This window comes from Leptodactylus fuscus, chromosome 8 (genome assembly GCF_031893055.1).
Source record: "Leptodactylus fuscus isolate aLepFus1 chromosome 8, aLepFus1.hap2, whole genome shotgun sequence".
In the NCBI taxonomy this organism is placed as follows: domain Eukaryota; kingdom Metazoa; phylum Chordata; class Amphibia; order Anura; family Leptodactylidae; genus Leptodactylus; species Leptodactylus fuscus.
The window spans coordinates 13,411,113-13,483,201 of record NC_134272.1 but is presented as its reverse complement, the minus strand read 5'-3'; the positions used below and the strand labels follow the sequence as shown (position 1 = coordinate 13,483,201).

General features: G+C 38.0%; 3 protein-coding genes and 3 long non-coding RNA genes across 6 annotated transcripts; all 6 read left to right on the top strand.

The window, feature by feature from the left end:
- The first annotated feature begins 3,969 nt into the window (after window positions 1-3,969).
- Window positions 3,970-11,313, top strand: LOC142217111 (uncharacterized). Its single transcript, XM_075285302.1, has 11 exons — window positions 3,970-4,053; window positions 5,162-5,266; window positions 5,613-5,644; window positions 7,021-7,080; window positions 7,384-7,405; window positions 7,516-7,615; window positions 7,755-7,836; window positions 9,686-9,838; window positions 10,523-10,725; window positions 10,878-10,969; window positions 11,141-11,313. The coding sequence occupies exons 2-11, from the start codon at window positions 5,209-5,211 to the stop codon at window positions 11,299-11,301; spliced, it is 963 nt and encodes a 320-aa protein (XP_075141403.1). The 5' UTR covers window positions 3,970-4,053; window positions 5,162-5,208; the 3' UTR covers window positions 11,302-11,313.
- On the top strand, window positions 11,310-31,219 carry LOC142217109 (uncharacterized). Its single transcript, XM_075285301.1, has 43 exons — window positions 11,310-11,689; window positions 11,784-11,887; window positions 12,487-12,602; window positions 13,043-13,225; window positions 13,347-13,567; window positions 13,982-14,079; window positions 14,595-14,698; window positions 15,244-15,420; window positions 16,358-16,557; window positions 17,207-17,295; window positions 17,412-17,530; window positions 17,632-17,805; window positions 17,990-18,189; window positions 18,837-18,937; window positions 19,138-19,250; window positions 19,760-19,942; window positions 20,031-20,233; window positions 20,879-20,985; window positions 21,071-21,186; window positions 21,309-21,476; window positions 21,620-21,828; window positions 21,924-22,027; window positions 22,349-22,467; window positions 22,559-22,717; window positions 22,963-23,162; window positions 23,483-23,589; window positions 23,885-24,003; window positions 24,088-24,246; window positions 24,407-24,615; window positions 25,095-25,198; window positions 25,348-25,463; window positions 25,815-25,982; window positions 26,288-26,496; window positions 26,795-26,898; window positions 26,995-27,113; window positions 27,473-27,631; window positions 27,752-27,960; window positions 28,043-28,137; window positions 28,460-28,578; window positions 29,052-29,216; window positions 29,711-29,913; window positions 30,887-30,987; window positions 31,146-31,219. The coding sequence occupies exons 1-43, from the start codon at window positions 11,547-11,549 to the stop codon at window positions 31,217-31,219; spliced, it is 6,249 nt and encodes a 2,082-aa protein (XP_075141402.1). The 5' UTR covers window positions 11,310-11,546.
- Window positions 31,220-39,721: 8,502 nt separating this feature from the next.
- LOC142217108 (uncharacterized) lies at window positions 39,722-62,625 on the top strand. Its single transcript, XM_075285300.1, has 35 exons — window positions 39,722-39,730; window positions 40,268-40,411; window positions 40,733-40,941; window positions 42,386-42,492; window positions 42,579-42,688; window positions 42,976-43,146; window positions 43,830-44,071; window positions 44,155-44,258; window positions 45,033-45,151; window positions 46,202-46,360; window positions 46,809-47,017; window positions 47,910-48,022; window positions 48,218-48,330; window positions 48,585-48,755; window positions 49,135-49,382; window positions 51,967-52,070; window positions 52,241-52,350; window positions 52,440-52,598; window positions 53,484-53,692; window positions 53,801-53,907; window positions 53,997-54,109; window positions 55,266-55,436; window positions 56,227-56,474; window positions 57,496-57,599; window positions 57,878-57,996; window positions 58,295-58,453; window positions 58,537-58,745; window positions 59,705-59,811; window positions 59,954-60,066; window positions 60,556-60,726; window positions 60,827-61,074; window positions 61,208-61,311; window positions 61,409-61,527; window positions 61,616-61,774; window positions 62,413-62,625. Exons 1-35 carry the CDS (start codon window positions 39,722-39,724, stop codon window positions 62,623-62,625), a joined length of 5,274 nt encoding a protein of 1,757 aa, XP_075141401.1.
- A 2,224-nt stretch (window positions 62,626-64,849) lies between these two features.
- LOC142216395 (uncharacterized) lies at window positions 64,850-66,802 on the top strand. The gene is made up of 4 exons (XR_012717344.1): window positions 64,850-64,953; window positions 65,088-65,200; window positions 66,314-66,460; window positions 66,630-66,802. It is a non-coding gene; the product is annotated as an uncharacterized LOC142216395 (long non-coding RNA).
- Window positions 66,803-66,983: 181 nt separating this feature from the next.
- Window positions 66,984-68,587, top strand: LOC142216843 (uncharacterized). The gene is made up of 3 exons (XR_012717366.1): window positions 66,984-67,086; window positions 67,221-67,333; window positions 68,435-68,587. It is a non-coding gene; the product is annotated as an uncharacterized LOC142216843 (long non-coding RNA).
- Window positions 68,588-69,342: 755 nt separating this feature from the next.
- On the top strand, window positions 69,343-71,041 carry LOC142216448 (uncharacterized). The gene is made up of 3 exons (XR_012717346.1): window positions 69,343-69,454; window positions 70,547-70,693; window positions 70,863-71,041. It is a non-coding gene; the product is annotated as an uncharacterized LOC142216448 (long non-coding RNA).
- The last annotated feature ends 1,048 nt before the right edge of the window (window positions 71,042-72,089 follow it).

The following is a 72,089-nucleotide window of genomic DNA, read 5'->3' as shown; positions in this document are numbered from 1 at the left end:
TAAGTCATAAAATGAGAAACAAAGATGAAACACTGTAAATGCGTCACAAGAAATAGCTGAGAGAAATATTTCCTTAAAGGCAGAAGTTCAGGAAAATCAGTCTGAACATTCAGCCTTACATCGATAAGCAGAAAAATCAATCAAGTTTCAAGGAAAAATCGGCACATCGATATTAGAAGATGTAACACAGACAAAGTCATGACATGAAATTCTTAAAAATTCTAAATGATCTCTCTTTATGACAGAAAGCGCATTTTAGATTTTTTGTTGTGGAAACAAGGCAAGGTGAATACTAAGCAGCAAGTGATTAAGATTACATAGAGACGTGCTGATTATAGGTTGACAATGTAAAGGTTGGGTTCACACCAGCGCTTGGATTCCATTTTGGTATTCCTTCCCCCCATGACTTTTTTCTCTGCGTTTTTCATACAGAAACCCAGCCGTCCCCATTATAGTCTATGTGGTGTCCATGAGTTTCCACAGGTAATGATTTCATAAGCAGATTGGGTTTCTGTTTTTTGGGTTCTCAAGTGGACCCAAGGAATGAAAACTCAAGTGTGAGTGTGGAACTAGAATAAGATATATGCCAATGATAGTGGTCACTGGCATGGCCAACGTTCTGGTCCTTTTTCTATGGATACAGCCTAACAGGAGCTTACTGTATACCCATACCTATATAAACCTTTGAGGCTGAGGCCCCGGAAACGCATTATTTTGTTGTGGGCTTTCAGAGCCAAGATTGGTTTGAACAGAAGGAAGAAATATGAGAGCTTCCTATATAACATATATATATATATATATATATATATATATATATATATATATATATACAATCCCTTTGTAATTATTCTAGGCTTTGGCTTAAAGAAATGCAGCAAAATCTGCAACAAAAAAAAGCTGCGCTTCTGCAACGTGGGGCTATTGCCTAAAGGGGTACAAGTACCACATCTGCCCAAATGCTAAAAATGAGGGCTCTAGTCCTTGTAAATGGAGCGCCAGTGCACTTCATTCACTTTTATGGGGCTGCCTGGACTGTAATCTCTGGCAATACCTGCAGCCCATAAAGGTGAATAGAGCACCAGTTATACAATAATGATAATAGAGTGCAAAATAATGTATTTTATACATTGCATAAGTATGTTATACAGACTGAAGCCTTTACACACATCACCATAAGCAGCCCAACTCGTCCCTGCTAATCTGGTGACCTACACAATGGCAAACATTTATAATGCACTTTTCTCACCAAGCATAGGGAGCACTGGGGAGTAGGAAAGTTAGTCGCTGCCATACAAACTCAATGTAGTGGTTGCCCTTAGACAGATTTAAGCCCAGGACAGCAGTGCTGCAATGTGACAGTACTAACCACTGAACCACAATGCTGCTACACAGTTCTTAGTTCAAGATTGTTCCATTATTCTTGGTCCTCAGCATGGCATCCTTGTAAATACTGGTCCCCAGCTTCGCTCTCCTTGTGTTTCTAGTCACAAAAATGAGTCCCCCTTTCATTCCTGGTACCAAGCATCCTTGTAAATCATGATCCTCAGCATGGTCCCCGTCCTGCACCCCAGCATGGTTACTCTTCTCGATCCTTCTTCATAGTAATACTCCCCATTCATTCCTAGACCCCACCATGGTCCCCCCTTCACTGCTAAATTGTCGACAAATATGAACTTTAAAACCTGCCGGGGAATGACCCAAGAGTGCTCATATCTATGTGGGATTTACTTAAAACCTGTCTGTTTCTAACCCAGATCTGGCGATGGTCCGACCAAAATTTGGATTGTTGATATGTATGGTCAGCACCTCAATGGCAGATTACATTGACTATGACATTGGCTCTACGCCAGTCTGACGTCAGTAACATTTCTTCCCTGATATCCCTTGCAAGTCTCTTGCTTGCTGCGGTCTAATAATGTATTGTTGCACAAAGTTGTGTCCATATTGGTCTCACAGTATATATAAGTTTAATGTGTAGTCTTTTCAAAAAAGGTCTTTGATAAAAAAAAAAAGTAGTGGTGACATCCCTTTCTTCACATGTATGGCGTACATGTGATTTCCTTCATGACACTTGGAGAGCAGCTAAGTTAGCAGTATGTTTGTCACATCTTTCATATCACAATAATGTCGCAGACTATTGCATTTGTAAGATGTGGGTTTCATAGATTGTCTCAAGGCCAAGCTAATAAAGTGACAAGAAACAGTCTAGGGAAAAGGGGCAGCTCAAGAGAAGTCCTAAGGTACTGTAAGTCTGTGTTCTCTCATAGTAAGCCAAAGGACGATCTTGTAGGTCAGACAGTCTATTGTATTGTTTTAAGTCATGTGAAATGTTTAAGATGCTGTTTACTGTAATTAATGAACCTTAAATTTTATATGACAAAAGCAATAAAAATCTCAATACAAACTAACACCAGCACATTCATTAGTGTAACGCTAGGTTCACACTAGCGTTCGGGTCTCCGTTCTGTGGTTTCCGTCTTCTGCATGCAGAAGACAGAAACCTGTCAGATCGGGTCTGGCCATGAGCGGTGGTGAGCGTTTTATGCTCTCCGCCGCGAAACCGTTTTTTTAAAAAATTGGACACAGAGTACTGCATGTCCGACTCTGTGTCCGGTTTAAAAAAAACGGTTTCGCGGTGGAGAGCATAAAGCGCTCACTGCCGCTCACGGCCGGACATCTTTCAAACCCATTCAAATGAATGGGCTTGAAACATGTCGGGAGGTTTCCGTCTCCTGCCTCTGTTTTGTGCAGGAAACGGAAACCTGCAGAACGGAGACCGGGCGCAGATGTGAACGAGCCCTAAATAGCTTAATTAAGGTAATAGCATTCTCCGATGACTACACAATAATATAAGAATGAATAAAGGGTTGGGTCACATAAAACTTTGCAGCCAATAGCCGTATTCCACTACATCGAGCTGTAACACTTGAAACAATGGCTTTAATTTTGCAATGCCTTTAGTGGCCTAGATTGACCTTATGTTTTTAACTTTATCTAAAGGGGGAGTTGGCTAATGTAAACTAATACCAAAAGTAAAGAGTATCTAAGCAACTTTTATAAAACTTTTGATATATCACAGTGACGTGTCAAAAGGTTTAATAAGCGGGTACCCGAGTCCTGAAATCCCCACCAATTGAAAAACAAAAGGGGAACATTGCTCTAATGAGTTCTGTGCCCCTTTGGATTTCATCAGTTCTGTTAAATCTCCATATAAACTACAGCATGTAGTATACAGATCCAGAGAAAATATACGGGTATCATACTGATGCCAGTGCTTATGGGCCCCCTAAAGCTGCTGGGTCCCGGTGTGACTGAACCCTCTGCCACCCCTTAAATTGCATCCATGATGATTGGGGTCTGTCAAGGGTCCATCTTTTTTTTTTCAACAGACATCGATAGACAAACTAGTCAGAATTGTAGGACTTTTTTGTTGAAGAATTGTAAAGAACATTACATCGAAGATTCCTAATTAAAAAAAAATAAGAGTAGTAATAACAATATTAAATAATAATAATTAAAAAAAATGCATTAAAAAGTGTCTCTTTATAGGGGTGATCTTCTCAAATAAGATGGCTGCTATATATCATTTATTACAGAATTAGAAAGCTACGTGAATAGGGTTGGTCTTCACAGAGGTCTATTCCAAAAATTTCGCTGCACAATTTTTCCCTAGCTCAGTATATTTTGCACCTTTTTCTCAGAAAAATAAGCATAAAAATCTAATTAGATTTTTTTTTTCTAGAATACAGTGCTCTACTTTCTTGCAGTGACCTTTAATTTCAGCCCCTGGGGTACTGGGTAGGGACAGAGAAATGTACCTTAGGCCAGAGAATGTCCTCTGATGTGTCTTACGGACACATGCATGGAATGTAGTGACACACGGAGCTGCCTCTATGTGGGCTGGGCCCTTTGACTGCTGTCCAAATAGCTGGCAGCATAACTCACCTGTAAACTTGAGACTTGAGACAGCCTATAAGTACTGCTTCCATCCAAGTCTGTCACCAGTGTTCAGCTTAAGGTTCCAAGACCAGGTGCAAAGAAGTAACACAAACGGTAAGTGATCGGGAACTGCCATATGCATTCATGTATTTATGTTCGGAGCGCCAAGAATCCTACAAATAGATGAAATTAGAAATTATTATTTCAATTTAAATTTGAAATTGTATTTTCTTTTTTTTTTTTTACATTTACGTTATGGTTTTTTTTTAAGGCTAATACAGTTGATACTGCATTCGATGAGATAATTTTTTGTCATTTTTGCTTCATTGTAAAATTTTAAAGGTAATTGTAATATTAAGTATCAGTGGGGAAAAATTGAAATCATTAGATTGAATTAATTCGGTAGCTTTTATAAATTGTTAATGTGCAGATAGTTTTAAGGTATGAAGATAATGGATGTCATTGGATGTCATTTGTAACATTAGAAAATAGTTTTGATATTTCGGGTCATACATGTGAATATACAGTATAATATATACATACCGTATATGTGTGTATATAAATAAACAATAATAATGTGTGTGTGTGTGTGTGTATATATATATATATACATAAAGTATATATAAAGTATGTATGTAATATATATATATTATCTCTTGCCTTTAACATTAAACTATTAGAATTGATTGTCCTCCTTGGAATAACATAATGGAGGATCGGCCACACTGGATTTTTCATTCACTTAATTTGGTGGTGGAGGTATCTTCTCCGGGAACCTCATTTTATAGTTAGACTGGTTACAAAGAGCACTCACTCACTTTGGACTTGTGCTGCCCTATTTTTAATGGACACCGTGTAATACCTAATTTCACCTGTGGTGGCACTGCAGGGACATAGAGCACTTACTGTGAGTACAGCAGATTCCCGAGGAATCTTTTCTGATGTGCTTATTGCTAAAAGATATAAATTATCCAAGTCAGAAAATTCCTTTATGGTTGACACAATTGTGGACACGTTCAAGGATTATATGGCACATAATAGTAATTTCTACGTAGAAGTAATCCAACCTTGAGGGTGTCATCTAAGCATACAATCTCTCTCTCTCTCTCTCTCTCTCTCTCTCTCTATCTCTATATATATATATATATATATATATATATATATATATATATATACATATAATTTTAGTGATTAATCAATTATAATTATACTTAATGTGCAGAAAGAACGGAACCAAAGATCGCACCAGTCAGGCAGCTGCCTGGAATCATGGGGAGGAAAGAGGTGATATCCTTCTTGGTAATAATCGCAGGTCTCCTGTTTTCGGGTAAGTGTTTGAACACGTTTTTGAGAAAGTTTTCTTGGTCTTTGGGACTCAAGTGGACTGTACTATAAATAATGTCCTACACAGGCATCTATGGATATGGTATAGATGTACTATAATGTATAATATCTCTATATATAGATGTATAAGTATACTGTTCTGTATATAAGGTATATGTTTATGAACATATGTATGAATGTATGACAGTAAAAAAAAACTTTTTCAACAATACTATGTTAAACGCTCATATCGGCACACTAAATCCCTCTTCTGCGTAGGGATGGGTTTTTTTAAAAAAAAAAAAAAAAAAGGAAAAAAAATAATATAATTTTTTCTATGTTTTACTTAGAACACAAAGTCAATGGACAAATAACCACGGCCGTAAGTATCAAATATATTCAAGCATATTTATGTTTCTGTTTTCTAAAAAGGTATCCTGAATCACGGGAATATGGTTTTCAGCCTAGCCTTAACAAAAAGACAACCCCAAAAAATAATCATTTCAATAAATAATTGAAAGATAAGGATGTAAAGAAAATGATAAATCAAAGGCCATGAATGTTTCATCTAAAAACAGCGCCACACCTGTCCATAGGTTATGTCAGGTATTGCAGCTCAGCTTCTTTGAAGTGGAACTGTGCTACAATATCGTACAAAAATTAGGGAAAGGTGACAAAAATAGGATTAGGGGAAAACTGTAATTATATCAGCCTGATGAAGGGACCTATTTAGTAGTCCCGAAAGCTCGTAATATGTTATCATTTTTAGTCAGCCATTACAAAAGGTATCAACTACTGAAAAAATTATATTTCTTATACACATTAAGTCATCTTGTCACAAAGCTGCCATTGGTTGCCTTGAGTTCTGCTTTAAGATGGAGAATCAGAAATTAGAAAAACATGGCTGCTTTTTTTTTTTTTCCCCAAAAATAGAACCCAATTTGTTGACAGGTCCCATTCAATTCTAAATATTAATTTTTGATAATAAAAAAAAAAATAGAAAAGGTAAAAAAAAATCAAAGAAAATGAAATAAATAGAATAAATACAAATATGTCAGTAGAACTAGGGCACGCTCAAAGTTTGGCATTGTTCCCACTATTGCACTGTAAGTTGCCGCAGGCTTCCTACCAGCATGTTTAGGTAAAAATAATTAATAAAAAAAAATGAAACTCATTTCACCTCGGGGGAGCAATGCAAATTTGAAAGAATTTACCACACCTTCTCTATAAATACTGCACAGTCTTGAGATGCTTTCAATGTACTTACACAATTGATGAAAGGAAAGCTCTTATTTAACATGAAAGGAAGGATAAACATTGCACCTAACTTGTGTATTAGGGTGTGTTAAAGCAGGGGCAAATAATAAAGGCAAATGATGAATTTTTATAAGCACCATTTTCATTCATTATCATTTAGCACACAATGCTTACATGTATAGATGATACCTGTCATTGTATTCCTGTCTGTGCTGTTAGTGAGGCGACTGATGAGAAACAATCTCTACAGAACAGGAAGTGCCAGCCTATTATTAAGCTTAGTGGTCAGAGTGAAAGGATTTTAGAATTTTTGTTTAAATATAGTAACATGGAAAATGTAGAAACATCACCAACAACATATTTAACATGAAAACGTCAATTAAAAAAAATAGGTCATTTTCTGATTCACTGGAAAATGAAAGCTCTTTTCACTGCCTGGTGGCCATTAGGGGTATTGCACAATATTATATTACATTACATTACATTATTTTTTTCTTTTAGTCAACAGCTCTCATATTTGAATCAACAACAACAGTGGGAGCCATATTAAGCAATGATGCTGTAAGGACCCTCATTTTTTGTACTTTCTTAGTAATTTGCAGGGCTACATAGAATAGGATATCGTCTAATCTTAGTTTCTAAAGAATTCTGATACACCTTTCTGAATATTAGGTACACAGAAAGATTCACATAAGAAACAGATAGATAGATAGGTAGATAGATAGATAGATAGGAGATAGATAGACGGATAGATGGATAGATAGGTAGATAGATAGGAGATAGATAGACGGATAGATGGATAGATAGGTAGATAGATAGAGTTTGGTCATCTTGTAATATTTTTTCTTCTTTTTTTTAATTTAGTGTCCTTCATATGCAGAAAATGGTAAGTATTCATATTATTAATATTATTATTATTATTGTATTATTAATACAATCAGAATTTCACTTTTAGGCCAGCATTATGTAACTATTATAATTTTCCTGTCCCAACAGGCAAGACTCTCTGTACCACAGTGACTGGAAGGTTAGTTTGCTATATATCATACATAAAACATTCACAATGGTGCATCAAACCTATGACAATATTTAGCCAGTGCATGACCCTATATATTCCATAAACTTCCATCAATCATATATTTAGGGCATCACAGATACAGAACTAACACAATACAAAACATGAAGATGTCCAGAGCCCATAAGATAACTTTTACTTCTTTTTTTTTTGTCTTCAGCTCTGATATAGTTGCTGAGTTGACCAATGGTGATTTGGCCAATGTTTGCTCTCATACCATGTTGCAATATGGCTGTGCAGAGGTAGGTTTCCTTTTTTTTATTTTGTATATTTTTAAGTTCTCACAGACAATAAAACAAATCTATAGATCTAATAAAGATGAAATTCTTGTTTATTTTTTTTTATTTGTTACCACTGCTGATTAACGTACTTTATACATGTCCTTTATATGTATATAAATGCAATTTCTATAATACTGCCCCTAAGTATGTTAGTACAACTATTTTATATTGCTTTTATGTACAAGAATATAACTACTATAATACTGCCCCTATGTACAAGAATATAACCACTATAATACTGCTCCTATGTACAAGAATATAATTACTATAATACTGCTCCTATGTACAAGAATATAACTACTATAATACTGCCCCTATGTACAAGAATATAACCACTATAATACTACTCCTATGTTCAAGAATATATCTACTATAATACTGCTCCTATGTACAAGAATATAACTACTATAATACTGCCCCCTATGTACAAGAATATAACTACTATAATACTACCTCCTATGTACAAGAATATAACTACTATGATACTACCACTATGTACAAGAATATAACTACTATAATACTACCTCCTATGTACAAGAATATAACTACTATAATACTGCCCCCTATGTACAAGAATATAACTACTATAATACTGCCCCCTATGTACAAGAATATAAGTACTATAATACTGCCTCCTATGTGCAAGAATATAACAACTATAATACTACTCCTATGTACAAGAATATAACTACTATAATACTACTCCTATGTACAAGAATATAACTACTATAATACTACCCCCTATGTACAAGAATATAACTACTATAATACTACTCCTATGTACAAGAATATAACTACTATAATACTACCTCCTATGTACAAGAATATAACTACTATAATACTGCCCATATGTACAAGAATATAACTACTATAATACTACTGCTATGTACAAGAATATAACTACTATAATACTACTCCTATGTACAAGAATATAACTACTATAATACTACCCCCTATGTACAAGAATATAACTACTATAATACTACTCCTATGTACAAGAATATAACTACTATAATACTACTCCTATGTACAAGAATATAACTACTATAATACTACCCCCTATGTACAAGAATATAACTACTATAATACTACTCCTATGTACAAGAATATAACTACTATAATACTACCTCCTATGTACAAGAATATAACTACTATAATACTACCTCCTATGTACAAGAATATAAGTACTATAATACTGCCTCCTATGTGCAAGAATATAACAAATATAATACTGCCTCCTATGTACAAGAATATAACAACTATAATACTGCTCCTATGTACAAGAATATAACTACTATAATACTACCTCCTATGTACAAGAATATAACTGCTATAATACTACCTGCTGTGTACAAGAATATAACTACTATAATACTGCCTCCTATGTACAAGAATATAACAACTATAATACTACCTGCTGTGTACAAGAATATAACTACTATAATACTACCTCCTATGTACAAGAATATAACTACTATAATACTGCCTCCTATGTACAAGAATATAACAACTATAATACTACCTGCTGTGTACAAGAATATAACTACTATAATACTGCCTCCTATGTACAAGAATATAACTACTATAATACTGCCCCCTATGTACAAGAATATAACTACTATAATACTACCCCCTATGTACAAGAATATAACTACTATAATACTGCTCCTATGTACAAGAATATAACTACTATAATACTGCTCCTATGTAATAGTGTATATAATATACTGCAATGCTGTTTCACTGAATAGGAATATTGGTTCAGATCTTAGTAAAAAAAATCATTAAATGAGCTTTTTCTTATTCTCAGCTTTCAGGTTTTGGAAGTAATGTCATTGCTGCAATCCTCAAATGCTACCTTACAGATGGCAACGCTGTCACCTCACAGGAATCCTTCTCCTTAATCCTCTCACAACTCGATGTTGGCACTCTTAGTTCTGTTATGACCACTCTCAATCAAGATGTAAGTCCTATCATTATTACCTATGTACTTACTTTGAGTAAAGATGCAACATATATCTAGAATGTCTTAGCAATGGCCTCTAGACTTGTCATTGACTTCTACAAAACAGTGCCTTATGAAAATCAAGATGTTTCTAATACTCCACATTAAGTATTAAAGTCGCCACATGTGTGTAATTCACATAATAGAATGCCAGGCTAATACCAATACATGTAAAAGGGGCCTGTTGTATAGATGTGACCTGTCACCAAGGTTACACGTTAGCAGTTTTACAGCATTTGTTGCATTAAATACTATCTGTATAGACTTAGTTGCAATGAGCTCCTCCTAGTGGTAGATACAGGCAGCCAAAATGTCATCATTTATCAAGTCAGAAAAAATACAGCTCCTCTATCAAGGAATATTATATGAAATCAATCAGCACAGACGTAAAAATAGAACGAGGATACATTAGCTTTAGTACGGGTGTAGTACAATTCTCAATGGGTCCCACACTGGCTCGAAACCCTAATTTATGTGGATTGCTCTGCATGCTGTATTCAGTATCTTAATGTAAAGTGCAAGAAATATGAGGGTTCTTTATAGGTTGCATGACCCAATATGACAAACACCCTAGGTTAATTGTGACCCTTGTCCAAGGGGTAACTTTATTAGTCTAAATTAATTAGCACTTTTATCTTTCAGGTTTCTTATTCTGATATAACAGAGAACAACAAGGTGTACATGCTAAATGCTGTGTTGGAAAATCTGCGTGCAGGAAATCTAGATGCCGGTGTAATGGGTTTATGGTTCCAGGAAAAGCTATACTCATATCTTCCAGCTATAAATGCGGAAATTCTGAACTGCATCACTAGCTTGTCCTTGTCATGTGATGCCGGTGAAGCCTTGTAAGTATACTAAATCCATGTTGGTTCTTAAAAAGTCAATACGTTGACTTTTACCATTGCCATATTAAAAAAAAATTTGAATAGAAAACATGACTACTCTTATTGTGAAATTAAGAATATCATTTCATCCTTGACTATCTTTAATTTTACAGCATCACTGCCCTAGATGTAGCTTATTCCAAACTCAACCAAGATACAAAGGAAATTGTTGGATCATGGATCTCTCAATTCGTTCAAACACGTTGTGAGTTTCATAGAAATGCCCCTTCATTGTGTTTACTCATGGGTGGGGTCGGAGATGTTAGGGGTGTGGCCATGCCTTAATCATTTTAATAGATTACATATACAATTGGTTGTATGTGGATTGGATACAATGGTGTGGATTCAGCTAACCGTATTATTTCTGTCTATTAAGCTTGCAGACAAGGATCAGTAGGACAGTCCATAGCGATCTACTTCAAGTCTTTCATAAGCAACATCAATGTTACTGTTTTGCAGGCAACCTTTGGTGCTACAAACCTGGTAAGTTGTAAATGGAAGTCACAGACCTTTCCTTTCTTAAGCAGGCATAGATAATAAACTAACATATAATTGTTCTGTTCCCTTCACAGGGGTCCGCTTTCACTTCTTTGACTGACTTCCAACTGGCTCAATACTGTAATAACGAGAAAATCTTTGGCGACGATGATGCAGCTGAACCTGTTATCACTTTTCTAGCTAGCAAAGACATAACTTTCGTGTTCAATTTTATAAGTAACTTAGAAGGGACCGGCTTTAGTCAGAATTCTCTATCCTCCCTGTTTTCCATTGTAGCGAGTAAGATGTTCGCTAATGTGTCTGATGAGGCCTGTAAACCAAAACTAAAGACAGTGTTCCAAGGACACAACAGCTTCATATTTTTGGGTCTCACCAGTGAGAACATTGAGTTTATCAAAGTCAACGACTGCTCAGAGTACCATGATGTGTAAGTAAAGAAGTCAGATCACTTTCCTCTGCTTGTCCCTAATCGGCGATCCATTTTGTAACCTGGATTTTGGTTATATTCTATTTTCCTATAGTTTCCAAGGCATTGACGAAGTCTATTCAATGTTAACTTCAGATGTCCAAGATTTAGTGTATGCCGCCAGACTCGCTTTCTTAAATGCAGAAGCACTTAAGTCAGGTAAGGATAAAGAATTCAGAAATCACATTCGGTTTACAAAATTTACTTTATCAAGCCTCAAGCTTTCAAACAGTGTCTGGAGGAGCTTATATTGTCATGCGGTAAATGGGCAGCCCATTCACTTCAGTGGGTACTATGTACTGCTTGACTTTCCCTGTGGTGGCGCTGAACAGAAATTGGTTACTTGCCTCTGCATACAGATTTTAGTTAACCCAGCAGAGCAGTACCCTGTCATTGGAATATCAGTAGTGAAATAGGGATTGTCCAAAGAAGAACCCCCTCCTAATACAACATAAATGGCAAACCCCTTTACAAACTGTGATGATATTGAGCTCGATTTAATTCATTTAACCCCAAATTTATGTACAGTGTAAAAGAGGAAGTGCTGACTCTCCCTCCATTGTATGGTTAGAATAGATTACCTCAAAGAATAAGCCATTTGCAGAGATGAATTCCTAGCTAGGTTCCCGTTACACATGGACCCTACAGCAACGCAAGGGACTAAAAAGTAGAAGCTTAAACATTGTTTTATTTTTGCATGTTAACAAAGTTAAATCCAGAATATGATTATAATAGAACGTAATTCCCTATTTTTGCAGGATATGCTTGCACATATGGTGTTGACAGTTATCAGTGGTTTGTGCAGAACCTTGGACAGTCTTCTACTTACTTTCTTTATGCTGATATAATCCGTCTGAATGCAAACTTTGATGGAGTAAGTCTTTGTTTTCACCATACCTATATTTTTTTTTTTTTCAGAAAAATATGTTGGATGATTTCCTGTACTTTCTGTTGACAACCTGATACCCCTTATACTATGTGGTCAAACAATGTATAAATAAGCATACCATACATCATACAGTGTCTAAGCACAATACCGTATCTTGCCGTAGTAACGTTGTCATACATCGGCCAAATAAACGATGTATAGTGCCTAAAAATCAGTGCCCCAAATAACAACTGCATAGTGGTATCAAGCTTTTGGATGTAGAGAAGGCCATCTGTGATACCCCCCTTGTGGAATTAAATTACAACTCAAAGGTTGGCACAGCCCGGCGTTTCTGAAGTTTCAATGTCAGGAAGGGTTATCTTTATATAGATGCCCATTTGATGTCAAATGTATTGACCATGTTTCGTTTTTTCTTTATTCCCTAGTATGAGACCATTGCTTTGTTTACCATGACTCAGACTTTGGATCTTATCATAAGTTCCAATTTGTTCACTTCTGTATCTTCACAAGATGAGCAGCGTGTCTCAGCTGTCATAAATTTCTTGAAGACCAAGGACTATACCTACGTACAAGGATTCATGATACAATTAAGGAAATTTCTAATTCAGGTGAGAGACGCTCTATAGGACAACAAAACGACTTATACCTTCGTAGAATTACAATCATGTAGTATTCAGCCCACTTGGATATCACTCCATAATGTGGTCTTCTTATCTTCTTTCTTCACAGATAAACATCAAAATTGTTATCAACATTAATGTCCGATTCCAATTTTTACAAGGAGTTTTTGGAATATTGAAAGACACTAAACGATTTTCAACGTTCACCAGTAATGATTGGTACACATGGTTCCATGAGTACTTGATCTTCTTCACAGCTTCAATTACCACAGATCAACTCTCTGTACTGACCAATGATGTAGTTGAAGACTGCAACAACATGCAAACCATGTAAGTGGCCATTGAGTAGAAAGAAAGGGTTTTAAGTAACTGGTGGTAACTAGATGCCATGATAGCCACGGTAGGATATAATATGATGTCTAATATTTTTCTCAGTCATAGCGGATAGAGTGAAGCAAATGAGATCAAATTGAGCAAGGGAATGGTTAGTTTAAGTATTTCTGGTTGATAAAGGCCAATAATCAAGGTTGGAGAGTTGTTAAAGAGAATGCATCAAATTTCTTGGTTTATTTTTTCCAAGAACAGCACCACTCTTGTACACTGTCAGTCTGGTATTGCATTTTATTTCCATTTAAGTGATAGCCAGACCCAGGTCCTGGACAAGAGTCGTTCTGTGAAATGGATACTGAGAGTTATAGTTTAGATTAAAATCAATATTTGTTTTTACTTGTATTTCAACTTTAGTGTTAGAGGATTAAACAATGTCTTTGACGACATGAACGATGGCTCCAAATCTAATATTACCAACTGGATCATAGGATTCCTTAGGAATAAGCCAGATGGTGAGTGACCTTACCTACAAGGAATGTCTTATGTATTTAATTCTAGTGTCATGTATTCGATATAAGACTGTAGAAAAGAAATCATGGGTTTTATTTTTCAAAAAGTTGTTGCCATGTATTTTATTTTTAAGGCCTCCTTACAATGGAGATGCATGCTTCTTTTATTCCCTTAATAGGGTTTGTGTATGATTTATGGGAAATGCTGCAAATGGTTTTTAATAGACAGTAAAGTATTCATGGATTCATTTAGTCTCCAGGAAGTGATGAAATACAGCCCCTCTCCAAGAAACTAAGAGGTAGTAGGGGGTCTTCATACAAGTCCTTATCTGTGTGTATTGTGTCCAGCACTATAAAAAGTGTATCTCTAATGATAATGAAATGACTCTACAGACCCCGCCATGTAGTAGTATTGAGAAGGTTCTAGTAATCCGGTTCTCCCATGATAATTCAATGACTTTTTGCTATCCCTGTTTCTTTATTGAATAACTTAATTTTTGATATTTCCAATTTTACAGGATGTGATACAGGCAATGTAAAATGGTTGAAAATAAACTTCGAGAGTTTTAGTCCATTCGTTCCTTATCCTGTGGTCATAGAATTAAATCCTTCCATAATTGTGGTAAGACCTTACATATAAAAAGAATTCATGACTAAAAAAAAAGTAGCCTAAAGTTTTATAAAACACTACCAACAAATAATGTTTTGTCCAATAATCTAAAAATGTGGTTTTATTTGAAATACTTTTTTTCAATGTTTCTTTCTCTTAGCAGGAAATTTACTAATTTCTTTATGCCCTAAAAGAAAAGCATCAATGTACAATATTATCATAGGCAAACTTTTTTTTATTGTAAGAGCAGTGTGACTATGTGAAATATTATCATACACAAATATGGAAGTCTCCATCACTGTATATTATGATAGTTAATTTGTTAAAGAAGTTTCAGACAGACCTGAAAACCTTTCCTAAAAGACAGAATATTGAAAGGTACAGGTACTAGATTATTAAAGATAGGTTGCTCATTTGGAAATGTATTCTAATTGCCATATTTGCGGATTGGTCAGGCCAAGCCTGCTATTAAATACTTTGTAACATGGTTATTGTCTTCACATTTTGTGGTCTATTTTTAATAGTTTTCCTATTTTCTCTCTTGTTTTCTTTTATAGATTGATGTACTAACAGATCTTTCACCAGCCCAGATAGGACAAGCAATAACAGTGGTAGAAAGCGCACACTACAATGTAACCCTCATAAATATAGTCTTTGAAGCCCTGACAAGTGGTACAAATCCCGTTGATGATCTTGCAAGCTTCTGGCAAAGTTTTAATCAAGAAGCACCAGAGGTAATAAATGGAATCCATTGTTTGGTGTCCTTTCGACTCAATTGTATAAGTGTCATTTCAATATTACTGGCCAATCCTTTCTCTGTCCAAAACATTGGTGGTAAGTGATAGCTAGTTGGAATTGTTGACAAGTGACTGGGGGTGATTCCACCTTTGTGCCCCAGTAAAAATTTTAATGAAAAATCTTACAGCAAGCACCCATATCACTATTGTATAACGGAGAAGAACATTAGGTTAGAATGCTGATCTACCATTGTAGAATATGCTGAGGTGCGGCAGGTTTATTGTAATTTGCCATCAAGCTAAATTACAAACAGGTATGTAGTTGACAAAAAAAAGAAAAATCTGAATACTTGCCTTTTGATAGGAAAGATAAGTAAATTAGAGAGTTCCATAACGAGATGAAGGAGGTCTCTTGTCCAGGTAAGTTGTGACATCATCAGTTGTCATATGGGGTCCCATCATTCTCTATTAGTTCTACTGTATTGAATCTAGATTGGTATTACATTGATAGCAAAGAAGATATTGTTTTATTTATACCATGTCTTACCTTGTACAGAGATTTCCTTCTGAGATTTCCTTCCAGCAAGATGGTAGCAGAGAGGACTGAAAAGAACCCCATAGCGGTTCCTAAAAATTACATTACCTGCATTGGTCTATGCACTTATGTTCATATCATAAATTATCTTGACAGAAGCAATTTTGATTAAAGGGTAAATAGCAAGTAGTACCTTCTTGATGCCAAGGGGTGTGCTACGCATTTCAGATCTATGCAGTGCAGTTAATCCAAATGTTTGATCCCACAATAATTTTTGATCACTTCTTGATCGGTTATTGAGAGGACTTACAGGACTGCATAACGTTTCTCATCATTTTAGCTCTGTGACACAGAAATGAATGTATATTACCCTCTAACACATTGTACTCTCCCATTTAGATGGATCAGTACACTGTTGAAGTAAAAGAAACCCTGTTGACAGAAACGGTCAATGTGATCTCAGCAGAATTCGACACATTTGAAGCATCTGACTGGACCGAATGGTTTGGTGTTAACCTTGTGTCTGTGACCACCGTGATTAACAACGAGACTCTTAGTAAATTCCCATTGACAGCTGATTGTAACTCCTACAAAGCTTTGTAAGTGATGCTAGATCTAAGTTATATCTTATCTCTCTACTCATCCCTCACATATTCACAAGCCTCTGATATACATGCTAGAAAAAACAAGGCAGTAGGCATCTACTTAGATGATCAGAAAGAAGATACCATAGCTCAAAAATAGGGAATCCTCCTGACACTAATTCACTGCACTTCAAACTTGTATCTGAAACAAGAGAACCCAGATTTCCAGAATTTTTTGTTTCCATCCCAATTGCCATGTCTAGCCTTTACTACTTGCTAGTATTGTAGTGATGTGCCAAAAGTGTGCCTCAACTATGAAGATACCGAATGTCACCACTATAGTTGGGGCCTATAGTAGCAGGTTAGGCTGTTTGTGTTGTACATATACCCTAAGGGATACTCTATAGGGTAGGGTGCCATGTTTCAGGAGAAAAATCAGGATTCAAGGAGAAAAATATGCTCATGCTCTAGGGGGCTCAGCGGTTGCACTTTTGGGATATGGTGCTCAAGTGGGTGCAAAAACTGCTGAGAAGAGGTTCCTGTTACATATCTTGTATTACACCCTTGCCACAACAGCACACCATGTGATTGACCTGTTCAGTATAGTCAGTGTATAAGATTATGTTAAGGTATATCTTAAAATAAAACATTTCACATCTTACAGCACAAAGTCACTGAGTGGGGTCTATGACGAAACTCTTGATACAAGCAAGACATTCGTCTTCGATTTCATTGACACCTACTTAACTAAGGGTAAGCAGATGATGCCAACTGATGATCAAGAATAGAAAAAGTATATTTTTCCATCATTGTCACCCTTACTATGATACCTTAGGATTAATATTGACTTTCATTGTGTCTTCCGAAAGGCCCACAATGCACTGAAGCAGAGGTCAGCACTGTAAGCTTTCTGGAGGATTATATGGCAAATTACTCAGTTGATGCGTCTTACAAACAGTTTACAGTCTACTACAGTGCATTCAATCCTGTAAGTGTTCATGTATATGGATCCTAAATGTATATGATATTCCTATGCATACATATAAAGATAGCCTTTCATATTAATGGACGTGCTTCCTTTTCTTTTAGCTTGAAGATGGAGTCTTCCAGATTTTGACCGATACTCAGCTTGGAGACATGTTTGTTGTGTCCAATATTTATGAAAGTATAGAAAGCACAACTACAGTCTTTACCTATCTCCAGACACTTTCAGTAGAGAGTGTGACTACTGTTGTCACTGAGTTTAACTCAATGGCTGTTAAGGTAGGTTTTATACACTTCTACCTTCACACGAAATGCAGACAGGCCTTTGTAATGGCGTTTTTCAACCCCATGACTCACGTAGTGGGTAGAAAGGCGTCCTTACTGTCATATCCGTATCATGAATTTATGAGATCTGGACTATTAAGAATGAACCTACTGCATGGTTTTCTTTTGTTTACCCCAGGAGGACATCACTATCAGTGAAACTGTGGGACAGTATATACTTGAAAGTTACTTAAGCGTTATAGAGACCAGCCTTGTGTCATACACCGACATTCAAATAACAGAATTCTTTGAAAACACAGTATTCAGCTTCACACAGTTCTTCACTGTACAAGATTTGGAAATGCTCCCTGTGGAGGACTGCGGTAGACTGAATCTCATGTAAGTGATGATAACACAAAGGAGTGATGTATACATAGAAATGACAAAATGGTAACAGATGGAGGAAATAGAAATAATAAAACCATAAAATTCATACGTACTTGGTATAGAAAGTCACGTGACTATACACAACAATATATGTGATCTTGTTATATATCTCATTGAGTGACTATCTCTAGTTGCTTTGAGTCTTGTGTTCAGCCCTACATTACTCAAGGACCCCACTTGGGTGGTATCCAAATAATGGAATCTTCTGTTGATCTGACAAAGTATCATTTGGCGGACAACAGAAACAACTAATTTTTATAATCTGGATAGCATCGCCAGCTAAATATATTAGCATTGACATTATACTGTAGCCCCATCCAAAAGCCAGAATATTACTTCAATAAAGGGGTTATACAGGATTAAAAAAAAACATGGCTGGTTTATAAGATAACTGTCTATGGGTTATTTGTAGTAATGGAGGTTATCCTCCTTCACTAGAGATAACCCATGTACAGCTGCGGCACTATTTTTGGAGGTCAGTCATGTACAATGCCTTTAAACTAGACATATGGTGGCCTTGCTTTTTGATGGAGCACTGTTGGTTTGCTATTCTCAAAACATCTTCTTGACCCTCCTGTCATTTCTATAATTCCTTTTAGTGTGACTCAGTTGAACACAGGATTCTCAAAAATGTCTGAGGATACAAGGAGTGCAATTGCAGGCTGGATTCTTGATCTTCTCAAGAGCTCAAAATTGAATGGTAAAGTCAATGAAATCTGCATATTGTGCGTGTGTGTGCTCACATATCAGCTGTAGAAACAACTTCCAGTCTACTGGTCCACATTTTGTTTTTAGATATTTTTTAGTTTTTGTGAACAAATTATGTGACCTGTTTTGGAAACTAAATACAAAAAAAAAATGTTGATATTATTTGCTCACTTTTGGGTTGATATATTTCAGGATGTTCAAGCAATGTATCGACTTCAAAAGAATATATACAATACTCATGGCAATCCTTCTTTGAATATGTTTCCCTGAAGGAAGTGAAAGAGGTTTATGCCGCACTGGATGTAGTAAGTAACTCAACAGTAATAATAGCAATAAAATACACATAGTAAGGCTGGGGCCCCACGGGCCTGCACAGTTTTGGAAATCGCAGCATGTCAATTATATCTACGGAAACCCCAGCGACTTTCCCGTGGAAATAATGGTAACAGAAAGTTCGCGGAAGAAAACTCTCCAACCTTTCTGTTTAAAGCGCTGCGGGAAGAACCGCGATGCCTTCCTGGCTTGGTATTGCAGATCAATCCATTCACTTGAATGGGACTGAGATGGCAACAGGTCATGTGACTGAAGAACATGAGGTCACATGGCCTATGACATTGAAGCTGCACCTAGCACTAGGTCATCAATAAATAAGTTCTCAAAAACCCATTTAATTGAAAATATCACATAAAAGTGGGTAATATATTCTTAAGTGGGTAAGTAAAGTGAATACACATATATTAGGATGTGATGGGTATCTATAGCTAGGTAAAAAAGAAATCAACTGAAAATAATATAATGTTTCTTTACCTACCAGATTTCGATCATCAACAGTACCAGCATCTCCCAGAAGGTTGAGTTTCTTTTCAGTTCAACGGAAATTTTGCAATCTGTGGAGACAACAACTATAGTCCTAGAATCTATGGTTGGATCAGACAATGAAGTTACTGTCAGCGAGATATACACATTTACGGATGAATTTAATGCAGCTTATTCAACGGTAATTATTAAATTTTTAGTATTATGTAACATTGTCTCCGTTATAACAAATGTCTTCCAGTAGTTACACCAAGTCTTGTCTTTTGTAGCTCAACGTCCAAACCATGACAACTGAGGTGCAGCAGGAATTCATGACCTTCTTCTTTAGTTACCTGGTGTCGGATCTGAACACAATGACCACAGTGCAAATTTCACAGTTTGAGTCAGAATTCCAGTATTTCCTCTCTGGTATTACTGTGGAGTCCATTCAAATAATCCCATTGACCATGAACTGTGAGACATACTCTTCAATGTAAGTAACAGACCATGTGAGCGTTCTATACTTTAGGTTCAAATATAGTCTTTTAATGAGTACCACAAGAGTCCGGTATAAGTTGGATCATGCCCCATGTGGTACGTTTTGTTGGTGCCCCCCCTTCTATTTGATGTGCTGACAAGTACTATAGTACCCATATAACAATAGTGTACAGTACTGCCACCAACATGCAGTGCATAAACAATGTATTGCACAGTGCACAAGTAGCACCTACAGTGCTCAAATAATACAAACCTACAGGGACCAAATATCAGCTCCATTTATATAATACTCTAATAACATATGTTATACAAGGCCATAACTAACCTGGTATATTAATTAAGATTATAGTATTCAAGTGATGGCTGCCAGGACTGTTGCGCTCCTTTCAGGGATGGCTGTTGAACCCTTTTCACACTCTCCAAAGGCCGATAACCGATCATCAATCATATAACATCAGCACTTTCCTAATAAAGCTTTTGAAGACTAGTAGGGTTATAGTAGTCTTGAGGGAAAGGAACCAATGTTGGGGTGGAGGGAGAACAAGGTCTTTGGGCCATTGATTTCCATAAATCAGCACTTACTTGTTTGGAAAGTGAATAAAGCATAATGCTATAACTCACTGTATATCTTTTTCCTCAGCTTTTCTGCATTCAACAGTGTATTTAATAAGTTATCAGACAGCGTTGCCAAGTCCATTTTTGATAGACTCCTTAGCTACCTCCAAGCCCAATACGATGGATCATCAGGTGACGTCCTATAACCATACTATAAGCTAAAATATGCCTTTAAATAACAAAAATGATATTAACCCTATACTTTGTGGTCCCACAGATATCTGTCCAAGCTTGTACACCACCAGCCTAACCTATGTGCAGAACATCTTCTTTAGCTTCGTTGAATATGCAGAAGTCTATCAGATTGAAATTTATTACAGCAAGTTTGATGTGGTAGGTCTACCGTTGACTTGGCCATACACAGAACACACCCAATTTCTACCTAATGTTTTGATTATCCAGTTTAGTGACTAACACTGACCAAATTGTGAACTTTATCTTCTTGTATCCAATAGTATGAAGTTCTGTCCCTGCTCTCTGGAAAGCAACTGGGTGGTCTGCTTATAAACAGCACCGCTATAACTGACGAACTCGAGGCAGTCCCAATTCTGATAGAAATTAAGAAGCGTGACAATGATGAAGTCATTAGTTTCTTGACTGAGTGCGCCACTGTTGCTGCAGAGGTAAGATTTTATATATATATATATATATATATATATATATATATATGATAGTCTTTTGAAAGGTTTACTGTTTCTTCCTCCTTGTTGAAAGACATAATATAAAATACATCATACAATGTTTTCTTTATCCATCTCTTTTCTAGTTAAACATAGTTACCCTGCCAAATACCAACATCGAGAATTTGATCGTGCAGACCGTGTGGCCAGTAGTATCTGAGACTCTGAGCACTCTTTCTCCTGAGGAAAGCAAATCATTGTTTGAGGAAACCTTACCAATTATTTTACCCAGTGTTCCTGCTAGTGCCATTGAAAACATGCCACCAAGTAAAGACTGTGATTCTCAAAAAGCCTTGTAAGTTTTTGTAAAATAACACGCACGTTTATCTCTACGGACTTCTGTAAGGCAGAGCATGTCCATGTTAAACATGTTTATTGTTCTTTCCATAGTGTTGCAGGTTTTGGAAAAGTATTTGACGAAATGAGCGTTGCCCAGCAGGAAGCCGTGTATGGAAAAATTAGAAAGTTTAACAAGGATGTGAAGGAGAATACAGGTAATATATTAAAATCTCTCAGTTCTTAAAGGGATCTTCAAGTATATAGGTCATCAATATGTAATCAAATCAACTGATAAAAGAGACAACAGCATTTGGGCGAGTGCTATGACCTCATAACTGAATGCCAATCACAGTGCTGGACATATTGTAGAACCTGTGCTTGTTATTGCAGCTCAGCCCCATTCATTTGAATAGGACTGAGCTGCGGTACCATGTGATCACCGAACATGACAACTATTTGGAACTATGTTATACCATCTATGTTAAAATATGGAAATTTCCTGTTACTTACAAAGTTCTGAAATTACATTTTCCCAGGATCTGCTTGTGAGACACCTTCTGGAACCAGCGAGGAATATTTCAATACATTCTTTGGACCTTGCGGAAAATTAGCTGACATTGCGGACATTTTGGAAGACAATCCCAACTTCAATCCGGTAAAGGCCTTTATATTTCTGTTACATAAAGGACCAATAAAGCAAAATAATCTCCTATTACAATACTTATATATTATCATTTGTTGTTTAGGCTTCTGCTCTTTCTGTATTTGATGGTACACAACTTGCAGAATTTGCTATTTCAACACAAGCACTGACGAGTGAGGAGTCCATTAATACCGTTTTTGAAAACATCGCCACAACAAAGGAAGTGCAAGACTTTTTGGTGCAACTAAATGAAGCCGCTCCCGTAAGTTTTCCAAAAACCAAAAAAATAAGGAAACAACAAACAAAGCATAAAAATATATTATTATTGTATTCTAAATAGGTAATATTTTTATGTGAACTTATAATTAAAGTTGTTGTTCAACATCAGTGGACTGGCCATGTGTAAGGCCTATTAAATATGGTGCAGTCCCAGAAATGTGATAAAGGACACCCCTATGATATTTTTGTATTCATTAATTTACTATAGACATGTTCATTGTATTTCAGGATAAATTGCAGAACAGTCCATATGCAGATGTGATCTTAACAAATACAATTGAAATAATCTCTGAAGACTTCAGCACATTCACAGTAGAGAGCTGGACTGTATGGACACAGGAGATCCTGGTCAATATCTTGTATACTGTCAATGAAACTGAGCTAAATAAAATTCCATTGCCACTGTCCTGTGACTCTTACCAGGCCGTGTAAGTAAATTTATTGCAATAACATGTTTATTCACAAGAACAATAAACGTGATATCTAATGTGACATTCTGCAAATGCAGTAGTAATATGCCCTTTGAAACCAGGCCGCTGTTGGCCATAGGCTGTATTAGGTATTGCAACTCAGCCCCATTCACATACCTTCATTTGACATCTGGAGATGAACATAACACTTTAAATTAAAACCCAAATGGAACAATATTGCAAATAGCCCTTTGTATAATAGTCATCCACCTATTTCTCATGACTAGCTGATTCCTAGCAAGTCCTGACCCCATCTTGCAATGTTTTTTTCCTTACAGATTAACAGGCCTTGATAATGTCTATGATAAAATGACAGAAAAATCCAGAAAGTCCGTATATGACAATTTTATAGTACCTCAGCTCGATAAGACTACTCCTCAAGATGGTAAGTCGCCGGGCCACTGGGCCGCTCAGTGGTGTAGATCTACTTCTCTAGTTCACTACAAGGTTGCAGTATTACAGTTTTGGACTATAAGAATAAAACATTTGTCTGAAAATGTGACTTCTCTCAACTGCCTATATGCAGAAGGGCAAAGGAGTGTGGTAGAAGAGTAAAGTAATGATAGATGTATACTGCCCATGATAGATAGATAAATAGATAGATAGATCATTGATAGGCAGAAAGATCAATATCATAATAATATTTCGGCACGCAATTTATTTAAATTTACATTTTTCAGGTGTACGTTGTGGTAAGAAAACAGATAAGACTCCAGAATGGTCAGATAAAAACCTTGGCCAGTTTTTGCCCTATGCAGAGATCACTGTACTCGAGACATGGAATACATATTATCAGTCTGTAAGTATCTGACAACAAATGTACCTACCTTACATTTCCACACATCCAGTTGCTAAAAGTTATGTGTCTCTTGCTTTCTTTTAGACGGATGTTATCAGTAGTTTGAGCCCTACCCAACTGGCAGAAGTTGCTGTACAGTCCGTTAATGATGAAGAAGTTGCGTGCCAGGTGGCAGGCAGAATACAGAAGTTTGAGGCTGACGATGCAGACTCCTTCCTTGATACTTTCTATACATCCTTGAAGGTAGGACAAATCCTTATTGCATCTAAAAACCTTTAAAAAATTCCTTGATACTTACTGCTGGTCGGTTTGCCAGTTTTATCCAAGTGATTTTTCAAGATGTTATATAAGGTGCTGTGTTTTCTCATATTACTATTTAGTGTCATTTTTTTGTGTCTTGCAGGCTTCCAATGTTAAGATTACCAGCACACAAATTTCCTACAAGTTTCTGTCTGCATCAATCACTGCCATCAGTTCTTCACTCTCCACATACTCTGTTAGTGATTGGGAAAATCTATTCTCAACCAGGCTGCAACCGTTCTTGCTCAGCTTTGATGCTCCACAATTGACGACCATCTTGAATTCCTGCAACTGTGACGCTTACGGTGTAGTGTAAGTAACTTTTACACCTGATAAGGCAGAGCAGGAAATGATACATCAAGGATTCTTCTTCCAATGTTTTTACCATGACTAGATATTCTATCACCCAATCAACCCATTGGGATATTTTTCTACTTTATAGTGTATCTTAGTCTAGAGAATGGATTTGTGTATGTGGAACTAATCTAAGGAGAAACTTTATGCCATAGAGGCAACTTATTTTGGATAGATATAGATATTAGACAGATAGACAGATTAGATAGATAGATAGATAGATAGATAGATAGATAGATAGATAGATAGATAGATTTGCCATGACTTTGATATCACCTGTAACTCATCAAACTGCCTCCATTTCACCACGACATGCAAGAGATCAAATGCCTCGGATGACATTACTCATGGGCAATATGGATATAGAGATTTCTGTGTCTGGAATTTATTTTTTTGCATTATAATTCTATATATATATATATTTTTTTTATTTCTAGTGTAAAGTATCTAAGCGATGCATTTGACAGTTTTTCTGCTGATACCCAACAAAGCCTTTTTGGATCCTTACAAGGCTTCCTCAAGAAGCAGCCATCAGGCTCAGGTAAGGTTTATGTGAGGATAGTCATTTCTATGGCTCCCCTCCTGGTAAACATGACCCTCATTGCCCCATAGCTACACCCCTAGAGTATATATAGAAATCACATCTATAGATCCATGAGCTTGAAATAACAAACTGTCCCACATCTCCAGGTGTCTGCCCCAAGGATGGAGAAAACAGCGCTGCAACCACTAACAGACTTTTTGGAAAATTCCTAAAATATGAAAATATTGATTATTTATACACATATATGAACAATTTTGATGGGGTAAGTGTGATTTTCAAATGGTAAATATATCATTTGCTTCTAGAATCCATCTATAAAATTATTCAAGGAGGTTGTCCCGGTTAATAAAACATGGATAATTTCTCCTAAAAATAGCGCCATGCCTGTTCATGTTGTGTTTGGTATTGCAGCTTAGCTCTATTGAAGTCAATAAGGACAGGTGCGGTACAGTTTTTGGAAGAAAGCAGCCATGTTTGTTTTGTTTTTTTTTTTCAATCCATGAACAAACTTTTTTAAAAAATAATTTTTTGATTTAGGAAAAAGTAAAACATAGGAAGGTGAAAAAGGAAAATTCTTCAATGTTGTTTTTTTTTTTTTTTTATCTGCTTGCAGCTGTCAGCAATTAATTTACTGTCATCTGAACAGAAAGCCAACCTGGCTTTTACTGGAGACATATTGACTAATGCCGAAAGTGCCCAAATCTTAACCAACAGTATATCTGATTTCTCGAGTGGCCAGTTAGACAGTTTCCTATCTACATTCCAGAACACTGCACAACAGGTAAGGACTATATTTTAAATTAATAATCTCTCTATCTCTCTATCTATCTATCTATCTATCTATCTATCTATCTATCTATCTATCTATCTATCTCCTATCTATCTATCTCCTATCTATCTATCTATCTATCTATCTCCTATCTATCTATCTATCTATCTATCTATCTATCTATCTCCTATCTATCTATCTATCTATCTATCTATCTATCTATCTATCTATCTATCTATGTATCTATCTACAGTATATATTATCACTCTTACTTGAAACTTTAGATATGCTGACTTTTCTCGACTTTGTTTCCACAGAAAGGCATATCATCCTTACCAAATGCAGGCATCCAAGCCTCTCTTTTCAATGCTATTTATGGAGTGGCCTCAAAGCAGTTTTCTTTATTTTCTACTGAGCAATGGAATAGCTATTTTACCTTCAAATTCAACTTCTTCCTGTCCAGCATCACTGAAGCACACATTGCTCTGATACCTTCCAACATCAACTGCAACTCCTACCAATCCATGTAAGAAAAAGCATATGCTCTTGAACATCTTATACAGTGAAACTTCTCCACAATATCTGCTATGTAAGAAGGCCTCCCCTGATGTATTTAGAAAGAGTGACACTTTTGTCTATGGGCTGTAGCTGGAATTGCTGCTTTGTCCTATTGAGTGATTGAACTCAATACTAGACATTGCCTGTAGACAAGAGTAGTGATGTTTGTGACAAAAAGAAGACCCTATGGAAACCATAGCTTAACAAATGGTTATATAACTGGCATATTATATGATATTATCTTTGCTTCTTCCTCCCTTGTGCAGTGTATCCGGCATTAGCAGCGTTTACAATTCATTATCTGAACCCGTGCAAGTAGCAATCTATCAGTGGCAGAAAGCCTACCTCACTGCTAACAAACCAATCTATGGTAAGAGAAGTCACATATTATCTCATCTGTTTATACCATTTCTAATCTCCCAAGTGATTTCTTAAATTGTGTTTTATGTCTGTCTTATTTTTTAAGGACCAGCTTGTCCTGTAGGTTCAGGAAACAGTGGTAAATGGCTTGAATACAACTTTGGACTGTCTGGTGAACATTCCTCTAAAGAAGATATTTTATTCTTATTCCCAGAGTTCAGTTTCGTAAGTATCTTTTGTAGTATATTAGATAGATAGATAGATAGATAGATAGATAGATAGATAGATAGAGTATGAGATAGATAGATAGATAGATAGATAGATACAGTATTAGATAGATAGATAGATATATAGAGTATGAGATAGATAGATAGATAGATAGATAGATAGATAGATAGATAGATAGATACAGTATTAGATAGATAGATAGATAAATAGATAGGAGATAGATAGATATATAGAGTATGAGATAGATAGATACAGTATTAGATAGATAGATAGATAGATAGATAGATAGATAGATAGATAGATAGATAATTCTCTAACACTGAAGACTGATGAGTTTTTCTTATATTTCTATTTAGACTCAAGCTGTTTACCAACTTACTGCTACCCAGCTGGGTTACTTTGTGGCCAACAATGAAGTCTTGTCAGACAAGGACGCGGTTGCAAAGGTGTTCACTGGAATAAATAGTGTGAATATTGGAGAATTCTTGGATGCATTTAATGCAGGAATCGCAAAGGTAAATGGGAGGTGGATTCTTTTTTGGATCATGTGTCTTTTTACTGCAGTCTTTGCTAAATATAACTTGATAAATTAAGGCCTGTAAGGTAACAGTAATTGTTTTTTTTTATTATTACAGTATAGTATCACACAAATAACCAACGTCGTGGTAAAACAGTTCTTCTTGGGAGAAATCTTCTGTGATCTTGGGTCCCTTTTCTCATCATTCTCAGTCAATGACTATGTCAACTGGTTCCAAACGAAACTCAGTTTTTTCCTTTCCTCCATTAATGCAAAAGCCCTTGGATTCATATCCACCAGTATCTCCTGTGACTCTCTTGCGGCCATGTAAGAAGAAAATTTCTCTTTGTTTTAACTATGCCTCCTTGTGTAACATGTAGCATGCTGACCTATCCTTTGTATCTAACAGCACGCAGCCTTTAATTCAACTTCAAAACCCTGAAAATCCTGGAGATATATACAACTTTATCAAATCAGTTCTAGCTGCTCAAAAAGCATCTACAGGTGAGTCACAACGCACCGTAACCAGCACAACACTTATGTCTATCCCAGTGGCCTCCGCTCTATGGGTACCTAGACAGTGCAAAACTGCAACTCCAAATAGGCCTTGACAACTTCTGTGCATTGTAGTTGGAGAGCCACAGTTTGGAGTCCGCTGATATTTCTAACAATTTAATAAGCTTTTATTCTTGCAATCCATTCACAAAAGTTGTGATATTATTGAAAATGTTTTGGAATCCTTTTTAACGTTGTTTTAGACCTTCTCTTGATCTGATATGATAGAACCTTTAACAAATGAGATACTTACTGTGACTATTGTAACTAGGTCATGCCTGCACTGCTGGGCTGAGCTCAAGGGAATGGATAGAGAAATACTTTGGGAAAATCTTCATTGTTTATTCATCATGGCAAGATATTACTTCTTTATTTGCTAACTTCCAAGCGGTGAGTAATGGTTACATTGTCTTAAGTTCCTTACGAAATGCAATAATTCATACCATCCTCCAGCAGTTGTCTTGTTGGTCTATTGTTAGTCTTTTCTACTTCAATAATTTCTCTTTCTCTAGCACTTGCTCATCTCTGAGCACTTGCATAAACTAACCATATAGTGTGACAATCCAGATCAGTGTCTTTTTGCACTTCACATTTATGATCTCTCCTATTGATCCTTGCATCAATATCTTCCTCTTCTTCAATCTTTCCTTTGGTATTTGCTTCTTACACAGTCTTACACAATTTTACAGTTTGATGGCAATTGGAGGGCCATGGATTGGAGGTGACCAATCTCTAGGTTACTTATGGCTATTTTTTCAAGTGTTTTTTCAAATGTTAAAGTCAATACAAAGCTTTTGGGAGCAATGTTAATAAATAAATACATTTCTTCAAGTAATTTTGATTTTTTTATGTTCTTTTTGTAGGCTGAATGTACAGAATTCTTACCTCCTAGCATTTTGGCTGCTGCCTCCGCCAGTTCCCTCAGCAGTTCTAGTTATTCAGAAATAACCACTATGTTGTTGTCATTCAATGGCACCCTGGATGACTTCTTAGACTTCATGGACAACCTTCAAACTTTTGCTTTAAAGGTCAGAATAAAATAAAGAAATAAAGTTTTCAGAAATGTGATTTCACCCTTGGTTCATCCATACAATCATTTCATTTCATGGGATCCCTGCACCTTGTAGTACATAAGAAGATACTGTAATTACTGATGGTGACAGGTTCCTAATGGGAACTTATCATAGCCTCTCCATATGAAAAATCCTGCAAAGTGGATGTTTTTTTTTTTTATACCCATTTGACTTGGAGATCAGCAGAAACCAGTGTCTTTCATTCTATGTCCCTGACATGAGTACATTGCTTACGTCACACATAATCAGCAGGTCGCACACACGGCTACCTCACATTTACTTCATCCACATCCAATATTGTCTAAAGAATTAGTCAGATTTTTTTTAGGCCCCTTTTCAGAAGGATCATAAAAAAAAACATGATGATAAAGAAATAGGCTTCTACCTCTCCCTTCACCTTATATTGTTAATATTGTATTTTATATTCTAATATTTTGTTTCATTTTCAGAATCCATCACTTCTATCAAACCCTAAAATCAGAGATACCTTACTGATGGTCGTTGCAAACAGCGTATTTGCAAATCTGGATCAATTTGACTTAACGCTAACTCAAAAATGGATATCAACAATAAATTTTCTGCTTCCTAGCATCAATGGCACCATGCTGCAGTCAATTCCAATGTCATGCTCATGTGCTCAATATCAAATTCTGTAAGTAGAACCATATAATCTAATTCTTAATTCTATATTCCCTCCTGTGAACATGTCTATCACATTGACAGTATATATTATACATTATTTTAACTTTTATAGTTCCAAGTCTTATTTAAGGAGTTGTATAGTATTAGAAAACATGGCTGCTTTCTTCCAAAAACTATTTCACACCTTTCCATGGATTGTGTTTGGTAATACTATGAATGTGACAGACCACATACAACCTGCAATCCTAGGCAGCCACTTCAATGAAGAGTTTAATGTTCTCCTCCATTATGTTACCTCCCGTGAGCCATAAAGATGCCCTCTGTAGTCTTGTCCATCTAGTTCAGTCAACCTATGAGTCAGTAGCCATTTGTCATTAATTATATTGTACTTATATTGGCAAAAATATTTAACTTTTAATTCTCTATTCATTTAAATATGGTTATTTTCTTGGGAAAACCACTTTAACAGTGGCAACATGTAGTTGCCATGACAGAGTCTCAGCGCAATTCAGACAGTCACACCTTTGGCTTCCATAACCTTGGGGGATTTCATCTTTCCCTTTATGCCAGTTTCTACCTGGCATAAATTTCTGGCACCTGGGTGTAGTCTCTTCATATATCTTGGGTGTCCAGCACCAGTCAGGCTGTGTACAATATGCCAGTCTTAATAAATTTTCCCCAAGGAATCAACCATAAACGCATCCATCCTAGACTATCTGGAATACATTCCCTGTTTTAGCACCACCCAGGTACTATTTTGTATGCCATGATGTATGATGAGGAGGGGCAGACGGCTGCTAAAGACAGTTCAAAGGGAATCTAATAAAGGATACAACACAGTACTAGTGAAGATATAGAAATAATACTTATGTGACCAGTTTGCATAGATGGACGCCATATTTATTAAGCAGCTGGTCAATTTATGCAATGTGGTGATTGACATATTTTATAATTATATTTCCTGTTTCCGGTCTCTCTTGCAGTGTGAAAGGCCTCAGTGATGTATTCGTGTCTTTAACAACGGCAAAGAAGCAAGAAGTCGGAGACTTTATAAAACAATTCTTGACGTCCAAATTGAGCGAAGGTAAGTAATTCCAGTTAATTCTGGAAAAAAAAAAAAAAGCTTTTTTGCTGCCTAGTGAAAAGCTCTGTCATTTTCTGTCAGTTCCTCAGCATTTACTTCCAGAGACTGAAATTCAATCCTGGTTTTGTGATGCTCACACAGCATTATGCTTGTTACAGCACAGAGGCCTGATACTCTGTGGGAGGAATTTACAATGGTGGCTGCGCCTCAATTTAAGGTGTATCACGTTTAAGGCCGGGGCTCTACGTAGCGCAAAAAAACCCACAACATAAACGATGTGTGCACCTCAATTGTGTCAGCAATTTGGCATAAAATTGTGCCTCAAAGTGAGACTTCATATTGGTGGCACAAACGTAGATTAGTGCTTTATCATCCAGCAACAACCACTGAGATAAATCTGATGCATTTTCAGACTGCTTTAAAAGTAGGCAGACCTGTAGCTAGGTTCTCCCTGCCCTTACTCTGCATCTGAATACATAAAAGTGGCTTGTTGGAACACCTATGCCTCCCCCCGACAACCAGCACACAGGCACATGCCCTGGTTATTCGCTGCACCCCATTTTTGCCCGTGATGCGGGCCTAAGTGTGAGCATCACACAATCAAGACAGGCGTTCAGCCTAAGTGCAAAGTTATGTAGACCTTATAGGACCATTGTTAAGCCAACATTGTCATTTTGGAAGGAAGGTCATGACAAGTCTTGTGTTTTTTGTCATCAGGTGATGCTTGTGTTCTTGGAACCAATAGTGCAGTTGACTATATACTGAAGAACATTGGATCTTTCTGCAATCAAGTTGCAGCTGAATTTGTCCAACAAATATACTCTGTCGTAACAGCAGTAAGTTATAACCAGATTTGCAATATGTCCTAAGGAACAGACATGAAAGGTCTTAACTGGAAGATTGTGTATGATTCCTCTTCTAATTCCGACTGTCCTTCCCACCAACACTGTATGGGTCTTCTCTGTTGTACTGTGTTTTAATAACTATATTCCTTGGACTTTCTGATACTGTGATATGAAATGAGACGAGTTTATCTGTGGTTACCAATTCAGTAGCTGGAACATCTCAGTCAGGACATATGACCAGCACTACTTCACTACGTCCATCATCCATCACCACATCATCATGTTCTCTCACCATGACAATGCCGCCCAGGCAATGTTTATTTAATGTTAATTCCTAACGATTTCCAGTGGTCTGGCAATTCTTATAATATCCCTTTAGAACATCTTAAAGGCCATCAAGACGTCATTAAAAGAATTCTGTCGCCATAACCCAACATATCTACTGAGCCCCAAAGATAGATAGGTTCAGGTCACCTCAATCAGATGGTGTCGTCTCCTTGTGAATTGCTGCCTCCGAGGCCGAGATATCTCCAGTCTTGTTAATATGCCAATAAGATCTTTGAAACAATCATGCTGTTGTCGCTCTTTGAAGCAATGGCAACACCCATGTTGACTATTGTCAATTACGTATTGACTAAAATAGTGATGTCTTGACAATGGGGGCAGCGATTTACAAGGGGAAAACATCCTTTCATTCAGGTGCCCATAACCTATCTATCTGCAGGGCTGGGTTGATATGCTGGGTTCTGGTCATAGACTACCTTAACTACAACAAAATTTAAGCTCCGTCCTTGTAACTGTAACTCTGACCTTTTAAAACGCAATAGCACATTTTGGCCTTGGTAAGACGCAAATTGTTCATTTTATCAAACTAGGTTTACTGCCATGTGAAAAACTTAATTTATTGTCATTTATTTTTATAAGAAAGCCACCTCTTATATTAGCGCTGATGAGCCATATTACTATATGTCTTCCGTCCAGAAGTGTAACTACATGGGATCTCAGGCCCTATAGCCTTAAGTGTCCCACTGGCCTGTCTGAAGAGAACTGTAATATAAATGTCGTATATTAGTTGGAGCCTTTGTTATAGATCTTGGGTTAGTCTTCAGAAGCTTCATGCCAAGTCTTGCCTCTGCCTATGTTCAGTTCTCCGGCCTGGGATATATCAATATTTTAGACTAACAAAACACTAATTATCAGACAAAAAAAATGGACATTTTAAGTATTAATTAGCAGTCTCATTTAATGCGAATCATCATGCAAAATCATTGTCCATTGCTAGTCAATAGTCATGTGATACCTACCAGTAGACTGCCTTGGGGGATATCTGGAAGTGTTAGAACCAAGAGCTTTGCACCATCCTGCAATGTCCTGTCTCTCAAAAGTTTAGTTTGATCAGTAGCAAAGCATTTTCTTGTAAGATCCCAACTTTTCTTGCTACCTCCTTCTTACTGAATGCGTAACATCTAATGTAACCACTGTGAAGACCACTGTTCAGCTCCAAATGAAGACAGAGATTAACCCCTTGGATGCATATACAGTACTTTCTCCATAGTGACATCCATTACAGCTGCTGGCCTAGACATTATAACCTTTAACCAATGGTTATTGTGGGACAACTCCATAATTTTCTGTATTTTCTATATTCTCAGTGTAAATAAATCAGTGCAATGAAGGGTAAATAAAATCTTGAATTAAAACACCAATAGATCTCCAACAGAACAGTTGTGTTCTAAATTGTATTAATGTATGAGATACTAATATTTGCCAAAGAAAACAGAAGTGTTGTATTATTATATTTGATCATTTCTGTCATTGTAAAGATTCGCCATACACGGCATCAGTTGTTCATTGACTGTATACCCGATGATATTGCCAGCAAATCTTATCGTCTTTGCCTTGTCTCTGTAGCTGTCTATTTACTTATAATAAATTTCATTGAAACAAAAAACCAAAGCGAGAACAAAAACTCCTTCATTTATATTTCATGGTGTTATATGTAGTAGAGAGTGGTTCAGTATCTCCTCATGACATCAGGGTTTGTGTGTCTAATCTAACTAACCTTGTTGCTACTGGTTAAACTAAACTCTTGGTTAGATAACTAAGAGTAGGACATATACAAACTAACCTTGGTTGAGGAGATAAATGATCATAGCCTGGTACCCATAGACAAGACAAAAGTAGACTTGGTGGTGGCAAGATAATACGACTGGTGGTGGTGGCAAGATAATATGACTTTTTGGCTGTTCTGATTTCTTCTTTGTGTTTCATTTTAACATTCTTTCCTGTTCTATAATCTATATTATAATTCACTTATCCGTTTTTTTATAAGTCGCAAAGATATGTTGGACGGGGAAGGTGGGGGGTTGGGGGAGCTTACAAATGAGTAAATTTACAATTCCATATGGTATATATACAGCATGACACCTTACCTAACATACTCAGTTAGTAAGAGAAGATACACCGCTAAAATCAAAACATATCCATAAAGGATCATACGCAACAGGACAACTAACCTAACATACCCAGATAATAAGGGATGATACGCAACAGGACACCTGACCTAACATACCCAGATAATAAGGGATGATACGCAGCAGGACTCCTGACCTAACATACCCAGATAATAAGGGATGATATGCAACAGGACACCTGACCTAACATACCCAGATAGTAAGGGATGATACGCAGCACACCTGGCCTAACATACCCAGATAATAAGGGATGATACGCAACAGGACAACTAACCTAACACACCCAGATAATAAGGGATGATACACAACAGGATACCTGACCTAACATACCCAGATAATAAGGGATGATACGCAACAGGACACCTGACCTAACATACCCAGATAATAAGGAATGATACGCAACAGGACACCTGACCTAACATACCCAGATAATAAGGGATGATACGCAACAGGACAACTAACCTAACACACCCAGATAATAAGGGATAATACGCAGCAGGACTCCTGACCTAACATACCCAGATAGTAAGGGATGATACACAACTGGACACCTGACCTAACATACCCAGATAATAAGGGATGATACGCAGCAGGACACCTGACCTAAGATACCCAGATAATAAGGGATAATACGCAGCAGGACTCCTGACCTAACATACCCAGATAGTAAGGGATGATACACAACTGGACACCTGACCTAACATACCCAGATAATAAGGGATGATACGCAGCAGGACACCTGACCTAAGATACCCAGATAATAAGGGATAATACGCAGCAGGACTCCTGACCTAACATACCCAGATAATAAGGGATGATACACAACTGGACACCTGACCTAACATACCCAGATAATAAGGGATGATACGCAGCAGGACTCCTGTCCTAATATACCCAGATAATAAGGGATGATACGCAGCAGGACACCTGACCTAACATACCCAGATAATAAGGGATGATACACAACTGGACACCTGACCTAACATACGCAGATAATAAGGGATGATACACAGCAGGACACCTGACCTAACATACCCAGATAATAAGGGATGATACGCAGCAGGACACCTGACCTAACATACCCAGATAATAAGGGATGATACACAACTGGACACCTGACCTAACATACCCAGATAATAAGGGATGATACACAACTGGACACCTGACCTAACATACGCAGATAATAAGGGATGATACGCAGCAGGACTCCTGTCCTAAGACACCCAGATAATAAGGGATAATACACAGCAGGACTCCTGACCTAACATACCCAGATAATAAGGGATGATACACAGCAGGACACCTGACCTAACATACCCAGATAGTAAGGGATGATATGCAGAAGGACACCTGACCTAACATACCCAGATAATAAGGGACGATACGCAGCAGGACACCTGACCTAACATACCCAGATAATAAGGAACCATACGCAGCAGGATACCTGACCTAACATACCCAGATAATAATGGATAATACGCACCAGGACACCTGACCTAACATACCCAGATAATAAGGGATAATACGCAACAGGACACCTGACCTAACATACGCAGATAATAAGGGATGATACGCAGCAGGACTCCTGTCCTAAGATACCCAGATAATAAGGGATAATACACAGCAGGACTCCTGACCTAACATACCCAGATAATAAGGGATGATACACAGCAGTACACCTGACCTAACATACCCAGATAGTAAGGGATGATATGCAGAAGGACACCTGACCTAACATACCCAGATAATAAGGGACGATACGCAGCAGGACACCTGACCTAACATACCCAGATAATAAGGAACCATACGCAGCAGGATACCTGACCTAACATACCCAGATAATAATGGATAATACGCACCAGGACACCTGACCTAACATACCCAGATAATAAGGGATAATACGCAACAGGACACCTGACCTAACATACCCAGATAATAAGGGATGATACGCAGCAGGACTCCTAACATACCCAGATAATATGGGATAAGCAACAAGACACCTGACCTAACATACCCAGATAATAAGGAACAATACACAACAGGACACCTAACATACCCAGATAATATGGGATAAGCAACAGGACACCTGACCTAACATACCCAGATAATAAGGGATGATACGCAGCAGGACACCGTACCTAATATACCCAGATAATAAGGGATGATACACAACTGGACACCTGACCTAACATACCCAGATAGTAAGGGATGATACGCAGCAGGACTCCTGACCTAACATACCCAGATAATAATGGATGATACGCACCAGGACACTTGACCTAACATACCCAGATAATAAGGGATAAGCAACAGAACACCTGACCTAACATACCCAGATAATAAGGGATGATACGCAGCAGGACACCGTACCTAATATACCCAGATAATAAGGGATGATACACAACAGGTTACAGATAATAAGGGATGATACGCAGCACACCTGGCCTAACGTACCCAGATAATAAGGGATGATACGCAGCAGGACTCCTGACCTAACATACCCAGATAATAAGGGATGATACGCAACAGGTTACAGATAATAAGGGATGATACGTAACAGGACATCTGGCCTAACATACCCAGATAGTAAGGGATGATACGCAGCAGGACTCCTGACCTAACATACCCAGATAATAATGGATGATACGCACCAGGACACCTGACCTAACATACCCAGATAATAAGGGATAAGCAACAGAACACCTGACCTAACATACCCAGATAATAAGGGATGATACGCAGCAGGACACCTAACCTAACATACCCAGATAGTTAGGCACTTTGAAGAAAAATAACTATTCGATTAATATATAGTTGGTGGTCCGCATATATTCACTAAAAGAAAAAAATCAATAATACAGATTATGTATTTAGTAAAAATTGTAGGCACATTTAGTGGAGTTGGGGAGTTATATGACCTCTCCCAAAAATTTTCTACATTTTCTCCACTTATCCAAGTTATTGCCCACTTGGTCATTTTCCCACCACTTTTTCCTTCTGAATCCCCCCATACACATGCACTTGATACCTCCATACATATAAGATGGTTGCTCACCTTTAGCTTAACTTCATTGTAGCCTTACTAAACTTTAAAATAATTACAAAATATGTTAAATCGAGGGTCAAGATTTGACTAATCCAAACCCAAAGGGTGATGGAATCTGACCTTTAACCTCCATCTTCTGAGTCTTCCAGTATTAAGCACTCAATTATCACACACTTAGTAGGACAAAGACAAAAAATTGCACACATCCCACTCCTGACTCCTGTTACTCAAGACCTAGCACCTCAAACTAGCAGTAACCACTGGCCAGATTGACAGATCCCACCAATGGTAGAGCAAGGATAATTCTAAGCAACGATCAGTAAGACACTTAATATAAATGTCCACCTCAGAACATCATTTTATTTTATTCCCTAATTAAATGTATAATTAAGAGATCAATTTCTGTCTGGAGTTTTTAACATACTGCTTAAACATTAAAGAAATAATTGTGCTGATTGAAGAAAGAGTTAAGATTCATGTATAGTGAATAAAATAAGTTATACCAAGTCCTTATTCCCATGACCGAGTGTGGATGCCGAGGCTCCTCCATTGGGGTCCAAATTTTATAGAGCATGGCTTATGTTTCTTCAAGACATTGGTATGTCACTCAGTCATGTACATGTGGCCTAACATCATAGATTTTCTGCCTCCCCAGTCCAATGCTTTCCAGTTGCCATATGCTTCCCAAATCCCTCACCAGTTTAGACCTCCTGGTTACTTCTACCATACTTCTACTTGACACTGATACAGGCAGTTGAGGCAGTTGAGGTCTATGAGCAGTAACGCTCAACACACACAGTGAGGGAAACAAATTTGCTTTGACATTTTGTAAAGGGAATCCACTTTAATGAATGAAACCTGACCATATAGTTGCCTATCCAGAGGGGGCAATTTCATAGTTAACCACCACCCCCCTTCCTTGCTGACCCTGGCTGGCACTACTTTCCTAAATAATGAATTGGGAGAGCTGTGGCATGGAAGTGAACAGTTAGTATGATTCTCAGTACTCACCATTAATAGGAGCAGTAAATACTGAGAACGTTACTCACTTCTCACTTCCTGGGTCCCATACTGTCTGGACTCATGGCATTCAACTATGTGGGACCTGGGGGCAAAGTAATGTGTGAGGCATGGATGCACTGGACTGTGTGGGATCTGAGGGTACTATAGTCTGTGTGACCTGGAGACACTATACTGTGTGAAACCTTGGAGCACTATGCTCGATAGAACTCTAGGGCACTACTGTGAGGACAATATATGATGTGGGACTTGGGAACATTACATAGTGTGCATAGTCATAAGAGGGCATTGTACAATATGGGGCAAATCCCCCCACAATAGGCCTACCCCTTGACACGCCCCTATAATACACCCAAGGTAGCCACCACCAACATTATTTTGCTCTCCACTTCCCCCCAGCACCCCCCCATTGTACACCCTCCCATATTATATAGCTCTCCACTTTCTCCATTGCCCCTCCTCTGAAAAATCCTACGCACTATCTTTACCCATTCTCTTATCACCTGATACCTGTACTACAAATCTTGTACCTATATAGATTGTAAGATCTTGCAAGCAGGGCCCTCAGTCCCATTGTGTGAAATGATTTTCTTTGTATTGTATCTTTCTGTCTGTATTTGAACCCTACAAATTGCACAGCGCTGCGGAATATGTTGGCGCTATATAAATAAAATGTATTATTATATTATATATTAGATTACATGTCCCAATCCATTAAAGATGCAGGTCTATACCAGTTAAGCTAAAATAAAAGATCAATTAGATTTTTTTCACATTGTTGGACCCTTCAACAGGAGTATGTGAATCTGTGCAAGGCTCTCTTACCACCACCATGCAATGGGCAGGCCAAGTCCACCAAAGTGGATGCCAGCAGTTTTTTGTTGCTCATAGAGGGGGATCCCAAGTACCGGACCCCTCCTTTGATATCTATGTACCCTAGTAGTAAATATAAACTGGACAATCGCTAAATAGTGACTGGACAATCACTTTAAAACCTCTGCACCTACTCCCCAGTTTGAAAATGTCACTTCTCATCCAATGTGTAGTAAACTGAATAAAGTATCATGGCCGTCAAGACACTAACCCACTCTAGTATCTTCACAGTAAAGTATGATATATTGTCTGGGACCTGAAGAACTGGCAAATCTAACAGTGAAGCAGACACTTAACAGCCTATACAATACTACCCTGATACTGGTACTTGTAAAAAATAAGGCCATACATCAGTGCCAGGAGGGCTGCATGGGGGAATTATGTTTGACTTAGAAAGATAACATCTGAGCAGTCAATACCCATCTTACTAATAGCCTCTGATGAATCTGTCTCACATACTAGTGTAGATAGAGGAAATGCATCAGGCTAATCTGAGCAGTCAGTTAAGACTAGCAAAGTGTAGATAGGGGCTACAATTGAACCAGTGTACTAGCAAGGCATGGTGTGATAAGGAAAGCAGATAAGCAGCAGTCTATAGGAATTAGCACCTAGTCCCTAGATAATGTTCTGAGCAGATAAATCTCTAGTAGGCAGAGCATTGCACCAATTACACTGGAAGTTTTAATGGACTGAGGGAATTTTCTGATAGAGTCTATTGCTCCTTAGTCATAGTATTTAGTGACTTTCTATATGAGCATAGGAGAAAAATTCTCTCTTTTATTGGACTGAATTAGCTTTTCTGTGGGTTTGAAACTATTCCCACAGAAGTGAAACCATTAATTAGTCAGTCCTTTCTCCTTCCCCTTTTTGTTTTGGAATTTGAACACTTGGGTGGTTGTTTTGTGTTTTTATTTATTTATTTATTTTATTTTTTTAAAATTATTTACTTTTAATAGATATTAATAAAGTTTAAAGTTTTAATACGTCCAAATAATAGACTACTCATCTATTTTTTTAATTAGGGACCTGAAGAACTGGCAAATCTAACAGTGAAGCAGACACTTAACAGCCTATACAATACTACCCTGATACTGGTATTTGTAAAAAATACTCCATACAGCAATCTAACTGCTTATGCAAGGCAATTTAACATCGCTGCCCACAAGGTAAGACATAACCTGACACTATTCATCAAGCTAATTCTAGTTATACATTTACAAATCACCATGCATGACTAAATGAACTCATTATGTAAAACGAACAACATAGAACCATCATGTAGAACCAATCACATAAAACCATTACATAGAAACAATCACATAAGTGTAGAACAATTGAAAAAAACCGACCACATAAGTGTAGAACCAACCACACAGAACCGTCACATAGAACCATTCGCATACATGTAAAACTGATCACATAGAACCACTGATACAATGGGCACATAAATATAATACTTTTTGATATCTGTTTTTGTTTTTTTCTAGTTAAACCTGAAAGTCCTGCCCAACCCTGAGGTCCGAGATGCTATTTTAGCTATGTTTCTGGGCAGGCTAATGCCTGATTTCAAGTCCTTTTCACAAAAGCTATGGGATGAATGGTTTAATGGGTATTTACCGTTGTTTCTGCCGGGAATAAATGAAACAGTTATTGCCTCACTTCCAGCAGATGTTACTTGTGTTTCCTATCAGTCAGTGTAAGTATATCCTAATATTTTATTTTATTTTTTCATTCATTGACAGGCGTATATCCTAATGTACAAGGTGGTGAATATGAGTTAGCTATGGGGACCTAAATCCAACATGAGTCAGTTACAGTTTAGGTCCTGTTCAGAGATGAGCGAGTACTGTTCGGATCAGCCGATCCGAACAGCACGCACGCATTGAAATGAATGGAAGCACCTGGTACTTCCGCTTTGATGCCGGCCGGCCGCTTAACCCCCCGCGTGCCGGATACGTCCATTAATTTCAATGTGTGCGTGCTGTTCGGATCGGCTGATCCGAACAGTACTCGCTCATCTCTAGTCCTGTTATTATTATTTTTTTTCTTTTTTTAAATGTAGATTGTGAGCCCCACATAGAGCTCACAATGTACATTTTTTCCCTATCATTATGTCTTTTTTGGAATATGGGATGGAAATCCATGCAAACACGGGGAGAACATACAAACTCCTTGCAGATGGTTTCATGCCCTTGGCGGGATTTGAACACCAGGACTCCAGCGCTGCAAGGCTGCAGTGCTAACCACTGAGCCACCGTGTGGCCCCTTAGTCCTGTTATTATTTTGTCAGGTTCTTCCATTTGGGGAATATGTCATATAATATTTGCCAGAATAAAATATTACCGCATGCCACACAATTTTTCCCAGTTGACAGACACCATAAGGGGAATTCACATGGAGTAAAGTGGTGCTGATTCTGCCATGATAACTCGCGGCAGAATCAGCGCTGATAAAAAGCCTCCCATTGATTTCAAGATGTTCCGCGCAGAAAACGGAACCCATTGAAGTCAATGGGAGTCTTTTTATCAGCGCTGATTCTGCCGCAAGTTATCAAGGCAGAATCAGCACCACTTTACTCCGTGTGAATGCTCCTTTAGGCTGAGTTCACATGGGGTATTTTGGTCAGGATTTTTAGGCCGTATCCGCCTCAAAATTCTAACCAAAAAGATGGCTCCCATTGAAATCAATGGGAGCCAGTCAGTTTTTTTTTCTGGGAGCTGTTTGTGCTGGCTCCTGGAAAAAAGAACGGACATGTTCATTCTTCAGGCGGAGTCACCTTGCAAATCCACCTGAAGACACTCCCTCCTCCCGACTAGGCCTATTCATTTTGGGCCTAATCCGGAGCGGAGTGTGCGACTGGATGCCAGAGCACTACAGTCCAGTCGCAGCTACCTGTATTTTGGACCGGAACCTGAGGCAGCCTCTGCCTCAGGTTCCGAACCAAAAAACCTTGTGTGAACCCAGCCTTATACTGTATGACCCCTATAGATCCTACTATAAGCTAACATTTTAGATTCAGTCTTTGGATTTTATCTTTTCTATCAATTTTTTTCCTTTTCTCTGAATAAGTACAAATTAAAGTGATGAAAATTGATGCAAATAAAAAATTATGTGCATTTTTTTAATTTTATAAAAACCAGAATAAGTGGATTTAACCAAGCCTATGAGTATTTATCACATCCCACAAAACTAAGTTTCTACAACATCTACATTAAGTCCTTCTGGAAAAACAAGGCTCTCGTTCACGGTAATCTTATTATCATACCTGACATGGTCAATTAATGGTATAGAGTTTTAGAATCGTATGCAAATTCTTCATAATTTGTCTTATAGATGGGTGTAACTTTACTGATCCAATACAGTGGGTGAGAACTAATTTGGGAAATTTCACAAATCTGGCCTCCTTCCAGGATATATCGGCCTTTAATGGGAACTTTACCAAGGTGAGTGCTCATTCAGCAGATGTAAGGATGGGGCGACCATGTACAAAAGTACAAGGCCTTAAAATCCATTCTCTAATCTAAATTAATATGATCAAAATCCTTAAAACAAATGTTCGTCTTGTAATGGTTAGATCCAGCACTCTGTACTGATAGACATAGGTAATGTCACAACCAGACACATAGTCATTTAGTGCCAACAAGACATACTGAAACTATTTCAATGGCACAGGTTATAATCCAGGTGTTTGGGTAAAAAAACCCAAATATTCATTATTTTTCATCTGCAGGTGCTTGACATCACTCTGCTAACCATAAAAGAACTGGCAGACTTCACAGTAATATCAGACAGCGTCTGCAATGCAACGTTACTAAACTCTGTGTTACACCAAGTCACTGCTTTACATTCCTTTGAAGATATCCAGGAATATCTAGAATATCTACAAGACAGCCTGGTTCCAGTAAGATCAAAATTTTTTAATTATTTAGAATGTTTCTTTATGTTTTTATTTGATTGACCATGTATAATCTCACTTCTATCATATATAAAACATGTGGGCCATGTAGCCAATATTTAATTTTTTCGATGCTTTCTACTCCCTATCAACGTATGTTTATATAGGTTTGCAACACTGAGGCACCTGACTTCCTAATTACATCATGTAAGACAGATTTGCATATTTTTCCCATGGTCCCTTGCAAAGTGGAGTGCTAAAGGCTTAATAAGTCTCCACACACTTATATGGTGGTCTCTCCCCAAGGAGTGACGATATTCCCCTAACCCGGTCTAAGCCTCTCACCTCTACCAGGTTAGTCTTCTCTACACTGGGCTGACGAGATGCAATAACATCGAAATGGCCGTCCTTGGTTGAGATACTATACCTGGTAATAATCCCAGCATCATTGCAAAACAAAGGCCTCTTGGAAGGTCGAGCATGACGTTAAAGGGAGCAGCCTTTATTGGGCTATATCACTGAGATTCTGTCTTCCTAATTACATCAGGGAAGACAGGCTTGCACATTCCAGTGAGCGCCCTCTATTGGTTTGCAACACTGAGGTACCTGACTTCCTAATTATATCATGGAAGACAGATTTGCATATTCTTCCCATGTTTATATAGCATACATTTATTAATGTATTGTAGATGTCAGCCTCAGATGTGGCTTGGTGTAGTGACCAAAGATTTCTAGGCCAACTAAGTGGAGAAACCCAGCAAGAAATCATCACCAGTGTCCTCAAAGTCCTGGATCAGGAATGGTCAGTGGGCAATATGTCACAGTGGATGATAATATTTAATTATCTTCTGGAGAATTTCAAAGGGGCCTTCAATGAGACTCATTTTACAAACATTACCCTCAATATGTCTTGCCAAAGCTACGAAGAATTGTAAGTAATTTCTAAATTTGAGGAGCCTGGGAAAACACTGGATAAACTGTTTGTAATTTTTTGATATTTGTGGTATACACTAGAATAAAGGCACTGGATCAAGTCTATCCGAAGCTCAGTAAAACACAGAGGTTCTACGTCTATCAGTACGCCAAGTCATACCTTACTCAACAATTCCTCCTTACAGGTATGTCTGTATTGTATAGTATAACAATATAGTCAATTCTGTAGCAACTTTGCAGTTGGATTATGGCTTCTTTACATGGGGCCATGATCAGGCCAATTATCAAGTACAAGTATTCCTAGGAACACTTGTTCCCGATGATTGACTTATGTATATACCATCACCCAACTACATTCAACAGTCCACATGCTCAATAAATGTGGGATCACATTGTTTATGTAAGCATAAAAATTACAGTTATCAGCAACACATTGGACATTGTGCAACTGACAACTGCCATCTGTATGGGGATGAATGATGTGTTCATCCCCATGCAGCAACGATGATCTGTCGCATGTAACTTCAGCAGATGATCAAACAAAGATTAGGACCGAACATTTCTTGCGGAACTCCCATTCCTGACCACTGTGGCAGGTCTGCTTTTATCTGCTTTATTACCCAACGTCTGTCCATGAGTTGGGTACTACAGCTCAGCTCACATCTGCATCTGATGTTCTGTCGTAGATTCTGTATGAAGGACTTATTTATTTGACAGTGATGGACACCACAATGGATACCTGGTGGCCCTTAGTTTAGTCATTGGGATACATTAGAATCAATTGTGTTCCCGAGACTTCTTATTATAGTCTGTGGGTTCCATCAGGATCCGTTCATACTTGTCATATAACGGATCTCTCCTCATCAGAATCCTAAATTAATACTGAAAGTTGGAAATATCACTGGAGATGTGAACATAGCCTTAATGTGTTGCTTACTGTTTCTATCTTTTTCTTGAAGGATTTGCTTGTGCTCAGGACACTAATAATACTGAAAGTTGGATCACTTTGAATTTTGGGATGTATTACCCTGAAGCTAAGATCACTGAACTCATTGACTTGTATCCAAATCTGAAACTAGTAAGTACGACACATATGTTTGGTGGGTTGCTATAAGCAACAATGACAACCTGTCTTTTTGACAGCACCATAAATCTGCCTTGGTGTGTTTAAGAAACCAATATTAGAATAGCCTTCAAGTGAAAATTTGCTTAATAGAGAAAGACTCCCTGCTATTGCCTAGAGTAGATAATGTTTAGTTATAGTTTAAATTACTCAATTGATAGATTTCAATGGAAACTGTGTAATTCTTCATTTCCTCTGTGGTGGCGCTGCAGGGAATTTTAACACTTACTGCCAGGTTTCCCCACTGGATACAGCTTATTGTTGAAAGTTAGGAAAACTAACTAATGGCGTTTTCTAATGTAGACGACCCCTTTAAAGGGGTTGTCCTATAACAAGGATCCTATCTATACTGCTAGTTTATGTGGACTTAAGACTTTTCCTAAATACAACTGCTTTGTTTGTCCGCTATCTTAATTTATTGACTTCATCGTTGACACTCGTTTCTATGGCCACTGGGCTTATCTGCTCATTTCCCAAGTGACGTGGCTGCCTGCTCTCAGGGGGAGGGAGGGGCTGAGTTCTGCTTATGTCTGACAAGTAAAGGAGCTCCTCAGATAGGGAAGGGGGAGGTAAGAGCTCCGGGATTTCTGAACTCTTTCTTCAGCTCTTCCACTTATCAGCCGGTTTAATTGAATTTGGCTGATAAGGGCTGAGATAGGGAGTCCAGTACCTCTGTATGTAATGCAAGCTGACTCAAATCCAGCTCTGCTACATCAGTCTCTACATCAGCTTCATACTGTGGTAATGCATTCACAACCAATCCCTCATTACTAACTGCAAACATAGCAGATAGCAGAGAAAGTGAAACCCCGCCCACCAATGTGCCCAGAAAACCAGGAAGTGAACAGAGCACAGAGCCTGAAGGTTGGTGAACAAGGGTTATGGGAATACCCCTTTAAGCATAAGTGTATCTTTAAATGGTGTCCTACTTTTATTATGCTTTATTATATATTATACACAACCTTGATAGCTGTCACTTATTAAAAACCTTGTCTCGTTTTACAGGCCGATCTTTTTAGAATGCTAACACCTTTGCAGATGGCAAAAATGTTACTTGAAGATGATGTCCTGAATAACTACAAACTTATGACAACGATGTTAAAATTTATAGGGCTGAAAAACATCACAGAATATGTATTTGCTATTACGGAGAGAGCAAATGAGGTATTAGTATAAGTTTTTCAGTGCAGAACTCCAGTAGTCATACTAGTCTTCAAAGCATAAATTTCCATTTGTAAAATATAAAGACAAGGTTTACAGGATGAGGGCTTTAGAATCATATTGTGCCTATTGCTCCTCAGTCCCTGATGAATTTTTATTGATCTCTATCTACAGCTGACACTAGGAGAAGCTGGTTCCATATCCAGTGAGCGTCTCCTAGTGGTAGATATTAACACTAACTAGTCACTACTCTAGACCACCAGGGACAGACCCTGTAACCCCTTACCTACCATCGACTACACAGATACATTTTTGGTACTATTGTGAATTAAGGCAATGAGTTACCACTAGTTATAGTGGACTATTGGTTTGCACTATTATAGTGGAGGGGGTGGGGGGACACTGTGGATGGTTCGCTAATCATTTCCATAATGTTCCTTATACTCAACAGACAAATATCCCACTGTCTCATATAACATACGTGAAGCAGTCCCTACTGGCTATTACATTTCCTGAGCAAGCAATGAAATTTTCTACTTATACCACACAAGACTGGACCAACTTGTTTGAGAATGACTTGTATTGGCTGCTTCCATATTTCAACCAAACTCTTCTCGAACTTATTCCACTTGACATCAACTGTTCCTCCTACCAGGCAATGTAAGTGTTTCAAGGGCCCATCTAGATAACTCAAGAACTCCAGTGGTCACTACAAGTCTTCGAAGCAAAATTTCCATTTGTAAAATATACTATCTTCCAAAGTTTTTGTAAAGATTTAATCATTTTTTTTTAGGTTTTTATGAAAAGTTGTTTAAGTCAACTCCAACAAAAAAAAACAAAAAACATTAGAGACACTATTGTCAATAGCAGCAGGTCATTATGGATCAATTGGCTTTACGAATATATACAATTGATTGTGGTTCATTTCCTTCCTGTGCACACGTTAATTTTCTCTCTATAAGGCTGAGTTCACACGGGGTATTTTGGTTAGGATTTTGAGACCGTATCTGCCTCAAAATCCTGAACAAAAAGACGGCTCCCATTGAAATCAATGGGAGACGGTCAGTTCTTTTTTCCGGGAGCTGTTTGTTCCGGCTCCTGGAAAAAAGAATGAACATGCTAATTCTTCAGGCGGAGTCTCCTCGCAAATCCGCCTGAAGACACTCCCTCCTCCTGACTAGGCCCATTCATTGGGCCTAATCCGGAGCATAGTGCGCGACTGGATGCCGATGCACTGCACCAACATCCAGTCGCGGCTACCCGTATTTTGGACTGGAACTATTCCAGTCCAAAATACCTTGTGTCAACCCAGCCTAAGGCTGCATCCTCCTCCTCCTCCTGTTCTCTTTATTATCTAAGTATGCCCAAAGACAAACTGTTGACTGGAATTACAGTGAACTTGGAAAAAAAAGAAACAGGGATCTAGGCTGCTAGATGGTAAAGAAGGTCTCCTTTTCCATAATATGATATTATAAATTTGTGGGAAATGAAATGAAATTTGTATCATTTACCCAGTGACACTAAATTGAACTTTTTCATTTCAATGAAACAGACTAAAAGCATTCTCCTCACCATATATCTACATGTCCATGACAAATGCGACAAGGAATGACATCTACACTGCTTTCATTAAAAGATACATGACCCAACAATCGTCTTCTGCTGGTGAGTCCAAAAAAGGTTTGGTAATCCTTGAGTTTGCACAAGGTGCCTTAGATAGATGTTTAATTCTTTGTGGGATTGGAGGGTATAAACATAATCTTCATCTCCTGCATTGATGTAGACTTTACTACACTTACGAGCAGTGTGGACCTTCCAGATATACTGAAATCTAAAACTGTAATATTTTCTCCTTAACAGACACTGTGTGTGACTCGGGAGACTTCCAAAGTTGGATAAGACTCAACTTTTATAACTTCATCCAACAATCAGCATTCAAAGATCTTTTATTGTTTAACAAAGTCCTTGTCAAGGTAAAAAAGTATAGGGTTCATATTACTGTACATCTGCAAGAACTGGCCCCCGGTGGTTCTTGGACTGTCATTGAGTTATTTCTATAGTATGTTAGGTTGGATACAGTAGATGCATGAGGGGTTGTAAGGTCCATGCTATTATTATAGATAGAAGGACGGTTTATTCTATATTAAAGTTCTTTTTCAAAATTTTAAATATTATTTACAATATGTATTGAAAAACATCTTATTAAATTATTGTGTGTGTTTGACAGGTCGAACAACCTGCTAACCTTTCTGCAAAAGAACTCTCCGACTTCACATTTTTGGCTGAGGACTTGCAAAATTCAACATTATCTACTATTATCCTAAACCAAATTGTAACATTTACAAGTTACACGACGCTTGTGGACTATCTTACAAGTATTACAAGTAATATGTGCCTGGTAAGACTTTCTGGCCATCTTTGCAGTACTACATTAACCCAACAAATGTGTATTTATAAAGTCATTATAGTCATTATTATTGGTGGTTATTAGAAATTAAGCTTATCTTTTTCCTTCCTAGAAACAGCAAACAGTGCCACCCTTTTACATAGGCTCTGTCTGGTATTGCAGGTTAGCCAAATTAAAGTGAATGAGGCAGAGCTGCAATACATAACACATGCCAAAGAGCGGGACTGCTGCAGATACCTATGGCGTTTGTTTAAGCATTTCTCTGATTTTTGTCTCCATAATGGTCAATGCTGAACACATCATTGCTATACATTATCATTATACTGACTACAATAGTTGTATTACTAATTTTCTTATTTTCCCTCTTTAGACCACAGGTTTATCTGAAAACAACACATCCTGTGACTTGAATGAGCCGCTAACCCATCTTAGTATTCACACCCAACAGGAGCTACTAATAAATGTGTTCACAGTACTCAATAAGGAGTGGACGTTCCTTTCAATGTCTGACTGGTTCCAAGTATTTGACATTGCCATTTATGACTTCATTGATGCTTTGAATGAAACCCACTTTACCTATCTGCCTCTGTCCATTTCCTGTGGAGACTACCAGACAATGTGAGTCCTCGACATTATATTACAATATACAGATGTGTCCTTCATGACCCATCCAGATACTGTATCACAAGTTAAGCAGCCTTTCTAAAAGCAACATGATTTTGTGATACGTTTATACAAAAGGTCTACGTGTAGACATCCAGTTGGGGGAAAGGTGTGAATGGCAGACTTTTAGGGCATTTATTAGCGTATTGTAATATGGTGTTGGTTCTATAAGAAATTGCATTCGCTAACAAAACTGAAGATCACCTGTTTAGTAAAAGATATCCAAACTGCAAGACCATTATAGACAATAGATCATATAAATCAAACTATCCATTAAAGTCATGCCCAATAGACCTGTAAGAGGAAAACCCATGTAAATGGGCTTTTCTTATGTCATGGGTACAACTTAAATCTTGGACCGTAACTGATTTCCAGAATAAAGGGGTTCTCCAGAACCAAAAGTAAAAAAAATCTCTTACCAGTATTCTGACATACCATTGAATTGAACGACTCATTATTTAAAGAGGACCTGTCATGGTTTGGGGCACAGGCAGTTCTATATACTGCTGGAAAGGCGACAGTGCGCTAAATGTCGGCTTTCCCGATCTGTGCCCCCGGGTAAAGAGCTTTTGGTCCCGGTACTGTAGCTCTTTACAGTCAGAAGGGGATTCCTGACAGTCAGTCAGGTACATCCTTCTTCAAAGTAGCGCCAATAGCGCTGTGCTCTGAGACCAGGGAGGCACGCCCCCTCCCCTCTTGATAATACTCGTCTATGGATGAGCACTGTGAGCAGAGGGAGGGGGTGTTCCTCCCCGCTCACACTGTACAGCGTGATAGGCGCTGCTTTGAAGAAGGACATATGTGACTGTCAGGAACGCCCTTCTGACTGTAAAGAGCTATGGTACCAGGACCGAAAGCTCTGTACCCGAGGCACAGATCAGGAAAGCTGACAGTGCGCTGAATTCGGCTTTCCAGCAGTATAGAGAACTGCCTGCGCCCAAACCCATGAAAGCTCCTCTTTAAGGTTGCCATATACACTCACCGGCCACTTTATTAGGTACACCATGCTAGTAACAGGTTGGACCCCCTTTTGCCTTCAGAACTGCCTCAAATCTTTGTGGCATAGATTCAACAAGGTGCTGGAAGCATTCCTCAGAGATTTTGGTCCATATTGACATGATGGCATCACACAGTTGCCGCAGATTTGTCGGCTGCACATCCATGATGCGAATCTCCCGTTCCACCACATCCCAAAGATGCTCTATTGGATTGAGATCTGGTGACTGTGGAGGCCATTGGAGTACAGTGAACTCATTGTCATGTTCAAGAAACCAATCTGAGATGATTCCAGCTTTATGACATGGCGCATTATCCTGCTGAAAGTAGCCATCAGATGTTGGGTACATTGTGGTCATAAAGGGATGGACATGGTCAGCAACAATACTCAGGTAGGCTTTGGCGTTGCAACGATGCTCAATTGGTACCAAGGGGCCCAAAGAGTGCCAAGAAAATATTCCCCACACCATGACACCACCACCACCAGCCTGAACCGTTGATACAAGGCAGGATGAATCCATGCTTTCATGTTGTTGACGCCAAATTCTGACCCTACCATCCGAATGTCGCAGCAGAAATCGAGACTCATCAGACCAGGCAACGTTTTTCCAATCTTCAATTGTCCAATTTCGATGAGCTTGTGCAAATTGTAGCCTCAGTTTCCTGTTCTTAGCTGAAAGGAGTGGCACCCGGTGTGGTCTTCTGCTGCTGTAGCCCATCTGCCTCAAAGTTCGACGTACTGTGCGGCGTTCAGAGATGCTCTTCTGGCTACCTTGGTTGTAACGGGTGGTTATTTGAGTCACTGTTGCCTTTCTATCAGCTCGAACCAGTCTGGCCCTTCTCCTCTGACCTCTGGCATCAACAACACATTTCCGCCCACAGAACTGCCGCTCACTGGATGTTTTTTCTTTTTTGGACCATTCTCTGTAAACCCTAGAGATGGTTGTGCATGAAAATCCCAGTAGATCAGCAGTTTCTGAAATACTCAGACCAGCCCTTCTGGCACCAACAACCATGCCACGTTCAAAGGCACTCAAATCACCTTTCTTCCCCATACTGATGCTCGGTTTGAACTGCAGGAGATTGTCTTGACCATGTCTACATGCCTAAATGCACTGAGTTGCTGCCATGTGATTGGCTGATTAGAAATTAAGTGTTAACGAGCAGTTGGACAGGTGTACCTAATAAAGTGGCCGGTGAGTGTACATTACATGTTTGCTGAAGCTGCTGACTTTGGCAGGAGGGCCCAACATGACGACCTAATGTGTATAAATGTGTCCTAACTCTATCGAGGGAAAGAAAGGTCAGAAATTTTTGGAAATCAACATACCTGATCCTTTTGTTCTTGAGGAACTTATTTCCCTCTCCTTATTGAGCACACATGCATGCTCAGCCAGGGGACGACAGCTATTAAAAGTATATGGCCAGTTTTATAGTGTTTAGTAACAGAAATCCCTGAGTAGTGCCAAAGTCCTTTCATTTTGTCATTGAAGACCTATATGTCTCTAATATTATGTCTTTCTCATCATTTTGTTGCAAATAGCATTAAAACATTGAGTGACATCCATCTCAAACTCAGTGAGCCTGAAACTGAAGTTATTTACAGCTACATCAATTCATTCTTGACACAACAGCAAGAGACCACAGGTAAAACCGAACATTTAGTGTCTTAGGTTAAAGAAAATAAATATATATTTATGTAACATTTGATTCATGGGTTAGCATTGAGAATTCCCATCAGCCTATAAATGGCTGTCACCACCTTGTATGTCATTCAGAAGGTCTATGTCTTAACTCTCTAATCTCTTATTACCTAGGGTTCGCCTGTGCCACGAACAATATGGAGTGGGTCACCAAAAACCTTGGAGCCTTTGTCTCTAGGGCGACCATGTTGGAGCTTTTGAAACTATACCCAAACCTTGACTTAGTATGTACTCCAGAGAACAGATATCTTCTACAATTGATAACTATGTCAATTTATTGTAGTTACATTCACCATCTAATTTTTTTTAACAGAAAGTTTTCCTGCGTATCATAACTCCAAGCGATGCTGCTGTCCTCATGACCAAATCGGATGTCGTGACCAATAACACCTTACTAACACGAATGTTAAGTGTTATCAGTCCACAGGACATCCCAAATTATGTGCCAGCGATCGAAACAGCAGCTGCTCAGGTAATGAGTGTTTCGGTGCCATATTACAGCACCAGGGTTGCTGCTGCTCTTTTCCATACAAATGATAATAAAACTTAGTTGTGCTTGGCTGAATACACACTAATGTCAAGCTTCTCCTTGCCATGATCGTATAGAAGGGTGACACAGAGAACCAGGGTCCCTATTCTGAGGATCAGTGGGAGTCTCAGGGGTTGGACCGTCGTTACTGATCTAATATTCCCACCTATCCCCTGAACAGGCTGAAAATAAAGCAGTAAAATGTAGTAGAGCAAATGGTAGCAATGACAGTCTAATAGGGTTGAGCTGATCTTGAGATTTCAGGATCGATTTTAAAATCCAATTTCTGATCATTTTCCAGTCGATCGTGATTGTGAAATTTGCTCGATCGCCGATCGGGATCTGATCTTTCCTGATCCTGACTGCTCAACCCTATTAATAATATATACATGAGTAAGGTTGAGCCGATCTTGAGATAACCTCTGACCTCGATTCCGCCAGAAAAGATCGGGATCAGAATTCCGATCGTGATCGTGAAATTTACTCGATCGCCGATCTTAATCCAATCTTTTCCGATCCCGATTGCTCAACCCTACAGTCTAATAGTCATCTGGCAAGTGCCACCAAATACAGCAAAAACATAGAGAACAGTAGCCTAATGCAGTGTGAGAAGCTGGTCACACTGGGTCCCGAGAGCTTTAAGGTCTCTCTTCCCAATATAAGGAGACCAGTACCATAAACAATATATTATAGTTTGGGACCTGGTTTAATTTTTGCATTGCGGCCCAGGAACTTCATATTACACCGATAAATAGAAGGCACAAAACGCATATCTGTTTTTGTAAGAAAGCAGCAATGTTTTACTAATATATAGCTTTTTTTCTGTAGATAAATCTGTCACAATCCCAGGTTAACACAGTGAAAGAAATTTTCTTGGAGACTACCATCACTAAATTGAGTTCCAACTTCTCTGTCTATAAAGACAATGATTGGAAGACCTTGTTCCAGATCCAGCTTTTCTTCCTTCTACCATCATTCACTCCATTTCTCCTCCAGATTCTACCTACAAACATCAGCTGCTCCTCCTACCATGAAATGTGAGCTTCCTATAATTTATTTATCCATATGTATGTTACGTTATAGTATAGATTAGTGATGATTATTTTACTTTTTCATCTATTTTGCATGTTTTATATAATCTACAGATTGATGGCGTTCACTATGTTGTATGTGTCTATCCCAGATCAGACTCGAATCGTCATCTATGATAATTTCATCAAGATATATCTACAGTTACACTCTAATTCCATAGGTATGGAATCAAAAGGTTTATACTTGATCTTTCTCCATATACAATATTAGTATTCATTTATTAATAAAACACTGTATTCATGTCCATAGCAGTTGCATGTGATACTGGTGATATTAGAACATGGATTGAAGAAAACCTGGGCCTATTTATTCAGGTGTCCTCCTTTACAGATATTCTTCGCATCAATATCAATTTTCAGAAGGTAACATAATGTAATATTAGAAAATAAAATCTTGTGACCTTATGCAATGCAAAGATATTGGGTATACCAATAACAAAACGCGCTCACTCGGGATAACAATAGAAAAGGGTAAGTATTTATTTTGAACAGATGACGCGTTTTGGGGTTTTAGGAGTCACACAGGATGCTCCACCCCTTCTTCAGATCTCAGTATTTCCAGCTGAACAGCATGCATTCCTAATATTGTGACCTTAACTCATTTAAACGAGGATACATTGAACCACAATAAATAAATAAAACCGCCTTGATAAATTGGGTCCAGTTTATGTGACCCCAATCCGCCTTCCCCAGTTATCAGTTGATATCCTGGAGAAAGCTATGTTTCCTCAAATGTTTCCCCTGTAGCAGCTGCTACATTGGAGGGAGTGTATTAGGCCTCAGTCACATCTGCGTCAGTAATCCGTTCGGGGGAGTCCGCATGGGGATTCCCCGAACGGACTACCGAACGCATTGGCAAGCGGTGTACAGTGAAAGCACATGGAACCACACAGAACATGCAGCACATGTCTCCACACAGAACATGCAGACAGAAAAGTAGTTCACGATCTACTTTCCTGTCCGCATGACTCGTGTGGACACCGTGCGGAAAGCACACGGACCCCATTATAGTCTATGGGATACGTGTGCTTTCATTGTACACCACTTGCCAGTGCATTCGGTAGTCCATTCGGGGGGGGGGGGGGGGGTGTCCCATGTGGACTCCCCGGAACGGATTACTGACGCAGATGTGAACGAGGCCTAACATAGTGCCCATTTAGATAAATTAATACTTATACATGGCTGAGTTCTTAACTCCTCCCCACTCTGGCTAAAGGAAATTCTAGAGTTAGAAAATCAACTTATATGACAGACACATGGCAGAGTCTTTGGGAGGATCAGTAGTAGCCAGTGAATTTTACAAAATGTATGTGGCGGCTTTTATGGGAGCTCAAAACGAGAAGTTTGGCCCTTTCTTAAAAAAAAACTTTAAGCTTGACAAAATCCCTTTAATTTTTTATCAATGTTGCTCAAAAAATTAACCATTAAAATTGAAACCATGGAATGTTGCACTTACAATTATCTTGACTCCACTAAGACTTACAAGTGTTGCTTTGTCTCTTCTCCTTGTTGTCTCCAGATACACACACCAGCTCTTCTTAGTGGTAAAGAACTAGCGGACTTTACATTCTTGGCAGATTATTTCCAAGAGTCCAATATTACAGAGATCCTTGTTACACAAGTAAAGCAAATAAGTAATTGTACATCACTTCTGGAATATCTCAATGCAATAAAGACATCATTGTGTCTGGTAAGAGTAAGATCGTACACCCTTATTGGTACTTTGGGTCTATATTTGAACTCCTTAAACACACCACAATGGTCATTTACAATGGGCTGAGGGGAGGTGCTTATATTGTAACTCTATGATGACCTAAAGGGTGTCTCCCACCTACTCATCATAAATAATCATAAATCAGGTGCCGTCAAATCTATGCCAGCTCATAGCATAATTGATACCATTATACCAGTAAACTGGCATTTATTCTAAGAAATCTAGCATGCCGCTCAGCTAATCCATTGGGGTCCTGGATCCCCAATGATCACATACTGATGACCGATTCTAAGGATAGGTCATCAATATATAAGTCCCGAAAAACCCCTTTAAGTCTTGTACCACTATGCTACACTTTGGGCATTGGATTTTCTATGAGCTAGTAGCAAGATGGCAGAGTACATAGCACGGCTGCTTTGTAACACTGAGGTCCTGCATTTGAATCCGACCAAAGGAAACATCTGCATGGAGTTTGTATGTTCTCCCTGTGTCTTTGTTACTTTCCTCCCACATGCCAAAAACATACTGTTAGGAAAATTGGCTTCCCATGAACAACTGACCCTAGTGGGTGTCGGGGACAAGTGACTGTAGCCACAGATTTCCTCTACTCCACAACCCTCCCTGTAGTTTGAGGTTGTCACAGCCCTGCCCCTATTGCCAGCTGATTGATTTGTAATAAGATATTGTTTATAGTACTGACTTGTAACAGTATGTGCAAAATTTAAAGGGATTATAAAAGTGTCTAAAACTCATCTTTCATATTCAGGTCACAAACTCCAATCAGAACATGTCCACCTGCAGTGGATCTCAAGAACTGTCCTTTCTTCACATTCAAACTCAGCAAGAAATTCTCAACAATGTCTTAGAAATTCTCAGTGAAGGAAAATTATGCCCGGAGCTGGCCACCCAGCTGCAAATTTTCACCATCCTTCTGAATAATTTTGCAGTTACTCCCAATGAGTTTCAGCTTTCACAGTTACCATTAGAAATCCCCTGTGAGGTTTATCAAGCCATGTAAGTGACTGGGGGTAATGGTGTTTATTAAAGATTGTCCGGTGTTAACTGCTTTTTTCCCCCCCTGAACACGCTGTTATACCTGTGTTTGCTGATGCAGCTCAGCTCCATTAAAGTGTATGGGATTGACCCTTGTTTCACATCTGTGTTTGGTAATCCCTTTGGGGAGTCCGCATGGAGACCCCCTGAACGGACTACTGAATGCATTTGCAAATGGTGTTCAGTGAAAGCACATGAACCCCATAGACTATAATGGGGTCCGTGTGCATGCCGCGAGATCTCCGCACGAGTCATGCGGACAAGAAAGTAGATTGTGAAGTACTTTCCTGTCCACATGTTCCCTGCGGAAATCTCGCGGCAAGAACATGGACCCCATTATAGTCTAAGGGGTCCGTGTGCTTTCACTAGCACACCGCTTGCCAGTGCTTTTGGTATTCCGTTCAGGGGGTCCCACTGTGGACTCCCCCGAACGGATTACCAATGCAGATGTGAACGAGGCCTTAGCCACACAATCTGTGGCCATATGTGGCACTGTTTTTGGAAGGAAGTAGATAGGTTTTTCTCACTGGACAACCTCTTTAAATTAAGTTGGCATAAAAAATAGAACACTGAGTAAATATTTTTCAAAAAACATTCCTATTTTCCATGGATCAAATCACAGTGGGTGTAGCCTGATCCAACTCTGAAAGTAAAGCCTGTCAGTGCCAGCATCAGTAACAGGCAAACCAAAACAGATACAGTATCAGGGCCTAATGGGATGAGACTTGTACAGCAGATCACTACAACCCAAGGGCCTACATAGACCAAGAGTTGGCCCTGATTATAGTATTAAGTCATCCATATTACAAATAACAAGCCACTTCCTTTTTTCATATGGAAAATAATTTCTTAAAATTGGATATACCATTAGTGTTAACAGCACAGAATAGATGAGAGGTTCACTAAGTTTTTAGATTTTTTTTTATACTGATGCAAACTTTGTTGCTATGTTGTCTACTAACCTTTATATTGTATTCCACAGAATAAAAGAATTGAACGCGGTTTACGACAGGTTTGATATCTTGGCGAAGGAAGCTGTTTACACATATAGCAAGAACTACCTTACATGGCAAATGAATTTAACAGGTACAGGTCAAATCTGAGATTATCTAAAATTCTTCAAATAATGCTGATACAGTATTTATAAGCTTTACCTGCACTACCATGCCTAACCACATGGTGTGCTATTTCATCTAGTTCAATATAAAACTATAAATTGTAATAATAATAATAATCATCATCTATTCTGCAAAATGCAATGAATTGTTTTGATTTTGTTTCCAAGCATTACATGACAATCATATCACATATTTGTGTCCGTAGTTGCCTTTGTGCTTGATCTTTTTATATATTGCCTTTTATAGGTTCGGCATGCTTTGTTAATGTCAGAGACAGTGTCGATTGGCTGCATAAAAACTTTGGGTTATTTTATAAATATGGTACCGTAACTAACCTCTTACAGCTCCTTCCCAGCCTGGATATAGTAAGTATTTTTTTAAGAAACCCAACTCTACTTAAGGCCAAATATTTTCACAACTTACTCAAATATTATCAACTCTTGTGACTAAATAGGATATATCCAATATATACAGAACATTTCTGGGGCGTTATTACCATTTTACAATCCCAAAACACTCTAGCTCATTCAGTAGTGAAGTGGCTTTCTGGTCATGTTTCATCACTTGATATGACTTTTTTACACCATGTGCAACTTAGTTATTTTGGATTTTGCATTTATGAAGCAAATGGACAAATCTTTATACTTTTTTGTTTAATTTCAGGGGATTGTTCTAAATATCTTGCAAGAAAATGACATCAACTTACTTCTCACAAAACCCAATGTTCTCCTTAACGTCACCTTGCTAGAAAGAGTTGCGAGTCTAATGACAACGGAAAAAATTCCTGAATATTTAACTATACTCAACAACACGATAGCAAAGGTATGGCACCATAGTAAGATGCTTCTTAGCTCCATAAACCTTGCTTGCCCTGAATAGTGAACCATTTCTAATTATTTCTATAGGAAAATATATCTGCCATCCAATTACCAACCATTAAGGAGACCATATTGTCCTCTGTGCTGCTGCACATCCAATCAAACCTCTCTATTTATGACGCACAACAATGGACAACACTCATCCAAATTGACTTAGTTGATTTGATTCAATATATTAACCCAAGACTTCTCCAGCTTTTGCCAGTCAATATCACATGTTCATCTTATCAAGCCATGTAAGTAATAGGATTCATTGGATATCACTACTATATTGGGCATATCAAAAGGGTTCTTCAACTCCATTAGGGAATAGGATTGATGGATTATGGATTGATATAAGAATCCATCTTATAAATTTATTAGAGCCTCTCTTTGACATAATTCAGTTCTTTGGGTACTATATAATACATCTTTCCTATGGTGGCATTTTAGGGGAACTTTCCCCGTGCTGCTTGTTTCCCCCATAGAGTACATCTGAGTACTGGGGTCCGACAGGTGGGACAGACTGTGATCAAATTATTTGAGGGGAAATCTAAAAACAATGGATTTTCCAAAGTATATAACCCTTTTAAAGGTACATAATCGCCAGGATGTGACAATTCTTGACTATGTTTTCATGTCAGTGTCTACACCTTGTGTGGCATCTTTTTTATTCACTGACCCATTAACATTTATTAGGACAGTTGCGTCCATGAAAACAGGGCAATGTCTCTGATTCATGAGAAAGCAAAGCATAGTCTACTTTTTCACTGTTAACCATGTAAATAAAACCTTATACAGATTAGGCCCGGTTCAAATCCGCGCATGGGTTCCCATTCGGGGAGTCTGCTTGGGGACCCCCAAATGGAAACCTAGTTTGCATAAAAAAAGCAGCTACCTTAGGAAACCTGTGGACCCCATAATGGGGTCCGTGTGGTTTCCGCTCAGTTTCTGCCTGAAAATTGCATAAAGAAAAGTGTTGCTTGCAGCGCTTTTCTCTTGGCATTTTTCATGCGGAGGGGAGAATGGAATGACTCAAATGCAGATGTGAACCGTGCCTCAGTTGTCCTGTAAATTGGTCGAGCCCACCAATATCAGCATGATCACTTTAGCATTTCACATTCTGTCCTCATGTTAAGCATTAATGATAGTCATAGCTGTTAGTTTTATAATTATTATTGATCAAGTTGTATTTAACCTTTACTTTTCCAAACAGAATAAACGGACTTAGTTTCATGTTCAAGTCACTGACCCCAGAAACTCAAAGCAATGTCTACAAATATTTCATTAAACCATATATGACCGAACAATCCTCATCTGCAGGTAAGTCATTGTGAATTCTATATGTATGCATGGCAATATGCAAATGAAATTTATGTGCATGTCGCCATGTTTGATCTATAGTATTGTAGTTATTCTATTATTACATGTATGTAACTGAATAATAACCTATTGCCATCAGCAGGTGTTGCCTGTGACATAATCAATCTAAAAAGCTGGCTTAAAATAAACTTTGGAAAATTTTTTGCACAAGCAACAACTGAAGATCTCATCAGATTCAATAGAAATTTAACAAAGGTAAGGGATAACTTCAGGTCTCTCCGACACTCCCTTTGAAATTAATGGAGTCGTTGGCGTGCTTCCCGACAACCACTCCATTCAGAATGGGGAAAGAAAATCTGTTCTCTTGACCAGTGGGAATTTGAGAATTTGGGAATTTGAGCAGTCAGTGAATAGACCCCACAATGATCTTGTTTTCATAGGAAAAGTGAAAGGCATAAGGCTAAGGCCCCACGTTGCTTTTTTGTTGCATTTTTTGCTGAGTTTTTATGAGCCAAAGTTAGGAGTAGACTGAGCAAAAGCGAGAAATATAAGAGCTTCCTTGATATTTCCATTCCTTCTGTAGCCACCACTAGGTTTGGCAAAAAAAAAAAAAAAAACACCGCACCTGCAACAAAAAAAGCAGGGTTTCCACAACTTTTAGGACTGCAAGGCATTCAAGATCATTAAATAAAAAATGAATCTGCACATTTATATTTACATTCATCTTGTTTACGTCTTTTGTAGATGGAAAATCCCACTGACCTATCTGTGCAGGACCTTGTGGACTTCACGTTTATCGCCATATCGTTGAACAACTCAACTTTGTCAACAATTCTTTTCAGTCAGATTAAACAGTTTAAAAATTATGAGACATTGCTGGAATATCTATCGGAAATACAGAGTACAAATTGTCAGGTAAAAATACGTATCGACATATCTGATACTTTTAGAATTCATTCTCAGAAGATTATGTCAAATAAAAAATTCACATATCATACTTTTTACTCCTTTTTAGGTCACTGGTCCATCTTCTAATACATCTTCATGCAATCAAGATTATCCACTGTCTCAGCTAAGTGTCTCTGCCCAAAGTGAGCTTCTGACTAATGTCTTTGTTGTCCTCAACAAAGAATGGAGTCTGCTGTCAATGTCCCAATGGATCCAGGTTTTCCACATCATCATCACTGACTTTTTTGGCGGTCTCAATGAAAGTCATCTTTCTCATTTGCCTTACAACATTACCTGCAAAGATTACCAATCCATGTTAGTATTATTTTGACTAAAACAAATTCTTAGACAATTTCAGTTTAGATGATTTTGTCGATAAAAGATGATAAATTTTGTTGAAATATTTGACTTTTTCTAATGTAGACTTCTTTCTTTTTTTCTTATTTAGAGTGAAGGAACTCAGTAATGTCGCCTCTAAATTTAATGAATATGAAAACAACACAGTCTATTCTTACGGCTATTCATACCTAAAGAAGCAGCAGGAAGTTACAGGTAATGGATAATGTTAGTCTTTTCCTCTTTCACTCACCAATTTTCTTAACAACAATATCATGCAGCACAAAAAACTTTAACTTTCCACTTCATTAAGGATTTGCGTGTGAAGCTGACACCAACAATACCGGGAATTGGATTGATAAGAACTTGGCCTCCTTTTATATCCGCGCCACATTCTCTCAGCTCTTCACCTTATATCCAAGGCTTAACGTGGTAAATTCTATTTGTAGCTTTCATTGTCCATTCAGATATCTCCTGAAGTTTGCCAACTTTTATAACCACATTCTCCTTTTCTATGAAGGAAATGTTTTTGAACATTGTGACGCCAGATGATGCCGTTGTACTTCTGACCAAACCAGATGTCCTTTTAAATAGCACATTATTGAGGCTAATCCTTGCTGTATTACAACCACAAGATGTTACAAACTACACGACTGCAATAATCACAGCAGCCTCTAAGGTAAGTTACAAAGCAAAAAACAAGACTAAATAAACAAAAAAAGATGTATACTGTATTGTGTCGTAGTTGTGTGTGAGTTAACCAAACTGGGTCAGTTAGGATTGAACGTATGGTCCGCCTAGTGATGTGTGTAGGGTTCAATATATTTGAATACTCTTTTTGCCCATCTCTTACAAAGACTACATACAATGAACTTTCGTTTAGGAAGTCAACAATAATACAAGAAATTTGTGAGGCTGGTGGAATCATTGGATGAACCCACATGTTATAGACCTCTCACACAGTCAACCATTAACCTGCTTTGCACAGATGAGAGTAATAGCGTAAAAAACATCTATCTGCAGATGGGTTCCTCTTCCTTTTTCCCAGATTGTGCTATTAGGTTTTAGGAAAACCATGCATTGATATATAGGGATCTACCTTCCAGAAGCTGGCACTAGAGCAAGTTCCTTCTTTCCATCATAGATCTCTTGTTTTCATATTCCTAACCAAGAATTATTAGCAGGGCATGTATGGTCTAATAAGCAATAGCATCTCATAAAACATAGTGCCCCTTCTGACACATGAAGACAGTGGTCAAAGTAGCAGTAGATGAGCTGAAAGAAGCATTTTTGAAATGTATTACTTTTTTCCTATAGGCTAATCTGTCAGAATCGGAAATAAACAGGGTGGAAGAAGTTTTCTTGGAGACTGTCCTCATGAAGCTGAACGCTACATTTTCTAAATACACGTCTGAAGAATGGAAGATCTTGTTCCAAACCAACATAGTTTTACTTCTTCCCAGGTTTACCCCATCTCTTCTCCAAATTTTGCCTCTCAATATCAGCTGCTCTTCCTATCATGAAATGTGAGTGTCACGCAGCATATTTTGAATTTCACTTGTTTTTCTTATAAGAAATGAGTTGAAAAGATAATCATGGAGAGATAACACGTGTATTGCAGTGTATATCTATTGAAGCAGTGATCAGCCGATCACTGCTTCAATCCCCCATGGGGACAGAAAAAAAAAGTGAAAAAAAAGTAAAAATAAAAAAGTTTAAATAAGTTTAAAATAAATTAGAAATAAATAAAGCCCCAAAATCCCTTTTTCCCCATATAAAATGTTTCTTTATGTAAAATAAAGAAAAAGAGAAAAAATCATTACATATTTGGTATCACCACGTCCGTAATAACCTGAACAATAAAATTAAAACATTATTTAACCCGAACGGCAAATGGCGTAAAAAAAAAAATAATGTAGAAAACCGCACAAAATAATGATTATTCACCACCTTTCCCTTACAAAATGTTCAATAAAAAGTAATCAAATGGTCAGATCAAAACCAAAATGGTACCAATAAAAAGCAGAGGTTATCCCGCAAAAAATAAGCCCTCAACCAGCTCTGTCTAGCGAAAAATAAAAATGTTATGCCTTTCAGAAGATGGCGATGCAAAAATAGTAGATTTTTTCCCCTAAATTGAATTTTATTCTGCACAAATAGCAACGCATTAAAAAATCAAAGAAATGAGGTATCGCTGTAACCGTACCGACCTGCAGAATAAAGGTAACATGTTACTTATGCTGTATGCTGCACGGGAAAAAAAAAAATGCTAAAAAGCAATGCCAGAATTGATGTTTCCTTTTACATCCCACCCAGAAAGAGTTAATAAAATGTAGTCAATAAGTTACAGGCCCCAAAATGGTGGCATTGAAAAGTACATCAAATACCACAAACACCGAGCCCTCATATGGCCACATTGCCAGAAAATAAAAATAAAACTCTAGCTTGTACAATGTGAAGACAAAAACCCTAAAAGTCGCCAAATCATTAGGACATACAGTAAGTGGCTGCGACTAGAAGGAAATGTATAAGCTGTGCGAGCGTTTTCAGGGGACACCCCATATTTAGAGCTTATGAGAGATAATACACCAGCGCTGATCCCCCAGAATGCCCCTCTTCCCTGTCTGTGTCATAGGAGCTAGTGGGAAAATAGAATGGGATTTGGTATACCCAATTTACTCCGCACAGCTTACACATTCACTTCGGGGTTACTAATGCTCACTACATCACTTGATAAATACTTTGAAGGGTGCGGGGTTTTCAAAATGGGGTCACTTTCTAGAGGTTTTCACTGTTTTGACACCTCAAGGGCTTTGTAAATGCGACATGGTGCCTGAAACTGATCACAGCCAGATCTGCCCTCTAAAACCTCCTTGGAGCGCCTTCCCTTCTGCGTCTCGTTGTGCGTCCATATATTAGTTTACACCCACAAGTGGGGTACTGTGGTAGTCGGGAGAACTTGCATAACAAATTGTGGGATGCGTTTTCTCCTTTAACCCCTTGTGAATGTGCAAATTCTAGGGCTAAACGAAAATATTAGTAAAATAAAATCAAATTTGAAAATTTCACCTCCATTTTGTATTAATTACTGTTAAACACTTATAGGGTTAAATTACTAGGTATATGTTGACCTGGTTTATTTAAGGGGTGCAGTTTTGAAAATGGGGTGATTTATGGGGGTTTCTAATACAGGGGTCCTTCAAAACCCCTTCATAACTGGATTAGTCCCTTAAAAAATGGGTTTTGGAAATTTCTTGAAAATTTTGAATATTGTTGTTTCATTTGTAAATCTTATAATGTCCGTAAAAAATAAAAGGGTGACTAAAGTTTGATGCCGACATAAAGCAGAGATCTGGGACATGAGATTTATTATATAATTTTGGCGGTCTGACTATCTGTATGCAATGCACATCATATCAAACTTTATAAAATGCATATTTTTCAAAATTTCCACCAAATTTCCTATTTTTTCATAATTAAACACAAAACATATCTACCACAATTTACCACTAACATGAAGTATAACGTGTTACGAAAAAACAATCTCAAAATCACTTTGGTAAGTTAAAGCGTTCCAAAGTTATTGCCACATAAAGTGACACATGACAGTTTTGAAAAATCGAGCTTGGACAGGAAGTCAAAAAGTGCCATTGGCGGGAAGGGGTTAATATCATGTAAACAAAATGTTTATGACAATTTCTGTCTATGATAAAATACAATATGTCACTTCTTGATGTCATTTGTAACACAGAGTAAGCGGATTCAACCAGACTTCTGGCTCGCTGGATGATGACACTGGAAGGGATGTCTACAATTTCTTCATCAAGAGATATCTGTCCTATCAGTCAGAGTCTACAGGTATGGCTACTGGTCAGCTAAGTAACATATCAAAAGATTGATTTATGATTTTCTCTAACTAATGTACTACATTGTTATATCTTATCTTTTACAACGTGTAACATGACAAGTGTGTTCCTTTTCTTCACTGACAGATATCGCGTGCAATGCTGTTGACTTCAAAACCTGGATTCAACTCAATTTTGGATATTTTTTTAAATATGTAAATATAGAAAATCTGATCACTTTCAACAAAAATATTACACAGGTAGGTGCAGGTAGAATATTTTAAGGTAAACAAGGAAAATGGACCCCAATGTTGTCATATCTTTACTTTTCAAACAGTTATCTTAGAGTTCTCTATCGATACCTGTTTTCAGTAGGTCCCAATGTCAGGACGGTAACACAGCTTAGAGATTTAAGGTGTTTGTGTAGGTTTTCTTTACATCTTGGTAAATTTATCTCCACCTGGATAGTGAACAAATGAAGCAAAGAAGTACAACACTGTATTCTGAGAGGCACAGTCCTTAGTAAAGAACTTTTAGATTTAAGTACCAACGATATATACTAATTCCAACATCCATCATACAATGTCCTATTTTACTGTGTCTCCATAGCGAAATATATGTATTTTAAAGGGAATGTCCAGGATAAACCGAAAATTAACCCCTACACTAAACTCTCTCCCCCCCACCTAACTTCTATTTTACATCAATTAAAAAAAATCTATACTTACCAATATCCCTGGGGCAGTCATATGATCGCTCCAAGGACACTTTCTGATAATCCGGTGACATTCCTTTTAACCATTTCTGAAATGGAACGTTACCATTACTCTTCCCCCTCCCCTAGCCCCATTAATACTTACCAAGCCTGTGTCCGGGGAACAGCTCCTCCCCCTCTTCCTTTCTTCAAGCAGCATGCGGAATAGGTTTGCTAGGGAGAAGGGGGGAGAGTGGGAGGAGCTGGTAATGGGTGGGATCACTAGGCTAAAAAGAGGCAAGAGAGGGTGGGAGGGAGGGGCTAAGCTTAGGGAGGGTTTTGTAGAGGAGTGTGAGAGGAGGAGGAGGGGCCGAGTGAAAGGGAACTAGTGTAGAAGCTACACAGGAAGCTGCACAGCAGGAAGCTAACAATATGTAAACAAACAGAGAGAATGCAGCAGCAACCAGAGACACCCAGAAATCATTCCAAACACTGCTAAAGGTATATAGGTGTACTTATAAATCCATCAGTAGCACTAAGACCTTTCTAAAAAAACAAAAAAAAACAAAGATTTTCTGCCCGGAAAACCCCTTTAATGTCTATATTAATTTTAATATTGAGACCTTGTTTCTTGAGAATACCATAGCAGGTATTTGACTTTGATTTTTGTCTTCTCCAGAACACTCTCACCCCAGATGTTACAGCTGACCTTGTGACTACAACAGAAGTTCTTCAAAATCAAACTTTGCTCATTGTCTACCTAAGTAAGGTGGAAGTGGAAAATATCAAAGTCTTTGTGACTGCTCTGACATCAGCAGCAGAAAGGGTAAGTATATCTGATCCTAAAAAGCATTGTCTACGAACTGAGAGAATGATAAAACCTTTCACAGTTGAAACATAATATTGCGGATGTCTAATACATTTCTAGTAGAGTGCCAAATAAAATTACACCTGTTCGCAGGACATCTTATCAAAACCTCTATTGTTCTCCATAGGTAAACCTGTCTCAGGAGCAGGTAGACACAGTAAAGGAGACTCTATTGGCTGTGGAGATTCATCAACTTCAGTCCAGCTTCTCTACTTATACCACAAAAGATTGGAAAGGTTTATTTGAGACCGACTTAAGTGTCTTGATCCAGTATTTTAATCAAACCCTTCTCCAGCTCTTGCCAATAAACATCTCCTGTGAATCTTATCAAGCCATGTAAGTATCAGGCATATTTTCAGATGTTATAGGACAAGAGCGATCTTTTCCTTTTTAAAATCATATAAACAAAATGTTTATGACAATTTCTGTCTATGATAAAATACAATATGTCACTTCTTGATGTCATTTGTAACACAGAGTAAGCGGATTCAACCAGACTTCTGGCTCGCTGGATGATAACACTGGAAGGGATGTCTACAATTTCTTCATCAAGAGATATCTGTCCTATCAGTCAGAGTCTACAGGTATGGCTACTGGTCAGCTAATTAACATATCAAAAGATGGAGCTATGATTTTCTCTAACTAATGTACTACATTGTTATATCTTATCTTTTACAACGTGTAACATGACAAGTGTGTTCCTTTTCTTCACTGACAGATATCGCTTGCAATGCTGTTGACTTCAAAACCTGGATTCAACTCAATTTTGGATATTTTTTTAAATATGTAAATATAGAAAATCTGATCACTTTCAACAAAAATATTACACAGGTAGGTGCAGGTAGAATATTTTAAGGTAAACAAGGAAAATGGACCCCAATATTGTCATATCTTTACTTTTCAAATAGTTATCTTAGAGTTCTCTATCGATACCTGTTTTCAGTAGGTCCCAATGTCAGGACAGTAACACAGCTTAGAGATTTAAGGTGTTTGTGTAGGTTTTCTTTACATCTTGGTAAATTTATTTCCACCTGCATAGTGAACAAATGAAGCAAAGAAGTACAACACTGTATTCTGAGAGGCACAGCCCTTAGTAAAGAACTTTTAGATTTAATACCAACGATATATACTAGTTCCAACATCCATCATACAATGTCCTATTATACTGTGTCTCCATAGCGAAATATATGTATTTTAAAGGGAATGTCCAGGATAAACCGAAAATTAACCCTTACACTAAACTCTCTCCCCCCCACCTAACTTCTAATTTACATCAATTAAAAAAAATCTATACTTACCAATATCCCTGGTGCAGTCATATGATCGCTCCAAGGACACTTTCTGATAATCCGGTGACATTCCTTTTAACCATTTCTGAAATGGAATGTTACCATTACTCTTCCCCCTCCCCTAGCCCCATTAATACTTACCAAGCCTCTGTCCGGGGAACAGCTCCTCCCCCTCTTCCTTTCTTCAAGCAGCGTGCGGAATAGATTAGATAGAGAGAAGGGGGGAGGGTGGGAGGAGCTGGTAATGGGTGGGATCACTAGGCTAAAAAGAGGCAAGAGAGGGTGGGAGGGAGGGGATAAGCTTAGGGAGGGTTTTGTAAAGGAGTGAGAGAGGAGGGGCGGAGTGAAAGGGAACTAGTGTAGAAGCTACACAGGAAGCTGCACAGCAGGAAGCTAACAATATGTAAACAAACAGAGAGAATGCAGCATCAACCAGAGACACCCAGAAATCACTCCAAACACTGCTAAAGGTATATGGGTGTACTTATAAATCCATCAGCAGCACTAAGACCTTTCTAAAAAAATAAAAATAAAAATTTCTGCCCGGAAAACCCCTTTAATGTCTATATTAATGTTAATATTGAAACCTTGTTTCTTGAGCATACCATAGCAGGTATTTGACTTTGATTTTTGTCTTCTCCAGAACACTCTCACCCCAGATGTTACAGCTGACCTTGTGACTACAACAGAAGTTCTTCAAAATCAAACATTGCTCATTGTCTACCTAAGTAAGGTGGAAGTGGAAAATATCAAAGTCTTTGTGACTGCTCTGACATCAGCAGCAGAAAGGGTAAGTATTTCTGATCCTAAAAAGCATTGTCTACGAACTGAGAGAATGATAAAACCTTTCACAGTTGAAACATAATATTGCGGATGTCTAATACATTTCTAGTAGAGTGCCAAATAAAATTACAGCTGTTCGCAGGACATCTTATCAAAACCTCTATTGTTCTCCATAGGTAAACTTGTCTCAGGAGCAGGTAGACACAGTAAAGGAGACCCTATTGGCTGTGGAGATTCATCAACTTCAATCCAGCTTCTCTACTTATACCACAAAAGATTGGAAAGGTTTATTTGAGACCGACTTAAGTGTCTTGATCCAGTATTTTAATCAAACCCTTCTCCAGCTCTTGCCAATAAACATCTCCTGTGAATCTTATCAAGCCATGTAAGTATCAGGCATATTTTCAGATGTTATAGGACAAGAGCGATCTTTTCCTTTTTAAAATCATATAAACAAAATGTTTATGACAATTTCTGTCTATGATAAAATACAATATGTCACTTCTTGATGTCATTTGTAACACAGAATAAGCGGATTCAACCAGACTTCTGGCTCGCTGGATGATAACACTGGAAGGGATGTCTACAATTTCTTCATCAAGAGATATCTGTCCTATCAGTCAGAGTCTACAGGTATGGCTACTGGTCAGCTAAGTAACATATCAAAAGATGGAGCTATGATTTTCTCTAACTAATGTACTACATTGTTATATCTTATCTTTTACAACGTGTAACATGACAAGTGTGTTCCTTTTCTTCACTGACAGATATCGCGTGCAATGCTGTTGACTTCAAAACCTGGATTCAACTCAATTTTGGATATTTTTTTAAATATGTAAATATAGAAAATCTGATCACTTTCAACAAAAATATTACACAGGTAGGTGCAGGTAGAATATTTTAAGGTAAACAAGGAAAATGGACCCCAATATTGTCATATCTTTACTTTTCAAATAGTTATCTTAGAGTTCTCTATCGATACCTGTTTTCAGTAGGTCCCAATGTCAGGACGGTAACACAGCTTAGAGATTTTAGGTGTTTGTGTAGGTTTTCTTTACATCTTGGTAAATTTATCTCCACCTGGATAGTGAACAAATGAAGCAAAGAAGTACAACACTGTATTCTGAGAGGCACAGTCCTTAGTAAAGAACTTTTAGATTTAATATCAACGATATATACTAGTTCCAACATCCATCATACAATGTCCTATTATACTCTGTCTCCATAGCGAAATATATGTATTTTAAAGGGAATGTCCAGGATAAACCGAAAATTAACCCCTACACTAAACTCTCTCCCCCCCACCTAACTTCTAATTTACATCAATTAAAAAAAATCTATACTTACCAATATCCCTGGGGCAGTCATATGATCGCTCCAAGGACACTTTCTGATAATCCGGTGACATTCCTTTTCACCATTTCTGAAATGGAATGTTACCATTACTCTTCCCCCTCCCCTAGCCCCATTAATACTTACCAAGCCTCTGTCCGGGGAACAGCTCCTCAAGCAGCGTGCGGAATAGGTTAGATAGAGAGAAGGGGGGAGGGTGGGAGGAGCTGGTAATGGGTGGGATCACTAGGCTAAAAAGAGGCAAGAGAGAGTGGGAGGGAGAGGATAAGCTTAGGGAGGGTTTTGTAAAGGAGTGAGAGAGGAGGAGGAGGGGCCGAGTGAAAGGGAACTAGTGTAGAAGCTACACAGGAAGCTGCACAGCAAGGAAGCTAACAATATGTAAACAAACAGAGAGAATGCAGCAGCAACCAGAGACACCCAGAAATCACTCCAAACACTGCTAAAGGTATATAGGTGTACTTATGAATCAATCAGTAGCACTAAGACCTTTCTACAAAAAAAAAAAAAAAAGATTTCTGCCCGGAAAACCCCTTTAATGTCTATATTAATGTTAATATTGAGACCTTGTGTCTTGAGAATACCATAGCAGGTATTTGACTTTGATTTTTGTCTTCTCCAGAACACTCTCACCCCAGATGTTACAGCTGACCTTGTGACTACAACAGAAGTTCTTCAAAATCAAACTTTGCTCATTGTCTACCTAAGTAAGGTGGAAGTGGAAAATATCAAAGTCTTTGTGACTGCACTGAAATCAGCAGCAGAAAGGGTAAGTATTTCTGATCCTAAAAAGCATTGTCTACGAACTGAGAGAATGATAAAACCTTTCACAGTTGAAACATAATATTGCGGATGTCTAATACATTTCTAGTAGAGTGCCAAATAAAATTACAGCTGTTCGCAGGACATCTTATCAAAACCTCTATTGTTCTCCATAGGTAAACCTGTCTCAGGAGCAGGTAGACACAGTAAAGGAGACTCTATTGGCTGTGGAGATTCATCAACTTCAGTCCAGCTTCTCTACTTATACCACAAAAGATTGGAAAGGTTTATTTGAGACCGACTTAAGTGTCTTGATCCAGTATTTTAATCAAACCCTTCTCCAGCTCTTGCCAATAAACATCTCCTGTGAATCTTATCAAGCCATGTAAGTATCAGGCATATTTTCAGATATTATAGGACAAGAGCGATCTTTTCCTTTTTAAAATCATATAAACAAAATGTTTATGACAATTTCTGTCTATGATAAAATACAATATGTCACTTCTTGATGTCATTTGTAACACAGAGTAAGCGGATTCAACCAGACTTCTGGCTCGCTGGATGATAACACTGGAAGGGATGTCTACAATTTCTTCATCAAGAGATATCTGTCCTATCAGTCAGAGTCTACAGGTATGGCTACTGGTCAGCTAAGTAACATATCAAAAGATGGATCTATGATTTTCTCTAACTAATGTACTACATTGTTATATCTTATCTTTTACAACGTGTAACATGACAAGTATGTTCCTTTTCTTCACTGACAGATATCGCGTGCAATGCTGTTGACTTCAAAACCTGGATTCAACTCAATTTTGGATATTTTTTTAAATATGTAAATATAGAAAATCTGATCACTTTCAACAAAAATATTACACAGGTAGGTGCAGGTAGAATATTTTAAGGTAAACAAGGAAAATGGATTCCAATATTGTCATATCTTTACTTTTCAAATAGTTATCTTAGAGTTCTCTATCGATACCTGTTTTCAGTAGGTCCCAATGTCAGGACGGTAACACAGCTTAGAGATTTAAGGTGTTTGTGTAGGTTTTCTTTACATCTTGGTAAATTTATCTCCACCTGGATAGTGAACAAATGAAGCAAAGAAGTACAACACTGTATTCTGAGAGGCACAGTCCTTAGTAAAGTACTTTTAGATTTAATATCAACGATATATACTAGTTCCAACATCCATCATACAATGTCCTATTATACTCTGTCTCCATAGCGAAATATATGTATTTTAAAGGGAATGTCCAGGATAAACCGAAAATTAACCCCTACACTAAACTCTCCCCCCCACCCAACTTCTATTTTACATCAATTAAAAAAAATCTATACTTACCAATATCCCTGGGGCAGTCATATGATCGCTCCAAGGACACTTTCTGATAATCTGGTGA

Coding starts and splice junctions, on each gene's coding strand:
- LOC142217109 (XM_075285301.1), top strand. CDS start 11,547: ATGTTCGCTAATGTGTCTGATGAGGCCTGTAAACCAAAACTAAAGACA. Junction 11,888..12,486: donor TGCAGAAGCACTTAAGTCAG/GTAAGGATAAAG, acceptor CTATTTTTGCAG/GATATGCTTGCACATATGGT. Junction 28,138..28,459: donor TGCTCAAAAAGCATCTACAG/GTGAGTCACAAC, acceptor TATTGTAACTAG/GTCATGCCTGCACTGCTGGG.
- LOC142217108 (XM_075285300.1), top strand. Junction 42,493..42,578: donor AAACAAGGCTCTCGTTCACG/GTAATCTTATTA, acceptor TTTGTCTTATAG/ATGGGTGTAACTTTACTGAT. Junction 48,331..48,584: donor TTAACAAAGTCCTTGTCAAG/GTAAAAAAGTAT, acceptor TGTGTTTGACAG/GTCGAACAACCTGCTAACCT.
- LOC142217111 (XM_075285302.1), top strand. CDS start 5,209: ATGGGGAGGAAAGAGGTGATATCCTTCTTGGTAATAATCGCAGGTCTC. Junction 7,406..7,515: donor TCCTTCATATGCAGAAAATG/GTAAGTATTCAT, acceptor CTGTCCCAACAG/GCAAGACTCTCTGTACCACA. Junction 9,839..10,522: donor TGACCACTCTCAATCAAGAT/GTAAGTCCTATC, acceptor TTTATCTTTCAG/GTTTCTTATTCTGATATAAC.